The 72,089-nt window shown below is 41.4% G+C and overlaps 2 protein-coding genes and 1 non-coding gene across 4 annotated transcripts; 2 read left to right on the forward strand and 1 right to left on the reverse strand.

The window, feature by feature from the left end:
* Positions 1-24,260: 24,260 nt before the first annotated feature.
* On the forward strand, positions 24,261-28,183 carry LOC133807314 (growth-regulating factor 1-like). Of its 2 annotated transcripts, none has more exons than XM_062245576.1 (4): positions 24,261-25,140; positions 25,621-25,845; positions 26,254-26,623; positions 27,047-28,183. In XM_062245576.1, exons 1-4 carry the CDS (start codon positions 24,639-24,641, stop codon positions 27,864-27,866), a joined length of 1,917 nt encoding a protein of 638 aa, XP_062101560.1. In that variant the 5' UTR covers positions 24,261-24,638; the 3' UTR covers positions 27,867-28,183. The 2 variants fall into 2 exon arrangements, with proteins under 2 accessions (XP_062101560.1, XP_062101552.1); XM_062245568.1 differs by having other exon boundaries at positions 24,262-25,140; positions 26,251-26,623.
* Positions 28,184-30,535: 2,352 nt separating this feature from the next.
* On the reverse strand, positions 30,536-30,659 carry LOC133813357 (small nucleolar RNA snoR126). The gene has a single exon (XR_009884378.1). It is a non-coding gene; the product is annotated as a small nucleolar RNA snoR126 (small nucleolar RNA).
* Positions 30,660-56,932: 26,273 nt separating this feature from the next.
* On the forward strand, positions 56,933-58,023 carry LOC133778075 (uncharacterized). Its single transcript, XM_062217903.1, has 2 exons — positions 56,933-57,593; positions 57,710-58,023. Exons 1-2 carry the CDS (start codon positions 56,933-56,935, stop codon positions 58,021-58,023), a joined length of 975 nt encoding a protein of 324 aa, XP_062073887.1.
* The last annotated feature ends 14,066 nt before the right edge of the window (positions 58,024-72,089 follow it).

A 72,089-nucleotide genomic window follows, 5' to 3' on the forward strand; every position in this document is an offset into this window, starting at 1 on the left:
TAACTCCTCCCAATTGTTAATAGAGTTGGCCTGCAGAGAGTTTAACCAACTCTTGGCTCTTTTCCTCACTGAAAATGGGAACAACCTCAATCTGATATCATCGTCACTCACCCCATTCATTTTGAAAGTTGCACACAACTCCAGGAAATTAGCTATGTGCATGTTTGGATCCTCTGTAGGTAATCCACCAAACTGAAAAGTGGACTGGACCATTTATAGTATCGCCGTCTTGATCTCAAATTTGTTAGCAGCAACTGTCGGGTGTCTGATGCCTGAACGCACTCCCGTAACAGTTGGGAGTACATAATCTCTTAAACTTCTAGCCCCTTGTTCAGCAGGGACCTCAGCAGCCACTGCTCCTTCAACATTGTTGGCAGCATTATTTATTAAATTCCCTTGGGTTGCAACCATCCTTGCCTCCAACCTCTTATTCTTTCAGTTCTGTCTACAAGTTCTCTCAATCTCAGGATTCACCGGTAATATCCTTGTTGTTTTACCTCGTCGCATAAACCAAAACTACATGTGATAAGAGGATTCAAACACAAACCAAGTTCGAATTCTAAAAAGAAAAAATAGCCAAATTAGAACAAAAATGAATTATTTTGATATCAATAAAACAATCACCGGCAACGACACCAAAAATTTGTTTCGATAATTATGATGTGCAAGTATACACAACCGTAGACAAGTAATAATAAAGATAAGTAGAGCATCGTCCCATAGAGATTGTTTATTAACTACCAATAATTGATTTCCTAATTCTATTTGGCGAATAAATTCTAGGTTCAAGAATATCAAGAACAGAAACAAGAATAAACAAAACTAACAATTAGCTAATAACATATACAAACAAAAGCAAAACTAATTCAATGGATGAAAACCTAGGGTATTTAATTTCATCATCTATCCACTTTATTACTTCATCAATACAATTTCACTATTCTTTCTCTTATTGTGATAGCGGATTTACTAATACAATCCATATTTCTTATAGGATATATAAATCTCTCAACCTATATGTGAATCTTCTATATCTCTGTGATAAATTCCAACATAAGGCAAGCATTAAGAATATAGATCCTAAGAGCTACACAAACTATATAGGTACTCTCGTCCTATATCAAAATCTATGTCTATTCAACTATAGCATATTTAACTCTCACCTCTTAGATTTTGAATCAAATTCATAAGTAATGCAAATAACGACATCAAATTACTCATATTCATTAAGCACAAATTGAATAGATCACAATAAAGAATAAGAAATCATAAAAATTGTATTAACTAATAATTAAGTATCAAGAGACTACATTAAAACCCTAGAAAATATAATTAGTTCATAATTAAATCCATAACATCCATTGATTTAGAAAATAACATAGAAAAAGAAATTAAAGAAGATAAGAAGAATAACTCTTGATGAATTCCCCAATCATGATCTCCAAGTTCCTCTTGTTATCTTGCGTCCAGTAGTACTTTGAATCGCTCATAATTTTGCTTTTATAATAACCCTAGTGATTCCCTGCAAAAAGACCATCTTGCCCTAATAAAAATGCAATTTCCATAGGTTGTACGGACTCAAGCACCGCGGTCCAGCATTCAAGCATCGCGGCCCTAACACGATAGCCCAAGTCGAGGACCCTCTGACTTCGTTGGCGCCACGACCCAGCATTCTTGCACCGCGACTCAACATTGAAGCGTCGCAGCCCTTCTGTTTCCATAATTCAGCATTCTCTCTCACTTTGCATGTGTCGCGGCTCTACTTCAAGAGTCGTAGCTCAAAATAGCTCCATCTTAAAAATCAACATTTTAAGCTTTGTTTTGACCCTCGATCTCTTCTAAAGTGCCCCGACAGGAGCAAAAACCATTTAGCGCAAGAAATCCACCATTCATCTTCGAATTAGCCCTTGGTTATACCACATCCACACCAACCCTTGAATAATCACTAAAACCTGAAAACAACATAAAAATTATGCACCAAAACAACATAAAAGATTAAAAACACACCCTTAAAACCTACTCTAAAAAAATACTACAATAGACCTAACAAAAATATATAATAGATTATATAAAAAAATATTCTTATTGATGTTATAAATATTAAAAATAAAGATAAAACATTTTTTACCATTAAAAATATAAAAAGGAGAAACTACACTAATTGGTATTGTTTACCGAGTTTTTCGAAAACTAGAAATATATCAAGAAGCAAGAGCTAAAAAGAAAGAATTAGAGATGAACAATCAGAGTTTTTGCGTGGTTGGGGCGTTAATGAGCCTTAGTCCACGAGTCAGTTGTATTAGGCCTTAGAGAGCTTTTGACAATGGAGTTTTCTACAAGTTTTAGCAAAGTAATTGCTTACAAAAGAAAATATGGATCCCTACTACAATGCACAAGTGGCCCTATTTATAGGCAATCAAGTGCAATGGGCTAGGGCCGGACTAATCCGGGCCCAATAGGGGTGTAATCATGGTTTGTTCGCTAATGGAGCCATAATACAATGAATGCTATATAATAAAATGTAATTAATTTGGGCCCATTGGGCTGACTCAGGCGTGGCCAAGCCTTACACCTACCCATTGTACGTTGGCTAGGACTGGTCCACGTGGGATTCTAAGGGGGTCCTAGGGACAAGATCTCTCAGAGTAGTGGTAGTACTGTTCCCTAGGAACAGTGTACGTTCTGTGCGTACCCTCCTTTGTAGGTTAGTTGAGGAGACCAACTACTAGATTTCATGGAGAAAAGTCAGCATTGGGACTAACTAGGCTTGCCCTATCTGAAAGTCTAGTTTGAGTTCATTTACTAATGTCCCGGTTCACTTACCAGAGTCCTGGTTCGTTCACCAGGACTCGAGTTCATTTGCGAAGATGGACATCATGACATTGAGTATCTCCCCTGGATTCTTGATAAGGTTTATCTCCATTGACTAGTTAGTCTGCCATCTCAGTTGGCATCCCAGAGAATATAGGTAGGTTGGGACCGAGAAGATGAGCCAGGCCTGCATATTAGTCCCGGTTCCTTCGTTATGCTCGCCCACATCGAGCGTCGTTGGGCTCGATGTTGCTTGGGGTATTAGGGTTTCTTCCTTCCTCGTTCATTTGGCTCAGGATGGGCTCGAAGCTCTTTAAGTAGGCCTATGGACTCATTGGGTCATGCCACGTGTTACGGGTGGAAAACAAGGATAACATTTACCCCCTAAGTCTTCATCCGTGTTTGCATGGTGGAGACTTGCCTTAATTTCCCGAATCCATCTCAAATATCCCAGTTCGTTTACCAGAAGTCAGATTCATTTACTTGGGGGCCATTTGGATGATCCCCGTCATTTCAAATTCTCAATATCTCAGACACGTGTCTCGAAGTTGACGGTGCATCTGTGCCACTAGCGCCCCAAAGATCCAGAAATAATATTTTGATTGCCCAAGTGACCGATGGGTGTCAGCGCAATTCTCAAGACATCCCGTCTGTACGAAAAAGGTTTATTGGGTACTCAAGTGGGTTGTTAATGCTTCTGCACCATCTGGAACCATTGGATGGGGATAGCCTTGATATTTTCAACATGGACCATTGGATGAGGTAGGCGCGGATAGTGGATTGAAGAATCCATGATTTAGTGTTTGATTAGGCCAATTAAAGCCTCTGTATCATTTGGGACCGTCGAATGGGGATAATCTTGGGATCCCCACTGTGGACCATTGGATCAAATAGTGGATTTCTGCCCTATAAATACCTTGACAGACTCATTTTCAAACTTTACACATTCAATATATTCAGAGCAGAAAAGAAAGCTTTATATGTCCTATTTTTCCGATGTAACGTCCTCCTAATCCAGGACCGTTACACTATGTACTTTAAATTGTGTCAGACTTGTTAACCAAGTGATTTGGTTTAAAATGTGTACCTAAGGTTAATGTCAAGGGTTAGGGTTAAAAATTTTGGTTAAATGAACAGTTGACTTTTATATAAAAAGTTTCATACAAACATGGGATCCCAAAATATTACAACCAAACTTTTAAAAAGGTGAATATTCATCAAAAACTACATTCAACAGGGCTATAACCCCAGTTCCTCTGAGATATCCCCGACTGTGGTGGTCGAGCAGCCGCATATGTACATGCCGCCATTGAAGCTCTCCAACTCATGGCTGGTCAAGCTTTCCTTTTCCCTTACCTGCACCACAAAGCACGCGTGAGCCAAGGCTTAGCAAGAAAACTTCTAGATACTTATCTAGCATGCCCAGCAGTAATAACCTACACATATCGTCACTCAGTTACAAACAAGTGGTCATTGGACCAATTTGGGCCCGCTGCCCTCAACAATTGACCATAGAGTCAATCTCAGGGCCCTATGCCCCAGTTACGTGACCATAGAGTCACCTGGGCCTTAGCCCTTAGCCTTGAGTAACTAGTCGTAGAGCTAGTCCAGTGTACCTGGCGCTTTAATGTTTCAACAATCATAGGGTCAGCCAATGTAATAATACGTTGCTGGTTCAGGCCTAAGCCTTTCGCCCAGCATGCAGTGCGCTATTGCTGTCCTTGACTAATGAGTCAAGCCCTGATCCAGGAATACATACCATAATACAGAAACAGATATGGATAGGCATATCCCAAAAAATAAGCACACATGCATGTTAATCATATAACACCATCGAATAATCATTTTCACAATACTAATCATACTTATTTAACCGGGCCTCATGCTCTAACCACAGAATTCACACAACAGTCATAAAGCACTTAAGCAGATATCAACCAACATGTGAAGCAAAATCTTAAATATAAATTTCCTCGGGGCCCAAGCCCTAATCAATATAATTAATAACAATCGAGCCAAGCCCTAATCACATATAACACGTATTGGGTGCAATTTTCTTACCTCAGGTCCGAGTAAGGGTAAATAAGAACGACCCTCGAGCACGATCCTCATTCCGAGCCCCTAGCGTAACCTAGTCACAACCATAATATAGGATTCAATCAATAACGAGCAAAATAAAGGCTTTCGGACCGAGTCCTAGCCTCCGGGTCCTCGAGCTCCACTAAATAAGTTAGTGGAATCGATCCCGAGCCCTAAGGAAAAGGTTCCCATTTAAAAAAAAAAAAAAAAAAAAAAAAACTTCCCAAGGTCAAAAAGCCCAGGCGCGCCGTAACCTGGCCCTGAGGGTCACGACGCACCCCTCCTACAGCAAGCCTCATCCCCTCTATCAAGAGGCTTGGACTGCGACTTACCCTATAGGGTTGCGGCGCACCTTCCAGACAGAGGCCTCCTTAGGCCCTGGGTTCAGGCTGAGTCGCGGCCCCTCAAGAAAAAGGTCGCGACTTGGCCCCTCGAACCCAGATTTTCTTCCATTTTCACCAGCCAAATTCAATCCAAACTAACCAAAATTCACCCCTAAACCATAATTCAATTACCATAATAGTTCTAACATCTTCCCAGCAACAAAACCCAACAAAAATCTAGTCTTAAAACTCATCAAAACAACACTTCCAATTCTTGAGCTAAAAGGTTCAAGAACACCTCAAACAACAATGAATTCTTAAGAAATTTAACTATAACAGAATGTTTGAAGGGTTACCTTAGCTATGACTGAAGTTCCTCTAGCCACAAGCTATCCAATTCCCAATCCCAAGCCTTCAATTCTTGTGTTTTTAGCCCAAAATCCTCTTAATTCTTCAAGGGCAAGCTTAGGAAAGACTTAGAGAGGAAGAGAGTGAGGTGAGAGAGTGTAGGTCGGTTTGGAGAAGTGTTTTTGTGTTTTTTTCTTTAGTTTTCTAAGGTTAAATGACTTAAGTTAATCCCGAGGCTCGGGGTACCAAAAACATGCCCGAGGGCAAAATGGTCAAATTCCCCAATATTCCCTCCTAAACTCACTAACTTCAAATATATCACCAATCATTTATTTTCATTACCCAATAATACAATTATATGCTTAATACCCAAAATACCCCTTGACTCGCCCCGAGTCAGGTATTGAGCCCAGTTGTGACTTTTCCACTAACTTGCTCCCTAGGATCGCCTCGTGCCGAGTAACTTAAATAAATCCACATAATAATGTGGTCTCTCACATATATCACAAATATGCACATAGATATATAATTATGCCCACAATGGCCAAATTACTATGATTGCCCTTCTTATAAGAAACGGGCCCACATGCATATTTAATATCTCTAAACATGCATAACTAGTCATATTATCACATAATCCACATAATCACAAGTAAATATAACAAATAAACATATAACTCCATATATTGCCATCCTGGCCCCCCTAATCAAGGCCCTTAGCCTCATTAGGTAATTTTGGGACGTTACAGCCAACGAGATTCTCCGGCGATTAATTCACATTCGTGTTCATCTGTTTCTGACTAGGCCTCTTCCCACTTAGCCATCAGACAACTATGTCCTGGTTCAACCAGCAGATGAACTGCTGTATCATCTTCTTATATTTAAGGCTAAGATTGTGCCAACTTTGTCACCTGAAACTTTACGCATTTCAAATCCAGTACCTTACAGTAAATTTTTTAGTCATTTTTTCATCTTTTACTCCTTTTTTAGTTGTTTTTATTGTAATGTTATTCCTGCGACCATAAAACTGTTAGGGTCGTGACCACCGTGTAGGGTGGTTCTAGGTAGGATAGTGGTACATTTGAACCGTAGATTTTCTAGGTGATAACTCTTATTTCTGGTTGTCCTGGATCAATTCAGATGCCCCAAGATCGTTTTGGGTGATTTAGAAAAACCTTTGACCTTTAGTTCCCGACTAAAGATCTTGGGATCTCTATTGATCCCGGATCTGGGTCCAGAGGGGACCTCTCTAAAAAATTTTAGGAGAACCCCCGTACCTCAACCAATTTTATTCGGTTTTGGTGCTAATAGCTTGGTTCTCATTTTCTTTTTTCGCTTCCAGGTCCCTAATCATGAGTCACGGTGTGACTTTATATGCGGAAGACATTTTCCAGGCGGGCCCTGTAGTCTTGGAAGGGTTTAAACTTCCCACTGGCAACACGTGGGAAATGGATGTTGACGGTGAAATCTCGTCAACGAAATTAGGTCGGAAAACTCAAAGGTAAATGTGGCGATGTTTAGATAAAAACTTAGAATGAACTTATGGAAGGATAAACATTGATGAACAATGGAGTGAAAAATGTATATTGCTCAATGGCCTCTGCATACAATGAATTTTCCAACCCCCCTCTCTGTGGAAGTGGGGTTCATTTTATAGTAGGCTCTAATGGCCTTGGATACATGGTGGTCCAGGGGACCAGGTGGTACACAAGTACTCTGTCAGGAGAGTGGTCTCAGGGGTAGTGGTGCTGATACTAGTACATAGCCAGGTACCATGAGGAGATCTCCACTACTCTATCATACGAATATCAGAGGAGTGGTACAGGTGATAGTGGTGTCGACTCTGACATCTGATTGGGAGTATGTAGGCCATGTCCTTTCTCCTAGTGTTCCCACTACCTGACTAGCATGAGTGCCACGGTCAAACGTACGGGGTCTTACAAGCCGTACCCCGTACGAGATTGTACCATCGTGACCTTTCGAAATCATACTTGGGCTTTCACTTCTAGATGGTGGGGTTTCCATATGTGATGCCATCACAAGGTGAGGGTCGCGAGATGTTATCACGCGAGGCCCTCGCGTAGCCATGGAGGGGCTATGCAAGGTCGCCCCTCATGGAGATGCCATGAGATGCTCCCACGTGAAGCCGTCGGGGCTAGGAGAGGCTCCCACGCGAGGCTGTCAAGGCCATGGGATGCTCCCACGCGAGGCCCGCCCCCACGGGACTAGGAGATGCTTCTACGCGAGGCCGCCGGGGCTAGGAGAGGCTCCCACGCGAGGCCCTCATGGCGCGGCCGAGGCGGGGCTACGCGAGGCTACTGCTGAGTGCCGCGGCGCGTGAGGTGGTGGGCGAGGTGCGCACGCGAGGCGGTCCACGCTGGGGCGCTGGGCACGCCGAGGGGTGGCGCGAGGCTGGGGCCTCGTGAGACGCCTGCTGAGTGTCGCGATGCACAACGTGGTGGGCGAGTTGCGTATGCGAGGCGGTCCACGCTGGGGCGCTGGGCGCGCTGAAGAGTGGCGCGAGGCTGGGGCTTCGCGAGACGCCTGCTGAGTGCCGTGGCGCGCGAGGTGGTGGGCGAGGTGCACACGCGAGGTGGTCCACACGGGGGCATTGGGCACGCCGAGGGGTGGCGCGAGGCTGGGGCCTCGCGAGATGCCATGTGCCATGAGGTGATGCGAGGCCGTTGCAAGAGGACGGTTTCCCAAGCGTCCCGCAGCTCAGACATGTATTTAGGCCTTTATGGGACCTTAGCATGCACCTTGGATCTTTTACAGGCATGGGATATTAAGCATCCACAGTGTCCAAGGTGGAGTGGTCAATTTGAGCAGGGTCATTTTGCACACTAATTTGAGGGTTCAAATGGACTTCAAACACGGTTGCTTTGGACCTTCCAGGGACCTTAGGCATGAGGTGTGGGTTCTTTACCGGTGTTGAATTTTGAGCATCCACAATGGACGAAGAGAAGAATGAGTTCCAGATTTACCGGATGTTACACCAGCTGGAGAAAGCCTTTGGAGTAGAGGCAACTCTAGGACAATTGACTAACTCAGAAGGAGGAGAAGGCCCATACTGGCGTGGGCATGTTCGGGGCCTGGAGCATAGGCCATATCAGCGCGGGAGCTACTCTCCCACTCCACAACTACTTCGTGTGGTTCCTCAAGTTTTTGGGGATCACGCCTTTCCAACTTCTACCCCAGGCGTACAAATTGCTCGCGGGATGGCATATATTCTGCGCATCGAAGGAGATCCTGACGCCCACTCCCACGGAAGTGTTGTATTTCTACAAGCTGGAGCTTTAACTCAACTCCAAAGATAAGACGCGGGACAAATTTTATAGACTGAAAGCCCGTGGAGTTAGTCCGGCTCCATTCAGCACATGGAAGCACCCCCTGGATGTCACTATTGGTCCATGACATCTAGGTTCCTCCTACACAAGAACCCCACCCTTGTGCTGGACTTCCAGCTTATGGATAAGTTATTCTTCTTCACTTTTTTACCTAGGCTTTAGTTTTTTTTACTATACACTCACAATCCTAGAACACAGGTTCATATGCTTAGACCCGGCTCAGCAAATCGATCCTAGAGCAAAAGAAATTCTATGCCACTCTGAGGGTCAAGGAGCTGGACGTGGGGGCTTTATAACTACGGAGAACCTTCGGATGGTCGAGATGAATATCGTGAACTAGTTGATAGATGCCCCTAGCTTCTGGGGACTGCAATGTGAGAGGGATCCTGCCCTGAGGAAGGAGCTGGCCCTCATCCACATCGAGGCAGTGGAAGTCGCGACCAAGGCGGGCGCGGAGAAAGCGAAGAAGGAGCAGGCCCATCAGGTGGAGAGGCCCGAGTCTAAAGAGCTGGATGCCCTTCTCGAGGGGAGGCAGCCTAACACTGGAGCTTCTAGAGCTAGCATTTCAGGGCAAGGTAAATCGCCTCTGATTTTAACTCATGCTCCTCATTTTGAGAACTTAGTTAGGAATAGGCAACAGTTCCAAGATTATTTGACAGGGGCTTTCAAGAAAGTGGGGCTTTCTTGCCTCATTGTTATATACACACTAACCCTCATGCACTCATCCTGGTTCCTACAATACGGTAGCTTTTTGGACCCGGATGACATGGGAGACCAAATTCACTCTTTCGCCCTAGAGGAGTTTAGTCGTTCCCGTACTTTAGATAAGAGTTCATCCCGGAGGACTTTAGACTTGAATATTTCTCTTATTTTTTACTTTTATCCTCATTCATGTATTTTACTGATTAGTTTCCTTTTTCTGTCTATCTAAGGTCATCTGGAGATGTCAAACCCTGTGGCCAAGATGAAGGAGATGACCAAGGCTAGGGCGATTGCAGCCAAGGCTTCGGCGAAGAGGGCAACCAAGGGGCCGACCAAAAAGAAAATAATGAGCTGATCCTCAGGGAATCAGAGCCAATCCAAGAAGCCTCTGAGAAGGCTCCAGCTGCAAGTTCCATCCTAGTGGCGCACACCGAAAAGGTCACATCCCAGCCTGCTCCTCTCCAAGTTATTTATTTGGAGCATGAGCCTTTCGAAGGAGGAGGGGCGGCCAAGAGGAAAGCGGACTCGGTTTTCGCGGGGTCTTCAAAGCGGGCCAAGAGGAATAAGACCAAGGATCTAACTCTGGCTGAGGAGTATTCCTTCGGGGAAAACCTTGTTGTTACGCAGGAGGTCCCGAAGGCTCCAGGGCTTCCTGTCAACCTAGTCCTTCTCGAGGAAGGGGATTTGGTCCTCCAGGAGGAGATGATGAAAATGGTGTCCCAGGCTTAAGACGACGGACGGGACAAACTGGACTAGGTGGCCCAGCCCTGATCATCCGATGGAAGGTGGAGTTTGCCAATCGCCCAGAGGCCTTCAATGCTCCCCAACAGATCGTGGACCGACTTGTAGCCGAGATCGGGTTCCGGCCTAAGTTGGGGCAGGATACGGCTCCACTTGCTGCGGACTTATTGGCCCAGATGGGGGCTACCATGTCCACCCTTCAGCTCAAGCAATATGCCACCTTGGCCAACCAGGATGCCCTTTTTATTTCCCAAGTCATTCATCATCAGGCCACCGCGGTAAGCCACATGCCCGTCTAATATTTTATTTTGCCATCATCATTCCTTGTAAATTTTCTAACTTTGGTTTGTTCCAGGATGCCTTGTTGGCCCATAGGAACGCAGATTTGGTGGCCGAGATGGTTGTGAAGCTGGAGACGGCCTAGATGGAGCTGGAGGGGGTCGTTAATCAACGGGAAGCTACTAGGGAGGCCCTTTCCAAGGAAGCTGCTCGGATTGATGCCGAGCGTGAGGAAGCTGCCCGGGTTTGGGCTCAGCACAAGGAAGCTTTGTCCAGGAAGGAAGCCGAACGTAAGAAGTTGATGGACAACCTAGAGGTGGAGCTACGTCGTGTTCGTGGCTCGAACGCTTCGATCAAAGCCCTTTTAGAGACAGCTTAGGTCCAACATTGCCAGGAGCGGGAGAAGGTGGCAAACCTTGAGTCCCAGAACCAAGCTTTGGAGGGCAAGGTTCAGCTCAAGATGAAGTGGAGGGAGGAGGCTCGCCAGGAGAAGGAGCAGGCTGACGAGATGTTGGCAACCACTTTTGACGAGGCCATTTACATGGCCTGGCTCCAAGACAAGAACATAACTCTCCTCCTCTATCTGAATCTGACTGCAAGGAGGGCTGAATTCGAAGCCAAGAAAAAATTTGATGCGGGGCTCCTAGCTAGGGATGAACAAGGTGAAAATGCTCCGGATGTCCCAGATGTAACGAAACCTAGGCTTGGGGCTTTGTATTTTAGTTAGGGCTTCCTTTATGTGTTTGTAGTTGTATTATATTTATGGATGCAGATGCGTCCAAGACAATTTTTATCATTTGTATTGTTATATATTGATTTCTCTCTACATGATGGTTTCCACTTGATATTCGTTTATTTTTTCTTCTAAATTCAGTAAGTGTTTTATCATTCTGCATGAATTCAAGTTGAATATTGGGTCCTGGTTCAATTGGCTAGGACCACTAGGGAAATATTGTAGAAGGTATTTAACCTGCCCTGAGACCCACGTTCAAGTCTTGACGACCTGGACCGTTTTGGACTTTGTCAATATAACTTAACTGATTTACCCCGACTCTATGGTTTAGGTTCCAACGGTCGGGATCGTTATGGATTTTTTAGATATGACTTAATTAATTAACTCTTTTGGAACCTGAGGTTCAGGTTCCAATGCTTTGGACCATTAAAGAGTCAATAACTGTCGTCTGATTTATTTGTCCTAACTCTAGTGTTTAGGTTCCATGGTCTGGACCATCAGAGATTAGTTGATTATCTTATTTTGAACCTGAGGCTCAGGTTCCAACGGCCTGGGCCATTTATAAGACTAACTTTAACCAATTTAAACCTAAGATTCATGTTTCAATGGTTCTAGGCCATTCTAAGGAAAATATGAATTGAGATTTGGTTATCCGGGACCACGTTAGGTCTGGAACAATTTTTAGGAGTTGAGTTTCGAACCCCCGGACCATATCGGTCCGGGTTAGGATTGGGCTTTGAGCCTTGTATCCTTTTAGGTTTTGAACCCCCCCCCCCCCCCCTCCCTCCAGGACGATGTGGGTTCGAGTTAGGACTGGGATTTAAGCCTTGCATCCTTTTAGGTTTTGAAGCCTCTGGACGATATGGGTCCGGGTAGCACTGGGCTTTTAGCCTTGATCCTTTTAGGTTTTTTGAACCCCCCGGACCATGCAGGTCCAGGATAGGATTAGGCTTTGAGCTTTGCATCCTTTTTGTTGGGAGCCAGGTTTTGCACTCTGAGTCTATATGAGTTCGAATTAGGACTAAGTTCTAAGCTTTGCATCCTTAGGACTAAGCTCTGAACTTTGCATTCTCTTTTATTCCTGGACTTGTAAAGATGGTCTTACCCCCAAGTGAATGAAGAGTGTAGTCTTAGGTCACTTGTTTGTGTACAAATTGAAGACGGACGTGAACTTTTTCTTTCCTTACAACATTTCTTATGGTGTTTTGTATACACCATTTCCATTAAAAAAGAAATCATCCTGGGGCGTACATTGCTAGAAATAAAAAATGTTAAACAAAACAGAATTAGATCCTCCCGACTACTGATAGTACCGGCAAAGGTGTTCTGCATTCCAGGCCCTTGGGACCTCCGTTTTGTCTAGTTGCCTTAATCTATACGTTATCTGACATATTTCATTTTGGATTTCATAGGGTCTTTCCCAGTTTGGTCCCAGAACCCCCACTCCTGGATCTTGAGTTGCAGGGAAGACTCTTCTAAGGACTAGATCGCCAGTTTCAAACCTCCGACTCCTAGATCTTGAGTTGCAGGGAAGACTGTTCTAAGGACTAGATCGCCAATTTCAAACTTTCGACTTTTAACTTTAGAGTTAAAGTGCCTGGCAATTTTTTTTCCCTGATACATCTTCAGCTGCACCTGTGATTCCTCCTGGATCTCTTCGATTAGATCTAGAGATTCTTGAAGGCGTGGTTCCGGATGTGATCATATGTGTCTCGTTTGTGAGATGGGACCGCCGTTTCTACTAGGATGACCGCTTCACATATGTATAACATCAAATAGGGAGTATGTCTGGTCGACGTTCTTTCTATGGTCTAGTAGGCCCATAGTACGCAGGGCAACTCTTTCGGCCACTTGCTATTTCAGGCTTGGAGTTTTTTTCTTTAGAGTTCCCTTCAAAATATTCTTCACGACCTCTGTTTTCCCATTTTCTTGAGGCCTTGCGACTGTGGAGAAGCTTTAGATGATGCCATGTCTTTCATAGAAGTCGGTGAAGTGGACGCTATCAAATTTCTTCCTGTTGTCAGACACGATTTTGTGAGGGAGGCCATATCGCCACACAATCTGGTTGATGACGAAATCCAGGGCCTTTTTGGAGGTGATGGTGCTCATTGGTTCCGCTTTGCCCCACTTGGTGTAATAGTCAATGGCTACAATGGAATATTTTACTCCACCCTTTCCCGTTGAGAGCGATCCTACTAAATCGATTCCCCACACTGCGAAAGGCCAGGGAATGGTCATTAGGGTTATTTCCGTTGGAGGGGCTCGCAGGATCTTCAATTACCTTTGGCATTGTTAAAATTTGCGAACTTAATAAACACAATCCTTGCCTTAGGATTTTCTTGGACAAGCTGAGTCTGGCTGTGTGATCCCCACAAAAACCTTCGTCCATTTCGTGCATGATTGCACTCATTTCTGTCATGGATACGCGTCAAAGATAAGGCATGAACAACCCCCTACGATAGAGTTTTCCATTCATCATGATGTATCTGGGAGCCTGGTACTGAAGTTTCCTGGCGGCAGCCCTATCCGCGAGCAATTCCCCAGTGGTCAGGTGCTGGATGAAAAGGCTCATCCAAGACGTAGAGTAATCGATGACATTGATGATTGCGGGGGCTTGAATACTAGGCGTAGGTAGATGGTCGATTGGGTCCACCCTGGAGAGTTCTACTTCAACATCCATGGCCAATTTTGCCAATGTGTCTGCAAACACATTCTGTTCCCTGGGGAGTATTTCTTGAAAGATTGGAGTAACTCCCAAGTTCATGTCACGTTGGCGGCCATCTTCTCCCCCTTCGTTTTGTAATCCCCCAAAAATTTCTTGACCACCAGTTGGGAGTCATTGTGGACTTCTATATTTGTTACTCCTACCTCTCAGGCCAAGCGTAGTCCGGCCAGCATGACCTCGTGCTCAGCCTTGTTGTTTGGCGCTTCAAACTGGAAGCGTAGGGTGCTTTGCAACTGGTGACCTTGCATGGAAATCAAGATGATCCCAGCCCCGACCCCATTTTCATTTGAGGCTCCATCTACGAAGATTTTCCACATGGGCATTATGGGGTCGACGGGTTCTTCATCTTCAGTTATCCCAGTGCATTCTATGCTCCATGATAGAAATCCTGGGGACATATGCTATGTTAAATTGGTTAAGCTCCATGGCCCACTTCAAGAGTTTCCTCGATGATTCGAGTTTCTGTAGTATTTGTCCCAGGGGATGGTTCGTCAGTACCTCAATGGCGTGGGTCTCAAAGTAAGGTCTCAGTTTCCTGGAGGCAGTCAGTAGGCGAAATGTCAGCTTCTTGATTAATGGCTATCTGGATTCCGCGCCCAACAACCTTTTACTTACTTAATAGACCGGGAGCTGGACCTTTCCCTCTTCTCGCACTAAAGCGGTGCTGATGGCATGTTCCAGCACTGCCAAATACAGGTACAATGGCTCCCCATCCACTGGTTTCGACAAGATTGGTGCTTGGGCCAAATGCTCCTTTAATTTCTGTAAGGCCTCTTTGTACTCAGCCGTCCATTCAAACCTCTGGCTTCCACAAATTATATTGAAGAATGGGATGCACTTGTCCGTGGACTTTGAGATGAAGCAGCTCAAAGCTGCTATTATTCCCGTCAAGCTTTGATTGTCTTTGTGATTCTGTGGCGAAGGCATCTAGATCAGCGCTCTGATCTTGTCCGAGTTGGCTTCTATTCCTCTCGAGTTTACTATGAATCCCAAAAACTTCCCGGATGCCATGCCAAAGGTGCACTTTTTGGGGTCCAACTTCATCCCATATTTCCGGATGATGGCAAATGCTTTTGCCAGGTCATCTGCGTGTTTGGCCGAAGTCTTAGAATTGACCAACATGTCATCTATATGGACTTCCATGTTCTTTCCTAGTTGGTTCCAGAACATCCTATTGACCAGCCTCTAATAGGTGGCCCCAGTGTTCTTAAGCCCGAAGGGCATGACGATGTAGCAGTACACGCCTTTGTTCGTCTGGAAGCTGGTGTGTTGCTAGTCTGCTACATGCATTGAGATCTGGTTATAGCCGGAGTAGGCATCCATGAAACTCAACAACTCATACCCAAATGTAGCATCCACCATCTAGTCAATCTGGGGCAGAGGGAAGCAATCTTTCAGGCATGCCTTGTTAAGATCGGTGTATTCGATGCAAGTCTTCCACGTCCCGTTCGGCTTTGGTACCAACACCGGATTGGCCAGCCAAACGGGATACAAGGCCTCCCGAATGAATTTGATCGAGGACAACTTCTCGACTTATAACTTGAAGGCTTTTTCCCTCTCCGCCCCTAGGGGTATCTGCTTCTGCCGGATGGGAGTTGTACTTATGTCAATGTGCAGGGCGTGACATATGACATTGCGATCGATCTCGGTCATATTCGAATGCGATTAGGCCAAGTCATCCTGGTTTTTTTTCACCCGGGCAATTATGGCAGCCCTGATCTCTGAGTTCAGGTTTCTCCCGACGCGGATTACTTTGGTCGGGTTGTTGTCATTGATGCACAATTCTTCCACCTCCTCCATGGGTTCTAATGCCTCATCCACTTTTATTTGTGGATCCAATTCATCCTCCTCCCGGACCACCCTCCGTGTTGGCTGTGGTGGTGGGATTGGATCAGCGTTTTCCTCTTCAAGAGGCTCTTCGCGAACCATGTAGATTGGTCGGGTGGAGACATGATAGCACTTTCGGGCGCTTTTTGATATCCCCGCATAGTTCCCACTCCTCCATTATCGCATAGGAACTTCATGCAGAGATGGAGGATGAAGGTGATGGCGGCGAAATCGACTAAAGCGAGACGACCAAAAATTACGTTGTACGCAATGGGACAATCTACCACTACAAAAATGCAATATTTGAACGAGCCTTGAACCTCGTTCCCCAACGTCACAGGTAGTTAGATCTTACCCATCGGGAGCAATGAATCCTCATTGAAGTCGTAGATCTGTGTTGGGTATGAGGCTAGATCTGCCTCTGTCAATCCAATTGTTGTGAATGTCAGCTTAAACAGTATGTTGACAGAGCTTCCGTCATCCACCAACACTCGGGATACCCTTTTTTTGGCGATTTGGGCATCAATGACCAAGGGGTCATGATGCGAGAAATGAATGTTCTGGGCATCCTCTTTCGTGAACGTGATGGGCAGGTTCATCAACTTTGGGCGCTAGGCTGGAGTTTGGACCAAGGCGCATACCTCATGGTCGTGCTCAAGATTGTTGAGGTACATTTTCTAATCATTTCGGAATGGACCTCCCAGATACGTGCCTCCTAATATGGTGGCCACGTGGGCATCTACCCGTGGAGGCACAGTTCCGGGAGGATACGACGTCTCAGGCCCAGGTGCTTGCACTATTGGGGCCCCCTGGGGGGGCCTGTGCTCCCGAACCTGTAGCGTACCCTCCCTGAGGAAGTCGGTACGATCCAGGTGCACCTGGGGCCATAGGTTGTCCGGGAGCTGCTGGCAGTCCCGGAACCCTTGTTGGCATCCTGGCCCATTGATGGAGATGCCCCAGTTTGATCAAGTTCTCAATCTTGTCCTTCAACTGAAGACATTCTTTGGTCGTGTGACCCATGTCCTTGTGGTAGGCGCACCTTTTGTTTGTGTCCCTCGAATTATTTCCCCCTTTAAACAAGGGGGATGACTTCCAGTAATGGACTACATTGCCCATTGCCAGGTAGATATTTTCCCGTGTGTCCACCAAGTTGGTATATTTTGTGCATTGGGGCTCGTAACCCTTTTTTTCCCTTCTTTGATGGCTCGGATCAGTTCTGACTCTTGCCCGATCTCTTTGCCCGGGAGGGGTTTATGCTTGCCTCAGCTCCTCTGGCTTGAGGTGGTTGAGCACCACCGGGAGCGGTACTGTACTTGGTGGGTGCCACTCCATACCCAGAAAATGGGGTTGATAGAGCGGGAGCATACCTGTTGAAGTGGGCCCATAGACTGCCAGGGTCATGAATGGCATCCCAAGGGTCCTAGCGCATCCGGACGCTGCTGGGGGTGCCGGATAGATATTTTCCGGATATTTCCCTCTGTATCCGGGGAAGGTTTGGATGGTTGACTGGGTTGCTGGCTGCCACCCAAAGGCTTGGATTCGAGCCTCTTCCCAGTTGATGAAACCTTGAGCCCTCCTGATGAATTCTTCAAGAGTGGCCGCCTTGCTGCGCTGCATGTCGTCCCAGAGAGGGGACCCAGCTCTAATCCCGAACTGGAGAGCCACCAGGCGTTGTGTGTCATCCACCTTAGTTTTTTAGGCTTCCTCCATAAATCGCTGGATGTAAGCCTTAAGGGTTTCTATGGGATGTTTCTTGACATTAGCCAGGGCACTAACTTGCATGTCCAGCTTTATGGCAGTCATGGACTATTTACAAAATGCTGACTACAATCTTGACCAAGACTGGATCGATCCCGCCTTAAGTATTTTTCACAACTCTTCTGTGGGTCCAACCAGAGTGATTGAGAAACATAAGCACTTGTCGTTGTCAGAGGCGTGAGCAATAGTCATCAGGCGATTGTAGCAGGACAAGTGATCTCTGGGGTTCGTGTTCTCAGTATAGGCGGGTAGGTCCGACATCTTGAACCCCTTTGGTAGCACAATTTCCAGTATATGCTTGGCTCATGGCTCCTTTTCCTCTTCTTCGGAATCGGAACCTCCGCCTTCTTGTTTTTGGACCAGCAGTCCATGACTTTTTTAAGAGCGGCCAGCTATTCCATGAACTGTCTGGCCATTCCATCGTCCAAGGGGACTCTCTTGTTCCTCCTGTCATTGATTTTATTACTCAATTCGCCTCCTCGAGGGCGAATCTTTTCCTTGCTGGCCCTCTCCTTTTAGGTGTTGAGGCTGTCACGCAAGTCTACTCGGGAAGTATCATCTCCCGAACTGATTGCTTCTGGCTCTTCTCCGTGTTTTCACCCTTCGTGATCCTTGTTCACGGAGGTGCTGGGATAAAAGCTTCATTCCTGTTCATCCTGTTTAGGGACGTTCCGGGGCTTAATACCCTGTGGGCTCTTCCCTTGTGGATCATTCAGATGATCCCATCCTGGGTCAGGATTCATCCGTTCTTTCCTAGGGAGTCACCCTGGGTTAGCCCCGGTTCTTTGAACGGGGTGAAATTTCTTCTGAGGGTTTGTTTCTCCAACAGGACCGACCATTTTAGCTTTTCCTTTCTCATGAGCAAGAATCGATGGGCCGACTCCAGGGTGCAGGGATGGTCCCAGAGGAGGAATAGAGCTAGCGTCGTTTGGTATGCTAGTCTTGATAGGTGGCTTCTTGATCCAGGACTTGTTGTCTCAGGCAGACCACCTCTGGATCCTCTTGCTCAAGATCCATATCCTTCTCGTCAGGATCAATGGGGTTTTTGGCCTCGTGATCCTCATATTCCCCTTCATCTTCCTCGTAATAGCCTTCTTCATAGTCACCCCCATCTTCGAAGTTATGGGAATTTTCGGGCAAAGGATCCTGATAAGGCGTGTCCTCTGGTTGGTCTTGAGGAAACTGTCGGTTGGCAATGGTTCTCCATTGTCTTGCTGTTGCTGGTGAGCTGGATAAAACATGGTATGCCTAGTGTTCACCATTTTCTCAGATGATCAAGATTGATTCAAGCTTCCTTCAGCTCTCAATGAAAACACCAAAATGTTTACCGAGTTTTTCAGAAACTAGAAATATATTAAGAAGCAAGAGCTGAAAAGAAAGAATTAGAGATGAATAATCAAAGTTTTTACGTGGTTGGGGCGTTAATGAGCCTTAGTCCATGAGTCAGTTGTATTAGACCTTAAAGAGCTTTTGATAATGGAGTTTTCTACAAGTTTTAGCAGAGTAATTGCTTACAAAAGAAAATCTAGATCCCTGCTACAGTGCACAACTAGCCCTATTTATAAGCATTCAAGCACAGTGGGCTTGGGCCGGACTAATCCGGGCCCAATAGGGATGTAATCACAGTTTTCTCGCTAATGGAACCATAATACAATGAATGTTACATAATAAAATGTAGTTAATCTAGGCCCATTGGGCCGGCTTAGGTGTGGCCAAGACTTACAGCTGCCCATTGTACGTTGGCTCGGACTAGTCTGTGTGGGCTTCTAAGGGGATCCTTGTTGGGAATTGTTCCCTGAAAAGCATATGTAGTAGACATTGTTTTAAGAAATAAATAAATAAATTGAATTTATTATGCATATATTTTATGGAATATATTATTCTGTGATAATATTATGTAAATATCAGAAAAATTCCTATATGTGATCTTAAACACGTATTGGTACGAGAGGATTGTGTTTGAGATAAATAAACTTGAATAGTTTGCAGTAAAATAAAGTTATGGAATCTTTAGATTAGTTACTGCAAGTACAATCCACTAGTATTATGAATACATGTGATCTAGATCCGGATCACTAGTGCAGTAAGACACATTAGTGCATGTACTTTATATATTAGAGAATATAAAGAGCTGGACCAAATATGTCTATTAATACTTAGTTAAATATCGTTTCGAAGTATTAATTAAATATATCAACTGATGATCATATACAAATATATCTTAATCCTGAACTTACTATGAACTCATGTTTATGTTATATGAGTTATTTGATTCATTTGTTAGGGTCTGTCAGAATGATCTGGCTAGAAACTTTTATTTTGGGAACTCATTAATGTAAATGGCCGGGGACATAGTATACAGACATGGAATCTATACCTTCTCGTAAGAGATTGAATAATGGTTCTCTTAAGGGTTGACTTTTAGGACTGAAAGGTTATTGAGCTCAAATTCATAATTTAGTGATGAATTAACCTTCACTAGTAAAGTCAATGGTACTTAAGGAAACAATATATAATTAAAAGGGTAAAATAGTAATTTTATTCCCGATTAATTATGAACCATTATTAGAAGGTTAATTTGTATGTAATGATTATATCAATGGACGCTTTATTTTATAAAGTACTCAGTAAATGAAATGTCTATAATTACAAGAGTGCAATTTCATATTTATAGTGGAGTAATCATGAGATTAATAAATTAAGATTACGTAATTAAAGAGTTTAATTAATATTCTCAAATTTATTGAAACTTAGAATTATAGGTCCATAGGTCCCCACATCAGCTCTATCAACACTATTCAAGGCAAGAGTTGATATAAAGGGAACAATGGTTGAAAGACATATTTAAGAAGAAATTTGTTCTTCGGCCAAATATGCAATTATGTGATAATAGTGATTAATCAATTATTTACAAATTAGTTGTAATTAACAAAATTAATTAATATTTAATTATTTTGTCATTTTTGAAATTATATTAAATAATTAAATTAATTTTCAAATTTATATTAAATAATTAATTAACTATAATTTTTAAAATTATAATAAATTAAATATTTAATTTTGAAATTATTATTGGTTTTTAATTAATTAGTAAAATTAATTAAATATATTTATTTGAGTGGGATATAATAATCTGATAAGTTCAAATTATATTTGAATTTAAAAGATTGATATTTATTCAAATAATTAATTATATTTGATAATTAGTTAAAAAATATATTTAATTCAAATTTGAATTAGTTATCAGGTTGTTAGATTTTTATCTCACAAGGTAGTTTGAATAAATAATTAAATAAAAATAGAAAAATCAAATATCCCTAAAATATAGGGTGGTACACGACACACACAGTACTGCATAATTTTCAGCGATAGATTTTTCAATTTTATTTATTTAATTAATTAATTAACGGAAAATTTTAAAAATTAGTTTTTGGATATTTTTATTAATGAGATAATTAATTAATTAAAAGATAAATTGTAAATTGGTTACATATTTATTTTTTAAATTTAGATATTTTCTATTTAAGTTAGACTTATCAAAAAATAGAAAGACACTCAATTATTCGCTCTGTGAAAAATAACAATACTTTTCTATCTCTCCCTGAAAAGATACATAACCAATTCCAGGCATTATTCTCTTGATCTCATGTGTTGAATACATCAAGTAGAATCAAAAATTAACCATCATTTATTCTCTAAGTGCCCACACACTTCTTGAGGTGTAGAGAACGTTGTGGAAGATCTTGGTGTGAGTACCTGGGAGCAGCTTGGATAGAAAGTTCGTTCAAATTACGAAAAGATAGCAATGACACTTGATAGGCATCAAGAGGTATGTTTTCTATTTACTTTCTTGTGATTAATGTATGTATATTAATGGATCTGCATATTTAAAGGTAGTTTAAATATGTTACAAAAATTTTGTTGTACACTGGGCCAATCCACCACCATTCCGCTGCATATTAGGAAACTCATTCCTAACAATCCTAGGGACAGGATCTGTCAGAGTAGTGCAGTATTGTTTCCTAGGAATAGTATACGTTCCGTGCGTACCCTCCTCTGCAGGTTAGTTGAGGAGACCAACTGCCGGATTTCATGGGGATAGGTCAGCATTGGGACTAGCTAGGCTTGCCCTATCCGAAAGTCTAGTTCAGGTTCGTTTACTAATGTCCCGGTTCACTTACCGGAGTCCTGGTTTGTTCACCAGGACTTGGGTTCATTTGCCAAGATGGACATCATGACACTGAGTATCTCCCCTTGATTCTTGATAAGGTCTATCTTCATCGACTAGTTAGTTTGCCACCTCAGTTGACATCCCGAAGGATATAGGTAGGTCGGGACTGGGAAGATGAGTCGGGCCTGCATCTTAGTCTTGATTCCTTCGTTATGCTCGTGCCCATCGAACGTTGTTGGGCTCGATGGTGCTTGGGCTATCAAGGTTTCTTCCTTCCTTGTTCAGTTGACTCAGGATGGGCCTGAACCTCTTTAAGAGGACCCACAGACCCATTGAGTCATGCCACATGTTACAGGTGAAAAACAGGGATAACATGTATTATGTATTTTTTTTACTCTTAAAAAAATATTAATGTTTTTAATTTCTAATACAAACTAACAAGTATGAAATTAAAAATTAAAAATTATTTCAAATCAGTTTTTAAAATATTTATTTACCACTTGCTTTTTCAAATTTTATTTAAAAAAAATAATAAATTAAGTAAAAAAACTATCAAACTTCTATTACAATTTTTTTAATTAGTTGAAATTGAGAAAGATATGCTTTTGATTATATTATTATTTGATAAAATTGTTATTATTATATTTATTATTTTTTTGGTAGCAATTATTATATTTATTATTACTATTGTTATATTACAATTTATTTCAAAATATTAGACGAAAAATAGTAGAGCACATACATTGTATGTGTTTTACAACTAGCTTATATAATAAAGCGGAACAGAAGCTCCGTTATTAAAGTAAGACCAACAATAAACCAAAATGACAAATAATTATCATTAGGGGTGAGCAAGTGACAACAAAAGAAAATAAACTCGCATGTAACAACAAACACATGGATTATGAATACAAGCCATATTATGATAGCAGACAATAAAAACAATAAATTATCATTATATTAATTAATGAGAATAATACAATAATAAATTATTATAGTTTAATAAATTATCTAATATCAAAAGAAATTACCCTGAAAAAAACATCAAAATCAATTTAGAAAAATTAGTGAAAATGATTTTTTTTTTTAAGTAATTTTGTACTATGACCTAAAATTGATAATTATTTGCAAAATAATATCTGTATATGTAGTTTTTTTTAATCTAGTTTAGGAATTATAAGGCGTGCCAGTATGAATAAAAATGTTTTAATTTTTTAAATAAGTTTTTTTGTAAATTGAAAATAAGTTAATTTAGTTGGGAGTATTTATATAATTTTGGAAAAATACCATTTTAGTCCTTATATTTTTTCTGAATACGCGATTGACTATTTTGTTTTGTTAAATAACAATTCAGATTCTCTATTTAATAAAATGGATCAAAATAGTACCCTAAATCTGTTTTTGTCAAAATATTTTTAATTATAAAATCAATTATTGAGTTGTTAGAGATAAGATGAGTTCACATTAGAGGAGAAGGTGGTCGATGAGCTGAGAAAGAATATTATATTTGAAAATATTTTGACTAAAATCGGGTATGAGGTATTATTTTGATCAATTTTGTAAACACATATGGTCCAAATTATCATTTAACAAAACATATGGGCAATTTGCGTATTTGAAAAAAAATACAAGCGCCAAATTGATATTTTCTTTATAATTTTTTGGGTGGGAATATAACTCTTCCTTTCTATAGTAGGGTGTCAGTTTAGCTCCTACTGGTAGAGGCGTTTCTATTTTCAGTATGTAGAGAAGTTATAACCAATTTTTTTCATTTGACGTTATAAATTGTAGTTATAAGAGACATTCCACTAGTTTTCAGCAAATTCCGAATAATTTATGATGCCCAATATAATAGTTTAAAATTATTAGTTGCATGTGTGTGTTTTTTTATACAAGTGCAACTAATTATTTTAAACTATTGTTTTTCGACATTGAAAATTATTTAGAATTTTTAAAAATTTGAGTTATAATTTCTAATTATTTATGAACCAGAAACATTCTTTTCCGTAAAGGCCCTCCTATAAAATTTCCAAATATTTATATAGTTGGAGGACTGCTAAATAAGTTTTATTTCCTACTTTTTTTGTCATTTGACATTGGTTTAATTAATTTTTTTATAATATAAAATATTTGAATAATAATTATTTGTCAAACATTTACTGTAAAAGACAATATCTTATTGTTATTTTGAATGTGAACGGGTGACTACAAATGTAAAGTATAAGTATACATATGTAGTTATGAAAAATATGTTAATATTAATAAATTTGGATTTTTTAGGGGTGGATGAAGGGCATTTTAGTAAATTAAGTTCTAAGATAGTTGAAAGAAAATTATTGTAACAAGAAGAGTTGAGATAAGAGTAAAGAAAAAAAAGGAATATATATATGTATGTGTGTGAGCATAAGCATAGGATGTCTGAGAGGCTCCAAGTGTGTTTGGTACTAGGCTACTACTTCTACTACTAGCCAGCCATCTCTCTCTGCCTCTGTCTGTTCCCCAATTTTCAACTCTTTCCCTTTCTCTCTCCATAGCCTCTTCCCAATTATTTTTCATTTCTCAAAGCTAACTCCTTTATTTTTTTTTTCTTTCTTAAATAATTTTTTTTATATATATATATAAAGAGCAACTGTTTAGAAGATTATACTATACAAAACCCAACCCACTCTCCAGATGCGCCTCTCTCACTCTCTATCTAGCTCAAATAAAATCTGAAAGTTTTTGTCTTTCTCTCTCTTCAAGCTTATGAACTCATGCTTTACAGAGGTTTTGTAGATTGGTGGACAAATCCAAAATGGATTTTGGGTTGGTGAGCTTGGAGAGTTTGGTGGGTCCTCCTTCTCATCATGAGCGTGGTGGTGGTAATGGAGGAGGAGGAGGAGGAGGAGGAGGTGGGGGAGGTGGAGGTGGAGGTGGAGGTGGTGGTGGGGGAGTTTCTTCTCAGTTCAATGATTCAGAGACTAAGTCAATAAATAATGGTGTTCTTGGATCTGGGTTTATTAAGCAAGAAAGATCTGGGCCTTGTGATGATGACTGGAAGAGCTCAAAAGTAGCTAAAACTGTTGATTTGTCATCTTCAAAAACAATGCCATTGCACCAAGGAACTCCTATGTTGAGATCTAATTCTCTTGGCTTCCATGCTGATACTCGCCAACAAGAACATATGCTTAGCTTCTCTTCAAACAAATCACAAGTTTCTTTTCTCAGTAAAGATGCTGCATTAATGGAAAGAACCTCTCAAAACTCTGCTTTTCCTTACTACCAAAGACCCCCCACTTCTTACTCTAGGAGTACAGGTACTTGTGTTTTCATTTATGTGCCTTTTTTTTAATTTTAATTTTTCTTTTAAGTAAAGAAATGTTTGGTGGGTCTTGTCAGAATTAATATCTGGATTTTGCTAAGATGGAGTTTGGGGATTGTGAGGATTAAGCTGAGATTGAAACACATTTTAGGAAGATAAATGGGTTTGCTTTAATTGCCGTTTGGGTGCGTTTCAATGTTGTGCTCAGAGTAGCTGTTATGGACCAGCAGAAGTTTCAGATCTTGAGTTTTGAAAAAAAAAAAAAAGAGCTAACCTCTTTTCTCAGATGAATCTGGTATTTTCCTACTGTAGTATTTGGTAAATTTATCGCTTCAAAATAGATACAAAGTAAAAAAAAATGTGAAAAGGGTGAGAAAATTAATGAGAATGGCAGAGAAGACTAGTTCAGTTTCTGGGTCTTTCTTCACTTTATTCCCCTGCAGAAATGATTGTAGATTTCTTTTTCTGGTTTCAGGTTATGGTTCTGGAAGCTTGAATGCAAGCATGCATGCGACTTTTACTGGGATTAGAGCACCGTTTACTCCATCCCAGTGGATAGAGCTAGAGCACCAAGCCTTGATCTACAAGTATATCACCTCAAATGTGGCTGTACCATCCAATTTACTCATGCCCCTCAAGAAATCCCTCAATCCATATGGCTTGGCGGGTTCCTCTGCCGTTTCCTTGCCTCCTAATTCATGTAAGCATTGTTCCAACCTTAATCTCATTTCTGTACATGTTTCTTAGGAGGTGGTAGGAAAAAAGAGTTAAAAGGGAAACTAAAAAAAAAAAGAAAAAAAAGAAGGGAAAATCTCTGTCTTCGAGATATACTGTACATTTAGTTCGGGCAGTTGGCATATGTAATGTCCTTTCTTTCTTTCAGTTTTTTTCCTAGTATGCCTTCTCTTCTATAGGGTATCCCTTTATTGCTGTTATAAGTCTCATAGCATCTGCAATAATCTTATAGTCCTTTTGTTTGTCTTTCTAATAATAACACTTTTTATTTTCACAACCAGAAAGCAATATTAAATTTGAAATCTGTCTGATATGATCTGTTCCTGGTGTTCTTTTTTTTTTTCCCTTTTCCCTTGAATTTCTTATGCAGTAGGGTGGGGATCTTTCCATCTGGGTTTTGCTGACAATACCGACCCCGAGCCAGGGAGGTGTCGCCGGACAGATGGGAAGAAATGGCGCTGCTCCAGAGACGCTGTTGCCGATCAGAAGTATTGTGAAAGGCACATTAACAGGGGGCGCCATCGTTCAAGAAAGCCTGTGGAAGGCCAGACTGGCCAAGCTGCCTCTGGGACCACTAACTCAAAGGCGGCGCAGATGACGACCTCTGTGTCGACATCTGCGATGCCTGGTGGAGGTGGAGGAGGCAGTGCGTCCAACAACCTTGCCATAACACAGCACCAGTTCAAGGGCTTGCAGTCTGGTGCTGCTGCTACCAATCCTTCTACAGATACTCTTGTGAACAGGTGAAATATTTAAGGTTTATGGATTAGAGCTGATTTATTCTGATTTTTATTTTTTGTTAAGGACTTGTGAACGTTATTTAAGATAACATTGGTGTCTAAAACGGTTTGTGTACCCATTTTTACTTTTACTTTTATGGTATACTGTAGACCCCATCATTTTGTCTTTACTTTGGTGAAAGTGACTAGTCTTAACAGCTGGACTTAGGATTCCTTTCTCTAAGAGGCTGTTATCCATTTTCATGAGAAGTTGGATCTAGTAATGCCTTTTGGTTTGAATTATATGGCAATTACGGAGGCTGGAAATTTAAACTTATTTCTTGTTTTTCCTGTTGATTGTTACAAGTTTCAATGATCTGTTTCTGTTTTCAAGCTTTGCGCTCATTCTTAGGCATTTTCTAAGCAAAAAGGGAATGTCTCTTGCAGAATGCAAGACCTTAGAGGGGCCCAGTCCGTGATGTCTTCTTCAAATGTTAACACCAAATCAAATCAATCCACTTTTAACGTTCTAAAACAAGAAATCCCACCTGGAGCATCCTCTCAGTCAGAGTTTGGGCTTGTTTCTACCGATTCTCTCCTTAATCCCTCACAAGAAAATGCTTACATAAACTCCAAAAACTATGCTTCTTTCCTTGATTTCAGTGGCCAAGAGGCTCAAGATCAGCATCATCCTCTTCGCCATTTCATCGACGACTGGCCCAAGGACCAATCCAATCGATCTGTCATCACATGGCCGGAAGAAATAAAGTCTGACTGGACCCAACTCTCAATGTCGATTCCTGTGACATCCTCCGAGTTCTCATCATCCACAAACTCACCAACTAGACAAGAAAAAATGGCTCTTTCTCCACTGAGGCTATCTCGGGAGATCGAACCAATGCAGATGAATCTTGGGGTGAACAATGACCTTAGTGAAGCAACTCATAAACTAACTAACTGGGTTCCTAAATCTTGGGGAAGCTCAATGGGGGGTCCTCTAGGAGAGGTCTTAACTAACACTGCTGGAAGTGTTCAGGCCTGTAAAAACCCTTCTTCCCTTAATCTCTTGACAGAAGGGTGGGATGGTAGTCCTCAATTGGGTTCTTCCCCAACTGGTGTCCTACAAAAGTCAACCTTCTGTTCACTCTCGAATAGCAGCTCAGGAAGCAGTCCTAGAGCTGACAATAAAAGGAACATTGATGGGGCTAGTGTATTTGATGACGTTCTTGGTTCAACTCTGGCTAGTTCCTCTGTTCCATCTCTGTAAGGTTGTTGTACTAATCCAGGCAAAAGAGTTTGACTTGGTCTAAAGACACTCAACAAGCTTGGAGTAACATTTTGTTGTTCTCATTTTTATCCTCTTTATGTTTTTTTAATCATTTGCTTTCTTCATGGATTTCTTAAATTACAGAACAATGACATGGCTGATCCTTATTTGAACGGGTACTAGCCAGTTTGACTAATGTGATCTATGGAAACATTGTATTTTTCTTTCTTACCTTTTTTCGGTTTCATGAGCTTAATGTAATCTAGGCTGTGGTAATCTGTCTAATTATAAAATATCTCATCTGGGTTTTCTTGGCATCTTTTTTCTGAATTATATAATCACTATATATTCTTTACATATGCTCAATCCAAAAGACTTCAGAGAATGCATTATTATTACCAATAATTTCTTCTACCTCTGAATGATTTCTTGAAAGTATATCCTTGTAAGAGAGACTAGTCAAAAAATAACATTACAAAGTGCTATAAGCTACGAGGAGGATGAGTTATGATGCAGGCTATCCCCCAAAACAGCAAGGACAAAGCAAGTCAATGATGATAGGAAAACTTTAAAGATCATGGGAAATTCTCCTGCACGTTTCTTTTAAGCCCTACCGGTGGGACTCTCAGTGTTCTTGATCCGTGAACAGTTTTTGGCGTAATTTTTTTTATGACCGTGTATATTGTAGCTATTTAGAACATCCTGCAAATTTTCAGAAATTCTGAATAGTTTACAGTATCGAAAACTAAGTTCAAACATGTTACATTCGTGACTATTTTTTTTTATGCGCGTTGAAAACATGTGTAAATTATTCGTAATTTTCTAAAAATTTGCAGGATGCTCTAAATAAATATAATATACACAATCATAAAAAAATTGTGCCGAAAACTATTCACGGGTCAAAAAATACTAAAAGTCCCACCAATAGCATTTAAAGTCGAATATATATATAATACGTGTATAAATATAATACATAAGATATCATTTAGAAAATGCAGATTGGTTATTGAGATATGACCTGTGATGCAGATCCTTATCAAAACACCTTTCAATTGGTCTACTAATCCGAGGACATATCAGCATGGATGATTTCACAATAAGATAAACCTCAAAATTATTGAAGTATAATACTACTACTGTTGGTTGACCAGTCAAATGTCTTCAACCAAAAATAATGAACATTACTCATCTTTTTATCAATTTGTATTTTGTTTTGATTATAGCTTTATATTCAATTATTGGTATGTATGTATGTACATAAGAAGAGTGAGGATTTTGGGAGTTCCCCGGATTGAGACAGGAGGCACCCTTGTGGGCTGCCTACCCGGCAGGCAACCGCATTGTATGTTGCAGAGAGTTAATGGCAATGGGCCAAGGTGTGACTATGAGTCTGGACCAACCATTGGACGTGACTCGAGCGAGCTTTAGTCCTTCCCCCCCCACACACACACACACACACACATACACTTTCTTTCTCTGACTTGTTCTGATAGCCTTTTCTTTAAAAGCTCCGACCCCGCACCCGAAATAATGTTGAGCTGAGTTGGGCCCACCCACAAATCGGATAATGTACAATACTATCAAGCTCACTCTAACTCAATTCATGTGTGTTGGATATTTTGATTTTTATGCAAAAGTTGTACTATTACTACTACTAATGATGCCAACAATATATACTATATTTGAGTGAATTTCAGCTGTAGTTTTAGTTGGGAAAATTTCCAATTATAATCCACCCCTTTTACAATGTTTAAATCAATAAAGACACTTACTTGGAAGGTACATTTCACCTACTGTTATTGTACTGTAATGAATCAATTTAGCTACTTCTCATTGTTTAGTTTTAGTTTTAGGTTAGAGGTTTTAATTTGTGTAAATGCTCTCCTTGTTCACTTTTCCGAAATAACTTTTAAATTAATAGAAAATTGTTACCAAACAATCTAAAATACACATAAAACTATGATTTTTCCCTTTAAATTTTCATGTTAAATCCCATAGAGTGAACTTAATTTCAAAAAATGTAGACACCATGCGTATATATCATAAAATATGACAGTTTCTGAAATGTTTTGGGTTATGAACTTGTGAAGTGATGTTGGGTGATCAGAAGTTTTATGATAGTAGAAGGATTAGAGGTTTAGAGTAGTCTGAAGTGAACTGAACCAAGCAACTTGTTCTTGTCTTTGTTTTGATGTTCTTTATTACTGTGTTAGATTTCTTGTTGAATTTAAGATTCCACATTCACTGGGCTTCTGAATAGTTACTCTATTCTATGTTGTAGCCATTTATTTATTTATTTTATTATGCAGAAACAATAATGAAGGGAATATATTCAAATTTTATTCCTTTACCTTTATTTATTTAATTTTTGGGGTAAAATAATGAACATTACGAATGGTGATAATAGTCTGTTTCTGTCTGTCTGTCCAAGTCCTACACTCCTATATCGTCTGGCAATCAACAAACTTTCTACATTTTGCAGTTTGCTCATTTATTAAGGGAAGCCCACACCTCCCACCAACGTCTAACTCAACCCAACTAACCCCAATCAAATATCTCTTCATTTTATTTTACTTTTCAATTTTGATCCAACAATTAAATTTACAAATGAACCCCCAAAACCCATTTGTCATTACCCTCAAAACCTCTACAAAATTATTACTCATTTAAAGGCTCAGACACGCACAAATACAGTCATCAAAGAGCAAAGTACGTATGCTTTGCTTCTTGTCCATGTATATTGTCAAAATACACATATTCAGGATCGAGAAATGAAATTTGTCATCATCGCCATACCTATGTTTTCATATTATTCCATTTATAAAATAAATAAAACCCATGATCGGAGAAAACAGTGAGTAGACTGAAGATTTCATCAAAAAAAAAACAAAAACAAAATAAAAGACCATGCACTGCCGCCATTGCCTATCAGAGGCGCAATCGTATTTGGATTTATTTTCGACGGAACCCTATTTTTTCAATTGAGGAAGGGATGAATTTATAGGAAAGGGGAGAGGATCATGAAATGACATTATTGTCCCCATGTTATCCTTTTGTTTGTTTTAGTTTTGAGGTAATAACGTCTTTTCGGCGACAATGTAGTTGCTTGCAAGACCACTATCAGGTCCAACGAATCTACTGGGCCTGTGCCGTGAGCCGTTGGACACAAATTTGGGATTTTTAGACCTATATACATTATATCAATTTATTTGTAAATAAGGATAATTACCTAACTTTATGCATGTTTTGTTCATAAATACTTAACTGATTTTTTTAATGGTATAAATACAAATATAAATTTTTTTAAATAAGGATATTAACGGTATAAACACCTAAATTTAAGAAACTATTGGACTTAAATAATAACTTTTAATATTTGTAGCATAAATAATAAAAACAAGTTTAATTTTAAAAAGAAAATATTTAAATCCTAAATTTAATTAATAAAAAATTAACACATAAAATATTAAATTAAAAATTAATATTTATAATTAGATATTTTAAAAAATTCAAATCTAATTAAAAAAATTATTTTTAATGTCTAAGATTTTTCAGAAGATCTAAATATATGAAGAAAAGAAATTAAGATTTGTTGAAAAATCTGAGATATTAGAAGTAATTGTTATTAATTAAATTTGAAAATTTGAAAATATCTAAATATAAAAATTATTTTTAAATAATAATTTTTGAAAAATCATATAAATTAGAAAAAAATTAATTAAATTAAATTTGAATTTTAAATCATTTTTTAATTTAATGTTTTAGGTGTTAATTTTGTATTTATAAAATTTCAGATTTAAATGTTTATTTTTTTAAAATTATATTTTATTATTTATGCTACAAATATTAAAAGTTAGATATTTAAGTGTAACAATTACATAAACTTATGTATTTATGCCGCCAATATTCTTAACTAAAAAGGTTAGTATTTTCCTCCCAACGGAAAAAGGTAATGGTTGCAACAAAAATAAACATTAAGTATTTATGCCGCTAAAAAAATAAGTTAGATATTTAAGTGTAATAGAAGCATAAACTTAGGTATTTATGACGCCAATATCCATTTATAAATATAAAGTTCAAAATAGGAAAATTAAAAAAAATGCATGCAAATTATATAAAAAAATTGAAAGATGCAATTAGAAAAATCAATTACAAAATACGAATTTTTCATACAAAAATTGTAACGTCCTGGGTAGCCAAGACCGTTACACTATGAGATTATAAAGGTGCAAGACTTGCTAATCAAGTCATAAAGTTAGAAACGTGTTACTGAAACAATAATTGAATTAGGTTTAAAAGATTTTGGTCATAAAATATACATTTCATTTAAATAAACATTTCGTACATGGGATCCCAAAAGAAATATAGTTTAAGGATACTTTACAAAATTCCAGGATATATACAACTACTGGCCACTCTAAAGGCAAAATATATATTTTAGGTTCTTCTGTCCCTCTACCATCCCTCAGCCGCGGCGGCCGATCAGCTGACTATGTACATTCAGCCCCAGAGCTCTCCAACTCAGGACTGGTCCACCTTGCCCTTGCCTTTACCTGCACCACGTGCCACCTGTGAGCCAAGGCCCAGCAAGAAAGCCATAATACAGAGCATAAACAATAATCAACAGTCAGATGTTTCACAAATCATCGCTCAGATATACAACAGGTCATATTGCTCACATAATCAAAGATATCAATCTACAAGCCAATGATCTGTCATCCAGACAACAAACTTGTCACAATCATTAGTTAAAAAACAATAAACATATCACACAAAATCCAGGGTCGACGCCCTTAGGCCACACCCTCTGATTATCCCACTGACTCCGGCTCGCTTAGGCCAAGCTCAATGATTATGTACCTAACCTCAGCTACCAATGGCTGAGCCGCGTCCCGTGCGCAAATGTTGATTCTGACACTCTTATGTCGTTTATCATATGTCCCCATGGCATAATACCATCTTATGACATCACATACAAGTATAGGGAACTCTTAGTCCCAACATAATCACATAACATTCCGAGCGCTTTGGTTAATTGAAATGAACCTCGAGCACGATCTCGCCTGACCTAGTCACAACCGTAAAATAGAACCCTCATTAACAATCAATTCCGTAACCTAACTTCGGGACCAATCCCAAGCCCTCGGGAAGCCCAATTCCACCAAACGGGGTGGTGGAATCGACCCCCGAGCCCCCAAGCGAAAACCCTAAGAAAAATACCCAAAACCTTTTTCTAGAGGTGGGTGCTACAACGCTACAAACAGAAACAAAATCCCCCAGAAAACCCAGGCATAGCACTCCACTGCTAGCGCTACAGACAGCACCAGAAATCCCCTGAGTTTTTCTTTCGATTTTCCCCGAGCCAAAACTCCATAAATTCACTCCAAACCTTAACCACACTTCAAATTAAGCCTACCATCCACTACATCTCATCCCACATGGCCCAACAACATCAAACTTGGCCACATGCATCATTAAACACATAAAAACAAGAATTGAGTTTGAAGCTCAAAAACTCATCAGAAAAACCAGAAACAACCCAGAAACTCAAATGATCAAGTCTAGAATTATTACCTTTAATGGAGAATTCGACCCTAGGTTGCCCGCCTTTAGCTCCTCAGTTCCCAAAGCTCAAATCCCTTAATTTCCATCCAAAGTTCAAGTTCAGAAATCAACTCCAACGAAACTCAGAAAACTCATCAAAACTTTTAAACTTTACCTTAATTGGGTAGCTAATTCCCCCTAAATCTTCTAGCTTCACCAAGAACCCAAGCTCCAAACTCTAGCCTAAGCTTCCTTTGAGTTACAGCTTCAAAATCCTCAAGGAGAGTGAGAGAGGAAGTGATCGATAGGGAGAGAAGAAGGAGTCTCTCTGTTTTTCTTCTTTCTTTCTTCCTTTTCTTTCCTTTAACTTCTAACATATTCTACAAATCCCACTAAGTCTAAAAAGGCAGAAAGACCCTTATCCTCTTTTTAACCATCAAATGACCATTTTGCCCTCCTATTAAAACCTAAGCCTTTAAACATTTTAAGGGCATTTTGGTCATTTGTTCCCAATTCCCGCTAATTCCTCAAGTGTCCCTAATAATTACCTCTTAAATCATGTCACCTAACTAATCACCAATTATTTTCCTCAATGTCCAATAGTCTCCCCCCGAGCCGGGTATAAATCCCCACCGTGACTTTTTCGCTAAACTGCTCACTAGGATCGCCTTGAGCCACCAACTGCAAATATATCCACATAATAATGTGGTCCCAAAAATTTATCGCAAATAATTACATTTATGTCCTCAACGGGCCAAAATTACAAATATGCCCCTGTAAGCTAAACAGAGCCTATATGCATTTTAATACTCGTAGTCATGCATTTCACATATCCATATAATCATATAAGCATGCTTATCACACAATCATGCATTTAATCATTTAAATCACACATAAACCCATTATGCCCTCCCAGCACACTAATCAAGGCCCTTAAGCCTTATTAGTAATTTTGGGTCGTTACAACTATCCCCTCCTACTGAGAATTTCATCCTCGAAATTTACTTCAATAACTCGGGATATTGATCCCGCATCACTGACTCAAGTTCCCAGGTCGCCTCCTCGACCCTACTATTCCTCCATAATACTTTAACTAGAGGAATTGTCTTATTCCGTAGAACTTTATTCTTCCGATCCAAAATCTGAACTAGTCGCTCCTCATAAGACAAATCTGTCTACAATTCCAAGTCTTCATATTTCAACACATGTGTCGTATCTGAGACGTACTTCCAGAGCATAGAAATGTGGAATACGTCATGAACTCCCAACAACAACGGTGGCAAAGCTAACCTGTAAGCCACATGTCCGATCCTTTCCAGGATCTCAAAAGGTCCGTGAATCTAGGGCTCAGCTTGCCCTTCTTCCCAAACCTCCTCACCCCTCGCAGCAGTGAAACTCGCAAAAACACGTGGTCCCCAACCTGGAACTCCACGTCTCTACGCTTGGGATCAGCGTAGCTTTTCTATCTGCTCTGTGAGGCGAGCATTCGAGCTCAGATCTTCGCAATAGCCTCACCGGTCTTCTGAACCATGTCCGGCCCCAAACACTTCCTCTCACCCATCTCATCCCAATGAATGGGTGATCTACATATCCTCCTATATAACATCTCATGTGGAGCCACTCCAATCGTTGATTGGTAACTGTTGTTGTATGAAAACTCAATCAACGGGAGATACTTACTCCACGATTCCTCAAAATCAATCATGCATGCCCTAAGCATATCCTCCAACACCTGAATTGTCCTCTCAGACTGTCCATCAGTCTAAGGATGAAAGGTTGTGCTAAACTTCTACTGAGTTCCCATAGCCTTCTGCAAACTACCCCAACACTTGGAGGTAAAGATAGGATCTTGGTCCGACACTATAGACTTAGGAACCCCATGGAGATGTACGATCTCCCTCACATATAACTCTGCATACTGATCCACTGTATATGTTGTCTTCACTGGAAGAAAATGATCTGACTTGGTGTATTTGTCCACTATCACCCACACCGAGTCATGAAGCTCTACAGTCTTGGGTAAACCTCCCACAAAGTCCATCGTAATATCCTCCCATTTCCACTCGGGAATACCCAAAGGTTGAAGCAACCCTGCTGGTCGCTGATGCTCAGCTTTCACCTACTGACAGGCTAAACATCTGGCCACGTATTCCACCACATCCTTCTTCATCCCGGGCCACCAATATAACGTCCGTAGATCTTGATACATCTTCGTGGTACCCGGATGAAGTGAGTACGACGTAGTATGCGATTCATCTAATATTTCACGTCTAATTCCCACATCAATCGGAACACAGATTCGGCCCTGATACCGTAACAGACCAACTTCAGAAATAGAATAGTCCTTAGCTACTCCCGCTAAGACATTCTCTCTAACCTCCTGTAATTGAGCATCTACCAACTAACCTTCCTTAATCTGATCTAGCAGGGCCGACTGTAGAGTAATGCTGGCCAACCGGCCCACCACCAAATCTATCCTCACTTTGGTCATCTCATCAGCTAACTTTCTCGAAATCTGAGTGGAACTATATAACTGACCCGGGCCCCTCCGACTCAATGCATCTGCCACTATGTTGGATTTCCCTGGGTGATAAAGAATATCACAGTCATAGTCTTTCACGAACTCTAGCCAACGTCTTTGCCTCATGTTTAGATCCTTCTGGGTGAAGAAGTAGTTCAAACTCTTGTGGTCGGTGTATATCTCGCACTTCTCTCCATACAGATAATGTCGCCACACCTTCAGTGCAAATACCACCGCTGCTAATTCTAAATCATGGGTAGGATAACGCTGCTCATACTCCTTCAGCTGTCATGACGCATAAGCTATAACCTTCTCATTCTGCATTAACACACAGCCTAAACCCAACCTTGACGCATCGCAATAAACCATAAAATTTCCTTCCTCTGAAGGAAGACTCAACACAATGCAGTAATAAGTCGCTGCTTCAATTCTTGAAAACTATTCTCACACTTGTCTGACCAGACGAACTTCAAATTCTTCCGTGTCAATTCTGTCATCGTCGCAGCGATCTTTGAAAACCCTTCCACAAACCGTCTGTAGTAACCTGCTAACCCAAGGAAGCTCCGAACCTCCAAGGCGTTCCTTGGCCTCGGCCAATCTCTCACTGCCTCCACCTTGGATGGATCCACCTTAATCCCATCTTTCCCAACAATGTGTCCAAGGAATGTCACTTCTGGTAGCCAAAACTCACACTTCTTAAACTTGGCATACAACTGATGCTCTCTCAACCTCTGCAGAACCTGTCAAAGATGTCGCTCGTGCTCTGCCTCTGAACTGGAGTGCACTAAAATGTCATCGATGAAGACAATGACAAACTGATCCAAGAAGTCCTTGAACACCCTGTTCATTAAATCCATGAAGGTTGCTGGGGCATTGGTCAAACCAAACAACATGACCAGAAACTCATAGTGTCCATACCTCATTCGAAAGGCCGTCTTTGGTATATCCTCGTCCTTGATCCTCAGCTGGTGATTACCAGATCGAAGATCAATCTTCAAGAATACCTTCTTTCCCTGCAGCTGATTGAAGAAGTCATCAATCCTTGGTAGGGAATACTTATTCTTGATAGTCAACTTGTTCAATTCCCTGTAGTCTATACACATCCTCAGAGTCCCGTCCTTTTTCTTCACAAACAAAACTTGAGCACCCCATGGCGAGTAGCTCATCCTAATGAACCCCAAATCCAAAAGCTCCTGTAATTGTATCTTCAATTCCTCCAATTCTGTCGGTGCCATTCTGTATGGTGCCCTCGACATTGGCTTTGTCCCTGGCGCTAACTCGATAACAAACTGAATCTCCCTATGCGGCGGCAACCCCGGTAAATCCTCAGGGAATACATCCAAGAACTCACAAACCAATCTGGTCCCCTCCGGCCCTGCTGGCAACACCCTGGTAATAATTACCACGCTAGCGAGGAAGCCTATACATCCTCCCTGTAACAAGTCCCTGGCCCTTAATGATGATATCATGGGTACGCGGGGTCCACATACCGCACCCACGAAAACAAAGGGATCCTCGCCCTCTGGCTCAAAAATCACCATCTTCTTCCTACAATCAATAGTAGCTCCGAATCTAACCAGCCAATCCATGCCCAAAATCATGTCCAAGTCCTCCAGACCTAACTCAATCAAGTCTACTGACAACTCCCTACCATCAACCACCACTGGCAGTGCTCTAATCCACCTCCTAGAAACTACCAGTTCTTCTGTAGGAAATATAGTCCCAAACCCCACAGTATAATTCTCACTAGGTCTACACAGTCTACCAATCACCTTACTAGAAACAAATGAATGTGTGGCACCAGAGTCAATCAATACAGTCAAAGGAGAGCCAGGGCTAGAAAGCTGACCTATCACCACCGAGGGACTAGCCTCGGCCTCTGCCTGTGTCAGGGTGAACACTCGAGCTGGAGTCAAGCTGTCCACCTTCTATGATTTCCCTTTCTTCATTGTTGGGCAGTCCTTCTTGAGGTGTCCTACCACCCCGCACACATAGCAAGCCTTAGCCCAAAATTCGCCCGGATGACATCTTTTGCACCTTGTGCACTACGGATAGCTCCTTCATGTATCACCGCCTCCCTGACGGCCACCCTGAGTACCCCGACCTCTCCTATCAGGACCAGGAGCGGTCGACGTATTAGGGGTCTTCCTCTTCAGATCACTGGGGCCTCCGCCCCTACCAGACCCAGAGTATGGAGGCACCACTCTGCGACCCTCTTGCCTTGCGACACTCTCCCTCCAGATCTTTTTCTCCGCTTCCTCAACGGTAAGAGCCTTCTCAACAACCTAGGCATAAGTTGTCCCCCCAGGAACTGTTGTAATCCTCACATCTCGGTCTATCATAGCATTAAGCCCTCTGATAAATCTGTCCTGCCTAACTGCATCAGTAGGCACAAGTTCTGGTGCGAACTTCGCAAGTCTGTCAAACTTCAAGGCATATTATGTAACTGTCATATTGCCCTGAACCAATCCCACAAATTCATTAACCTTCGCTGCCCTGATGGCAACATTGTAATACTTCTGGCTGAAAAAATCATTAAATCCATCCCAACTCAAGGTAGTAACATCCCTAGTCTGTGCAGCCAATTCCCACCAGATGTGGGCATCCTCTCTCAACATATATGCGGCACAGGCCACTCTATCATGACCCCCTACCCTCATGAAATCCAAAATAGCAGTAATCATACTCATCCACTGTTCAGCCTTCAGTGGATCTGGTCCCCCTTCAAAATTTGGAGGATGTTGTCTCCTAAACCGCTCATACAACGGTTCCCACCTATTCCCAACCTCCACTGGCTGTACTACTGGTACCATTGCAGGTGGCACAATGGATGCAGCACTCCCTGACGGAGTCTGCTATCTCAGAAGTCAGATCTGCTCATCTTGGCTCTGAAGTAGGGCTTGCATATCAGCCATAACCTGCTGCTAGTTCTCAAGGACTGACGGAGGGTCCTGGCCATTGTCATCATCTCTAGTCTCAGATCTATTGCCAACTAGTTGTGTAGATCGTCTTGGACGCATAACTATCCAAGTTAATCTGCAATCAATGACTCGACGATCAGACTATGATGACAGGGTAATAATCCTTCCATAATCCCCCATTGAAACACAACCAATCACAAACAGTCAAGATATAACAGTTTTTTCAAATATTCATCCACATACAACAGCAATGCTAATAAACATGCCAGGATATATACAACTACTGGCCACTCTAAAGGAAAAATATACATTTTAGGTTCTTCTGTCCCTGTACCATCCCTTGGCCGTGACGGCCGATTAGCTGACTATGTACATTCAGCCCCAGAGCTCTCCAACTTAGAACTGGTCCACCTTGCCCTTGCCTTTACCTGCACCACGTGCCACCCGTGAGCCAAGGCCCAACAAGAAAGCCATAATATAGAGCATAAACAATAATCAACAGTCAGATGTTTCACAAATCATCACTCAAATATACAACAGATCATATTGCTCACATAATCAAAGATATCAATCTACAAGCCAATGATCAGTCATCCAGACAACAAACTTGTCACAATCACTAGTTAAAAAACAATAAATATATCACACAAAATCTAAGGTCGACGCCCTTAGGCCGCACCCTCTGATTATCCCACTAACTTCGGCTCGCTTAGGCCGAGCTCAGTGATTATGTACCTAACCTCAGCTGCCAATGGCTGAGCCGCGCCCCGTGCGCAAATGTTGATTCCGGCACTCTTATGTCGTTTATCATATGTCCCCATGGCATAATACCATTTTATGACATCACATACAAGTATGGGGAACTCTTAGTCCCAACATAATCACATAACCGGGTGCAGTTTCTTACCTTTGATTCCGAGCGCATTGGTTAATTGAAATGTTCCTCGAGCACGATCCCGCCAGAGCACTAACGAACACCTAGTCACAACCGTAAAATATAACCCTCATTAACAATCAATTCTGTAAACTAACTTCGGGACCAATCCCAAGCCCTCGGGAAGCCTAATTCCACCAAACGGGGTGGTGGAATCGACCCCCGAGCCCCCAAGCGAAAACCCTAAGAAAAATACCCAAAACCCTCTTCTGGAGGCTAGGTAGCGCTACAACGCCACAAGGTGGGCGCTACAATGCTACAAATATAAACAAAATCCAACAAAAAACCTAGGCATAACGTTGTAGTGCTACAACCAGCACCAGAAATCCCCTAAGTTTTTCCTTCGATTTTCCCCAAGCCAAAACTCCATAAATCCCCTCCAAACCTCAACCACACTTCAAATTAAGCCTACCATCCACTACATCTCATCCCACATGGCCCAACAACATCAAACTTGGCCACATGCATCATTAAACACAGAAAAACAAGAATTGAGTTTGAAGCTCAAAAACTCATCAGAAAAACCAGAAACAACCCAGAATCTCAAATGATCAAGTCTAGAATTGTTACCTTTAATGGAGAATTCGACCCTAGATTGCCCTTTATACCCTTCAGACTTTAGCTCCTTAGTTCCCAAAGCTCAAATCCCTTAATTTCCATCCAAAGTTCAAGTTCATAAATCAACTCCAACAAAACTCAGAAAACTCATCAAAACTTTTAAACTTTACCTTAATTGGGTAGCTAATTCATGCTAAATCTTCTAGCTCCACCAAGAACCCAATCTCCAAACTCTAGCCTAAGCTTCCTTTGAGTTACAGCTTCTGTTTACTGAGTTTTTCAGAAACTAGAATAATAAAAGATTAGAGAGATTAGATGAAAGGATTTATGGAATAAAGACAAGGTTTTTACGTGGTTGGGGCGTTAATGAGCCTTAGTCCACGAGAAAATTGTATTAGAGCTTAGAGAATCTATGACAATGGAGTTTTCTACAAGTTTCAGCAGAGTAACTACTTACAAGCCAGGGATCCCCTTCCTCAATGCCTCACTACCTGTATTTATAGGTTTACGGGTGCACTGGGCTGGGGTCGGGCTGACCCGGGCTCAATAAGGGTATAAATATTGTTGGCTTCTCTAATGGAAGCCCAATACAAAGGATTAAAACATAAAAAATACACTAATCTGAGCCCACTGGGATAGCCTAAACCACATCTGTCATCTGAAAAATTGGGGCTTTGGTTTGGGCATCTCAGGTCACGAGGAAGATTCAGGGGACAAGATCAGTTAGAGTAGTGGCGGCGCAGGTCTGAACCAAAGGCGTACAATCCCAAGGTAGCCTTTTCTGCAGGTGAAGCGTGGGGGTCCCCACGCTTCATGGGACGAAGTCAGGGTCACGGTTGCTTTACCTTGCCAACCTCAGACAACCGACCCGGGTTCGTTTACCCACGTCCCACTCCGTTCGTCAAGGTCCCATATCGTTTACCAGGGGCCCGGACCGTTTACCAGGAGCCCGGACCGTTTACCAGGAGCACGGAACGTTTACTAGGTGCTTGGATTATTCCACCAGGATCTCGGACCGTTTACCAGGCTCCGAGATCATCCATTACAATCCCGATTGTCATAACCGGAAGCCACGCTCATACCATCTCCAGTATGACCATCCTGGAACGACACTCCCCAGATGCCCTTTGAGCCTCATCTAGACTTGGGCTGCCAATGTCTATTTTACTCTTTGCTAAACGGGCCCGGTCTGGGCCCAAACTCATTCGGGCGGCCTGCGGGCTTGAAGCGTGGACCCGGGCACCCAGAAGGAAACGAGGATAACATTTACCCCCCAAACCTTCATATGGGCTTGCGCGGTGGAGGCTTGCCTCAATCCCGGATCTTCCCGGCATTTCCAGGTTCGTTTCCAAAGTGACGGGTCCGCAGCGAAGGGCACTGCGTGCTGGAAGAGTGTGGAGCTACTGCTTGTTACGTTGACCTGGACCGTGTCCAACGAGCCCTGACCATTTACTAGGGTCTGGGTTTGTTTACCAAGGCCCAGATTCATGATGAGGGGTACACTTGTCCCCTAGCAACTGTCGCATTGATGGCACTTGATCCTGAATGGTCAGAAAATACCTCAAGGGTCACTATGCTAGGGCTATTAGGTCGGCTAGGTTCACGAAGCGTCCCATCCGCACGAGCGTTTTCCCATTATTGCTTCTGCGACAAAGAGGATCGTAGGATGGGGCGACCTTTGGGCTGCTCCTCTTTCTGGGACGTTGGATTGGAGCGGCGCGGATCGCGTCTCGGGGGTACCGTGATCCAGTACTCGAGTGGATCCTTTAATGTCCCGGCATGATCTTGGACCGTCCGATGGGGGGGGGGGGATCGATCCCAACCGTTAGATCAAAACCAGCACTTTGGCTCTTATAAATACCCCGTAGGCTTTCATTTGAAACCTTTACATTCTCGAGCCAGAAAAAGAAACTCAAAGGATTTGTTTATGATCGAGCTTGCCGACGACATCTTCCACCGTCTGCTCCATCTTCGCCGTCGCCTATTCCCAATGATTCTGATATCCACACCCTCTCCTGAGCAGACAACACCAGCCTGCCCTCTCGACGAGCTACTGAATCGCCTCCAACAGTTCAAGACTGAGATTCTACCGTCACTGTCACTGGACAACCACCATTTTTCACGACCGGAAATTTACAGTAAACTTTCCTGACTTTCACCTTTACACCTCCATATATACATATAGATCTTATGTTATTTTACTTATCTGCTTAGGCTGCTAGACCTTGCCTATTCTTAGAATTAGAGTGTTAGGGAAAGGCCACCTGGTCCGGGCTCCTCTGGACCCCTTCGGGTTCGGGTGGTTCCCGGACAAGCGGCGATGGGCGGCTTAGGAGCGTAGTCTTTCTTTTTTGTTCCCGATTAGGATCTTGCGGATCCTTGGTGATCTTGGACCTGATCTGGAGGGGACTCTTCCAAGCAGTTCATAGGAGAGCCCCCGTACTTTAGCCAACCTTCTTGGGTTCTGGTACTGACTGCTTGGTTTGTTTGCTTTATTATGTTTTGCTCCCAGATCATTAGCCATGACCTCGGGCATCATCCTTCACTCGGAGGTGCAAGTCAACACGGCCCCTATCACTCTGCCTGGTTCCAAGACTCCCAAAGGCAACAGGTGGGAGATGGACGTGGTGTCGAACCTGTTCCGGAACTACCGGATGCTATACGCCCTGGAGAAGCGTTTGGGCATGGATTCAACTCCTGAACTGTTCCATAATCGCCTGGCCAGGAGAGAGGAGAAGGCCCACACCTCCGTGGGTGGATTCGGGCTTGGAGCATAGGCCACATTGGTGCGGGAGCCACGCTCCCACTCCACGACTATTTCATGCAATTCCTGACGTTCGTGGGGATTGCACCTTTCCAGCTTCTGCCCCAAGCATACCGAATGCTTGTGGGATGACGCGTCTTCTGTGTCACGAAGGAGATCCCGGAGTCGACTCAGACAAAAGTCTTGTACTTCTACAAGCTGGAGCCACAAGTCAACATCAAGGACAAGACCCTGGACGGCTTCTAAATGCTTAAACCGCGGGGCAACTACCCTGCTCCCACCAGCACCTAGAAGCATCCCCCGGACGTCAGACATTACTGGTGCACGACGTCCGGGTTTCTTATAGAAAAGAACCCCACACTGATGCTGGACTTCTAGCGAGTGGGTAAGTGGTTTCTCGATCCCTGGCTTCCATTTTTTTTCTTTTTTGTCTTGGTTTTTTATTCCTCATTCTCAACTCATTGTCTTGGGTGGCAGGACCCTATGCCTGAACTCCCCTCACCCAGTTCATCCTGGACAGGAAGAAATTTTACTCCGAGCTAAGCGCGGAGGATTTGGACATGGGGGGCTACATCACCCCTAACAACCTCCGAGTGATCGGGATGCCCGCGGCCCATCAAACGATCAAGGCCCCAAGCCTCCATGGGATACAATGCGAGAAAGACCCCGCCCTGAGGGAGGACCTGGCCCTGGAACACATCAGGGTTGTGGAGGCCGCGACACTGGTGGACGCGGCCAAACGAAAGAGGGACCAAGCTCAGCAGAGGGAGGTGGCCGCTTCCGAGGAGATGGAAGCCCTGTTCGACGAGGCACAGCCGAATGCGGGGAACCCTGGAGCTAGCGTATCAGGGCGAGGTAACTCACCTTTGGTTTTGACTTATGCTCCCCAAGTTGGGGACTTAGTTAGGGATAGGCTAGCACACTGAGGCCCCGTGTTCGGGGCTGAAGGGGAAATGAGACCTTCGTCTCCCATTCCCGTAGGCTCAGAAATCCTTATGTATTCGTCCGGGTTCCTTCAATAAGGGAACTTTCTACACCCGGATGACATGGGGGACTGAGTCTACTTTTTTCCCTTAGGAGAATTAAGTCGGGTCCGGGGCCCAGATAAGGGTGTGTCCCGGATCACTTTTAGTCTTGATTTCCTTATTCGCTCATTCATTTTACTAACTCTTTTTTTGTTTGTGTATATTTAAGAAGACTCTGACATGTCTAACCCAGTGGACAAGATAAAGCAGGCCCTCGAGATCCGGGCCGCCAAGGAAAGGGCCGCGGCCAGGAAAGCCGCTTGGAACGCGCCTAAGCAGACGCCAGTGTCGGAGCTTCAATCCACCGAGGTGGCCCTGGCAGCAGTTCCGATCACGATAGTTGACCCAGCAACTGTCCCCGATCTTCCCACTCACCCTCCGGTGATTGACCTAGAGCGGGAACCAACAGCGAGCCGGAGCTCCGGGAAACGAGCTGCGGATTTGGGCGCGGCGGAGGCGGAACCAAGAACCAAGAGGGCCAGGACTAGATGCGTCGGTTCGGCTGGGGAGTCATCCGGGGAGAGTCGCCTTACCGCCAAGGAACTGTTGGTAACACCACCTCTCCCTGTCCATCTGGCCTTACCTGAGGAGGGGGAGGCAGTTCTGCGGGATGAGCAGGCCAAATTAGTTACCCGGCCTTGGAAGAGTGGTCGGCAAAAAAGGAAGGACATTTACAAGGCCCTGACAATTTGTCGTTAGGTCAAATTTGCTGAGCATCCGGCAGCATTCAGTGCCCCCAGCCAATCGTGGATTGGTTGGTCGCCGAGACGGGTTTTCGCCACAAATTGGGGCAGGACACGACCCCGTTCGCGGCGGACTTACTGGACCATGTGGGTAATACCATGTCCAACCTCTATTTGAAACGGTACGCCACCATCGCCAGCCAGGACATGCTGTTCATCTCCCAGGCCCTCCGCCATCAGGGCACCGCTGTAAGTTTTCTTTACATCTTCTTTTTCTTTTTCTTCTTGTTTAGTTAGGACTATTTCTAACTTTCCTTTGTTCTAAGATGCCCTACTGGCTCATCGGAATGCCGACTTGGCAGCCGAGATTGCCATGAAGATGGAGATGGTCTAGTTGGAGCTGGAGGCAGCTGTGAACCAGCGGGAAGCTGTTAAGGAATCCCTGGCCAAGGAGGTTGAAGAGGTCGCCCGGACTAAGTTTAAAGTTGAAGAGACTATGTCCCGAAGAGAAGCCGAGACCGACAAGCTGGTGGCCAGTCTAGAGGCAGAGCTCCTCCGAGTAAAGGCTCTATAGGAGGCGGCCGTAGCCCAGTCTACCCTGGATCGGGAGAGGATCACCGACCTGGAGTCCCGGGTTAGAGAATTGGACGAGTTACTCCATCAGTAGATGAAGGCGCATGATGAGACTCGCCGCAAGAAAGAAAAGGTGGATGCCATGCTGGAGGTCACCTTCGATGAGGCCATCTACATGGCCTGGGTCCAAGACAAGAATATGAACCTCCTGCTCTACCTTGACCCAGCCGCGAAGAGGGCTGAATTCGAGGCCAAGGTGAAAGTAGAAGCGGAGCCCTTGGACGAGGACGAGGCGGATGAAGCTGTCTCAGATACGTCAGGGCAGGGCGAAGCCTAGGCCTGGGACCTCTTTTCATTTTTCTTTTTCTTTAATTTCGTAACACTTTTACGGATGTGGGTGCATCTAAGACAATTTTTGTGTTCTTACCCACGTTATTTTTTTTTTTATATTCCTTTCCCGTTCTCATTCGTTTAAGCTTTCTCTATGTGTTTTACCACTATGCCTGAATGAGCCGAGTGTTTGGTCCGGGTTCCAACAGCCGGGAACTCTCCTAGTGATCCGCCTTCGGACCTCCACGGCCTGGGCTAGATTGCTCCTGCTTTTAACCTATCAGCTTGCTTTAATCCTGCTGTTCAAGTTCCAACGGCCTGGGCCATTAGGGAGTTGATAATTATTCTTGAATTTCTTTGCCCAGTTCCCTGTGTTGAAATTTTGACGGTCTGGACCATCGGAGATTAGTTAATTAGCTTGTTTTGAACCCTAGGTTAGGTTCCCATGGCTCGGGCCATTTCTAAGACTAATTTTAGACAACTTATACCTGGGGTCCGCGTTCTTATAATCCTATGTTGTTGTAGGAATGACGCGGATGGGTATTTAGTTATTTGGGACCGCGTGCGGTCAACCAAGTTTTAGGTATTTTATGTTCTCGGGACACGCATGTCCGAGCCGGGACCAAGCCTGAGCCTTAGGTCTTATATATTGTATCCCCGGACTGCGTACGTCCGGGCTGGGACCAGCCTGAGCCTTAGGTCCTACTGGGTTTGTACCCCCCAGACCTTGTCGGTCTGGGTCGGGACTAGGCCTGAGCCTTGTGTCCAACCGGGTTTGTACCCCTAAGACCTTGTCGGTCTGGGTCGGGACTAGGCCTGAGCCTTTAATTTCCTGCTTTGTTTTTGTTCTCATATTTGTTCATACCAGAGATACCAGATACCCCCCCCCCCCCCCCCCAAGTGAGCGAAGACTGGTCTTAAGTCACTTGATTAAGGAAGCAGATTGGAATTTTCATTTTTTGATAATATTTCTTTATGACGTTTTGTACACGCCATTTTTATTATTCAAGGAATCGTCCTGAGGCGTACATTGTTTAGAAAGAAAATATAAAACTGAAACACGCTCTCCTGACTACTGATAGTACTTACGGAGATGTTCGCGTTCCAAGCCCTTGGGACTTCCGTGCCATCGAGCCATTTTAAACGGTATGTTCCCGGACATACTTCATGTTGAATTTCGTACGGCCCTTCCCAATTCGGGCTCAGAACCCCCACTCCCGGATCTTGGGTTGCAGGGAAGACTCTTCGTAGGACCAGATCGCCAGTTTCGAACCTTCAGCTTTTTACCTTTGAGTTAAAATGTCGCGCGATCTTGCCTTGGTACATCTTCAACTGAACTTGTGACTCTTCCCAGATCTCCTCGATGAGATCAAGGGATTCCTAGAGTAAGCCGTGGTTCTAGGTGGGATTGTACGTGTCTCTTCTGTGGGATGGGATGGCCGTTTCTACTGGGATGACGGCTTCGCACCCGTACACCTTCGGGCCACTTGTTCTTGTAGGCTTGGAGATTTTTCTTCAATGTTCCTTTCAAGATTTTGTTGACGGCCTCTGCTTGCCCATTCGCTTGAGGCCTGGCGACTGCGGAGAAGCTTTTGACGATACCGTGTCTTTCAGAGAAATCCGTGAAGTGGATGCTGTCGAACTTCTTTCCGTTGTCGGACACAATCTTGTAGGGGATCCCGTACCGGCATACGATGTTGTTGATGATGAAATCCAGGGCCTTATTCGAGGTGATTGTATTCATGGGCTCCGGTTCAACCCACTTGGTATAGTAGTCGACGACCACGATGGCATACTTCACCCCTCCCTTCCCGGTCGAGAGCGATCCTACTAGGTCGATCCCCCATACCGTGAAAGGCCAGGGACTCGTCATCAAGGTTATTTCTTTTGGAGGGGCTCGCGGGATCTTTGTATACCTTTGGCACTGCTCGCATTTGCGGATGTAATCGACACGGTATTTCTTCATGGTTGGCCAGAAATATCCTTAGCACAGGATCTTTTTGGACAAATTGAGTCCGGCTGTGTGATCTCCGCAGAAGCCTTCGTGCACTTTATGCATGATTGTGCTCAGTTCGGTCCCGGATATGCATCTGAGGTATGGCATGGATAACCCTCTGCGATAGAGCTTTCTGTCCATCATGACATATCTGTGGACCTGGCACTAAAGTTTCCTGCCTGCGGCCCTGTCTGCTGGCAACCCTCCGGTTGTCAAGTAGTGGATAATGGGTCCCATCCAGGATGTGGAGTGGTCGATGGCGTTGATCGGGGAGGTTCGAATTCTAGGGATAGGAAAATGGTTGATCGGGACCATTCCAGGCAGCTCCGTCTCGGCATCGGTGGCAAATTTCGCCAACGTGTCTACGAACACGTTTTGCGCCCTGGGGGCTGCGACACTAGGATGATTCCGGCCCCTGCTCCATTTTCATTTGAGGCTCCGTCCACGAACACCTTCCATACGGGCGCCGCGGGGGCTGCGAGATCGTCCCCTTCGGTGATCCTGGCGCACTCCACAATGAAGTCGGCTAGGGCCTGTCCCTTGATCGAGACTCTAGGTATGTAAGCTATATCAAATTGACTTAATTCCATAGCCCACTTCAAGAGTCTTCCTGATGATTCGGGTTTCTGCAACACTTGCCGCAAAGGATGGTTGGTCAGAACTTTTATGGTGTGGGCCTGAAAGTAAGGCCGGAGCTTCCGGTACGCCATTAGTAGACAAAATGTCAAATTTTCAATTACCGGATACCGTGACTTTGCCCCCAATAACCTCTTGCTCACGTAGTACACCGAGAGTTGGGTTTTCCTGTCCTCCTGCACTACTGCAGCGCTGATCGCGTGTTCGGTCACAGCCAAATAGAGGTATAGCTGCTCCCCGTCCACCGGTTTTTCCAATATTGGTACTTGGGCTAGATGCTCCTTTAGCTTTTGAAAAGCTTCTTCGCACTCGACTGACCATTCGAAACGCTGGCTTCCCCGAAGAACGTTGAAGAATGGGATGCATTTGTCCGTAGTCTTTGAGATGAAACAGCTTAAAGTGGATATCCGCCCGATCAGACTTTGAACGTCTCTGTGCTTCTGGGGAGAGGGCCTTTCAACCAGTGCCTTAATCTTGTCCAGATTGGCTTCCATCCCCAGGGAACTCACTATGAACCCCAGAAACTTCCCGGATGCCACGCCGAAAGTGCATTTTTTGGGATTCAGCTTCATCCCATATCTTCGAATGATCGCGAAGGCCTCGACCAAGTCGTTAGAATGTTTGCTAGAGGTTTTGGATTTCATTAGCATGTTGTCAATGTAGACCTCCATGTTCCGCCCTAGCTGGGCCTGGAACATTCAATTGACTAGCCTCTGATAGGTGGCTCCGGCGTTTTTGAGCCCGAAAAGCATGACGATGTAGCAGTATACCCCTTTGTCAGTCTGGAAAATGGTATGATCTTGGTCTGCTACATGCCTAGAGATCTTATTGTAGCCTGAGTAGGCATCCATGAAACTCAAAATCTCATACTTGGACGTCGCATCTACCATCTGATCGATCCGAGGAAGCGAGAAGCAATCTTTAGGGCAAGCCTTATTGAGATCCGTGAAATCGACGCATGTCCTCCAGGTCTTGTTCGGCTTTGGTACAAGAACCGGGTTGGCCAGCCATACGCGATATATAGCTTCACGGATGAAGTTAATCGAAGACAGCTTTTCAACTTCTAGCTTGAGGGCCTCTGCCCTTTCCGTTCTCAGGGGCCTTCGTTTTTGCCGAACCGGGGTCGCATCTTTGTTGATGTTCAAGGCATGGAAAATGATGTTGCAGTCGATCCCCATCATATCCGAATGAGACCAGGCTAGGATGTCCTGATTCTCCTTTACCTGGGTGATGATTGCGGTCTGGACCTCTGCCATAAGATTCTTCCCAACTTGGATTACCCTGGTCGGGTCGGTGGCACTGATGCACACCTCTTCAATCTAGTCCATGGGTTCCAGTGCGCGGTCATCTCCTATCTGCGGGTCTAGCTCGTCCTCTTCCCGAACAATCCTCCCAGCTAGAGGAGGTGGAACCGGGCCGACGACTCCCATGTGGGGTTTTTCCCATACCATGTAGATAGGCCGGGTGGACACTTGGTAGCATTTTTGGGCGCTCTTCTGATCTCCCCGGATTGTTCCCACTCCTCTGTTATCGCAAGGGAACTTCATGCATAGGTGACAGATGGAGGTGATAGCCCTGAACTCGACCAATGCAGGGCAACTAAAAATGATATTATAAGCAGTGGGACAGTCCACTACTACGAACGTACAGAACTTGAACGAGCATTGCATCTTGTTCCCCAAAGTTACTAGCAACTGGATTTTTCCCATAGGGAGTATTGCGTCCCCGCTGAAGCCGTAGATCTGGGTTGGGCATGAGGCCAGATCTATTTTGGTTAAGCCAATCGCGACGAAGGCAAGCTTGAACAGAACGTTGATGGAGCTTCCGTCATCCACCAGAACCTGAGACACCAATTTATTGGCGATCTGGGCGTCTATGTGATGGACCTGAAACGGGTATGTTTTAAATATTCATAAATCACAAGCGCACGAATCGTTCATATAGAATAGTGATCGTGTAAGCAAGGATGTCGAACCCAAAGGAGTTGTCTAAAATCGAAAAGAAAACTATTTTAAACCAAAATTAATAAATTCTAACCTAGCTCCAAAGATTGATGAAAATTTGTAACAATAAAAATAAAGTAAAAGATAATAATAAAGATATTAAAGACAATATATAAAAATAAATTAATAGTAGAAATCAAGATGGTAAAAGAAATATTATTAAGATAATAGAATCCACAAAATATAAGTTCAATATCATTTAAAAGTGCATTGATTCCAAAGTTTTAGTAATAGTAGAAATTAATCAAACCATCACTTATTCAAATTAGATATTCTATTTAAGCACAAGTTGTTATAAAAATATAGGATCTATCTTCACTTTTAAAAATTATAATTTCAAAGCATTTAGTGTAAATCAATCTAATGAAATAACAAATAAATCAATGAACATTATTTATAAGGCAAAACATGATATTTTTGTTCTAAGCATTGAATGTGTACAATTTAATGACACATCTTACACAAAGAATATTATGTTTTGCACTAATGAAGAACAAAGTGTAAATATGTGCTAACAATCCAAAATACATGATATTTAAGATGAAAGAAGATATTTTTTGAAGAAGAACGTCCATCAACTTTATTGCACAAAATGAGAAATCAACACACAACATAAATATTATCTAGTTACATATTGTTTCATCATCACCTTAATAATCTTAAAAAAATTAGAAACTCATAACTAAAATAGCAAATACAAACTAAAAATTATAAACATAAATAGGAAAATTTGGAGGAGAAACCCCCAAATTTTTCCTCTAAAAACTAATAGGAAAAATGACCAAAAAGATGAAGAGAATTGAGAGGTTTTGAAAGTATAGAACTTGTGGTATGGTCACCTCCCCTCCCCAAAATTAGCACTAAACTCCCTTATTTATAGCAAAAAAATGAGTATTAAAATAATCAATTTAAATTGATTAAATTAATAAAATATGGCAAATAGGGGTAAATTTTAGGTATAATAATGATTTTGGGGTAAAATGTGTAAGAAAGTGAGGTAAAAAGTTGGCATTTTTGGGTATAGGGACAAAGGGACAATGTTGCTTTTGTTGGGCTCAACAAAAAAAATAAAAAGAAAATGGTTTGTGGGATGTGGCAGGCGACTTGCTTGTGGTGCGTTGGTGCATTGGCTGAAGGAATGGGCATTGTGTTGAGCTGCTGGAGGCAGGGGCACCAGGCGGCAGCTGCTGAAATGGGCCTATGGCATTGGGGAGCAGCTGGGATTGAGGATTGAGCCGTGGAGATTTAAGGTGGGCCGGATTGGCAGCTAGCGGGCCCAGGAGGCTGGGCTGGAGTGATGGGCCAAAAGCAGCAAGTGGCCCATGGCTGGAGCACGGGCTGGAGGAAGTGGTGGGCTTCAGCTAGGCCTGTGTTGATTACAATAAATACCACTTTTCTTTCTTCTTTAAAATGCCAATTCTTTCTTTTGATTTCCTTACTTCTCAAAGCCCAGAAAAAAAAAAACAATATACTCCCTACAAAATAAATCATAATAAAATATTTCCAACTATAAAATAAATCAAGTTAATTCTTTGAAAATATTAATTGTAACTTAATTTATATTTAACATTTAAGCTCAATAATACAGTATTTTTTTACCTCAAATTAAACAACAATAATTCAAATAATTAACTACAACAAAATAACTATAAAAACACACAAAAATATATAAAATCAAAATAAACCCAACAAATTCAAAATTACTTTAAAATTTAATAAATCAATTAAAAAATCAAGAATTAAGCAACAATTAGCACATAAAAAGTGGTAAAATAACTATATTTTGTAGAGTTATCACTATGACCAGAGGGTCATGGTGCGGGAAATGGACGTTACAGGCGTCGTCTTCTGTGAAGGTGATAGGGAGGTTCATCAGCTTCGGGCGCTGAGCCGGGGCCTGGACCAGAGCGCATACCTCTTGATCGTGGTCAAGCTCACTAAGGTAGTGTTTTTTATCGTTCCGGGACATCCCTCCTAGATGAGGCCCGCCTGAGATGGTGGCCACATGGCCATCTACTCGGGGGGGCGCGGTCCCAGATGGATAGGGGATTCCAGGCCCGGGTGCTTGCACAGCGGGGGCCCCCTGAGGGGCCTGTGCTGCCAGACCCTTTGCGTACCCTCCCTGAGGCGGGTACGTTCCAGGTGCACCCGGGATCTTGGACTGTCCGGGTACTGTTGACAGGCCCGGAACTCCCACGGGCATCCTAATCCACTGGTGGAGATGCCCCAACTTGATCAAATTTTTGATCTCATCCTTGAGCTGTCGACATTCTTTGGTAGTGTGGCCCACCTCCTTATGGTAGGCGCACCGCTTGCTAGTATCTCTCGGATTCCTTCCTCCTTTGAAGATGGGGGTTGGCTTCCGGTAATGAACCGTCCTTTCCGTGGCTAGGAAGATGTTCTCCCTGGTGTCCACTAGGTTGGTGTACTTCGAGTATTGGGGCTCGTAGCCCCTCTTGCCCTTCTTAGCCAGCTCGGACCGATTTTGGCCCTTGCCGAATCTTTTCCCCCAGGAGGGGTGTACACTCGCCTCAGTTCCTCCCGCCTAGGACGGCTGGCCTCCGACAGGGGCAGCGCTGTACCCGATCGGTGGGACTCCGTATCCGGAAAAAGGGGAGGACTGGTCTGGAGCATACCTCGAAGAGGCAAGGCCATATATTGTGGGCGCGACGAAGGTCATCCTAGGCGCGACTGGCGATCTTGGTGCAAGCGGGGGAGTGACGTATTGCTATGCCGGAAACTGCACCCCGTATCCCAGAAATGCTTGGGTATTGGGCTGAGGTACCGGCTGCCATCCGAACACCTGGATTTGGGCCTCTTCCCAGTTAATAAATCCTTGGGCCCTCCTTATGAACTCCTCTAGGGTAGCTGCCTTGCTACGCTGCATATTGTCCCAGAGGGGGGATTCGGCCCGGATCCTGGATTGCAGCGCCACCAGGCGTTTCCCATCGTCCACCTTGGTCTTGGAGGCCTCTTCGGTGAAATGCTGGAAGTAGGCTTTTTAATGTCTCCGTGGGGAGCTGTTTAATATTGGCGAGGGCACTGATTTGCATGTCCATTCTCATGGAGGCCACAAATTGTTTGCGAAACGCCAACTGCTAACCATGATTGGGTGGATCCTGGCTTGATTCTCTTCCACCATTCTTCTGCAGGCTCGCCTAGAGTGATTGAAAAACAGAGGCATTTGCCGTCGTCGCTGACATGGGCCACTGTCATTAATCGGTTATACCGGGACATATGATCCCTGGGGTCGGTGTTCCCGGTGTAGGCGGTTAGACTCGACATCTTGAATCCCTTGGGGAGCACGACGTCCAGAATGTGCCTCGCGCAGGGTTCCTTATCCTCCTCGTCGGAATCGGTGTCCGCCCCTTCCTGTTTTCGGACCAGGCGGTCCGTGACCTTTTTCAAGGTGGCCAACTGCTCCATGAGCTACCTGGCCACACCATCTTCTAAGGGAACCCTCTCGTTCCTTTTGTCGTTGAGGTCATTTCTAAGGTCTCCATCTCGGGGGCGAATCTTTTCTTTGCGGGCCCGCTTCTTTCGAGCATTCAGCCCGTCGCGTAGGTCTACCCGGGACGTATCGTCCTCAGAGTTGAGGGCGTGAAGCTCGTCACTACATGGGCGCTCCCGGCGGCTTTTGTTCACTGAAACACTGGGATGTAAAGATCGTTCCCGTTCGGCCTGTCCCAGGGAATACCGGGGCCTGGTACCCTGTGGCCGCGTCCCTTGTGGATTGGTTGGGTGGCCCTGTCCTTGGACGGGGCGCACCTTCTCTTTCCTAGGGAGTGGTCGGGGATGGGTCCCGACTTTCTGGACAAGAGGGTTTTTCCTCTGGGGGATTGCCCCAGTCTTCCTCTTCTCCTGGCCCGGGTTTCCCGGGCCTTGCTTGGAAGCTTGTCCCTGGAGGGGTCGGGCTCGCGTCCTCAGGGGCGCCATTTTTGGCCTGCGGAGCTGGCAATTGCATTCCCGGAGGCGGGACAACTGGGGGATTAGCCGCCGAACCTTGGGTAACTATGAAAGCTTGTAAGGCTTGGAGGGACTCTTGCATCTGCCGAGTGGCCTCCTTCTGCTCAGCAATCCTGGCTTCTTGGTCCAGAACTTGCTGCCTCAGTTTAGTCACCTCCAGATCCTCCTGGTTGGGGTCCCCTCCTTCTGGGATCTCAGGATCCTCAAGCTCTAGGTCGTGGTATTCCCTCTTATTTCCCTCTTCCTCATAGTAGTCCTCTTCGTATTCCGCTCCACCTTCATAGTTCTGCGACTCGTCGAGCTGGGACATCTGATGGGGAGTGTCCTCAAGTGGACTCCGAGGAAGAGGCTGGCTAGGCAGTGGTTCTCCATTACCCGACTCTTGGTTAGTAGGATCGAAAGTGGTGTGTCTTGTGTTCACCATTGTTGCAGATGTTCGAGAACAACTCTAGCTTTCTCAGGCTCTCAATGAAAGCACCAAAATGTTTACCGAATATTTTAGAAACTAGAATAATAAAATATTAGAGAGATTAGACGAAATGATTTATGGAATAAAGACAAGGTTTTTACGTGGTTGAGGCGTTAATGAGCCTTAGTCCACGAGACAATTGTATTAGAGCTTAGAGAATCTATGACAATGGAGTTTTCTACAAGTTTCAGCAGAGTAACTGCTTACAAGCCAGGTATCCCCTTCCTCAATGCCCCACTACCTATATTTATAGGTTTACGGGTGCACTGGGCTGGGGCCGGGCTGACCCGGGCCCAATAAGGGTATAAATACTGTTGGCTTCTCTAATGGAAGCCCAATACAAATGATTAAAACATAGAAAATATACTAATCTGAGCCCACTGGGCCAGCCCAAACCACATCTGTCATCCGAAAAATTGGGGCTTTGGTCATACGAGGCAGATTCAAGGGACAAGATCGGTCAGAGTAGTGGCGGCGCAGGTTTGAACCAACGGCGTACAATCCCAAGGTAGCCTTTTCTGCAGGTGAAGCGTGGGGACAACCCCCACGCTTCATGGGATGAAGTCAGGGTCACAGACAATTTACCTTGCCAACCTCGGACAACCGACCCGGGTTCATTTACCCACGTCCCCCTCCGTTCGTCAAGGTCCCAGATCGTTTACCAGGGGCCCGGACTGTTTACCAGGAGCCCGGACCATTTACCAAGAGCACAAAACGTTTACTAGGTGCTCGGATTATTCAACCAGGATCCCAAACCGTTTACCAGGCTCCGGGATCATCCATTGCGATCCCAACTGTCATAACCGGAAGCCACGCTCATACCATCTCCCGTATGACCGTCCCAGATGACACTCCCCGGATGCCCTTTGGGCCTCATCTAGACTTGGGCTGCCAACGTCTATTTTAATCTTTGCCAAACGAGCCCGATCTGGGCCCAAACTCATTCGGGTGGCCCGTGGGCTTGAAGCGTGGACCCGGGCGCCCGGAAGGAAACAGGGATAACAACTTCAAAAATCCTCAAGGAGAGTGAGAGAGGAAGTGATCGATAGGGAGAGAAGAAATAGTCTCTCTGTTTTTCTTCTTTCTTCCTTCCTTTTCTTTCCTTCAGCTTCTAACATATTCTACAAATCCCACTAAGTCTAAAAAGGCAGAAAGACCCTTATCCTCTTTTTAACCATCAAATGACCATTTTGCCCTCCCATTGAAACCTAAGCCTTTAAACATTTTAAGGGAATTTTGGTCATTTGTTCCCAATTCCCGCTAATTCCTCAAGTGTCCCTAATAATTACCACTTAAATCCCATCACCTAACTAATCACCAATGATTTTCCTCAATGTCCAATAGTCTCCAATATATTTCCCAAGTTCCCAGAAATACCCTCAGGCTCCCCCCGAGCCGGGTATAAATCCCCACCATGACTTTTTCGCTAAACTGCTCACTAGGATCGCCTCGAGCCACCAACTCCAAATATATCCACATAATAATGTAGTCTCAACAATTTATCGCAAATAATTACATGTATGTCCTCAACAGGCCAAAATTACAAATATGCCCATGTAATCTAAACAGGGCCTATATGCATACTAATACTCGTAGTCATACATTTCACATATCCACATAATCATATAAGCATGCTTATCACACAATCATGCATTTAATCATTTAAATCACACATAAACCAATTATGCCCTCCCGACACACTAATCAAGGCCCTTAAGCCTTATTAGTAATTTTGGGTCGTTACAAAAATATGAAGTGGAAAAATTGTAAATACTGACTGATAATTTTGTGACAAATATTCATAAAAAGCCATTTTTGTAAAGAATATTTATAGACTTTGTAACTAAAAATACACTATTTGTAACTAAAGTCTACAAAAATATTACATTGCATACTATTAGAATTAGGATTATGGTTGGTTAGTTAGGCCTTGTATGGGTTAGCTTTCATTTAACCAATTCTGTTCCAATTGGTTCAATTTGTTGCTTTTTCGGTTATGACCTTTCTCAGCCTTTATATACTCTGACCTGGTCTTCTTGTCACACAATATAACATTTTGACTATTTTTTATTGAATGAAATAAGTCTTATTTTCCTAATATGGTTTCAGTGACTATCTAACCTTTTTTTTCTCCTTTGACTTCATGGCACGAACTAGAGCTACAGGACTTCGATCTATCAGCATCGTTCCTCCACTTCAGGAGCCTTCAACGGCAGCTACTGATTCTTCCATACCAAATCCTGAAGCTCCTTCTCAAGAACCCCCAATTTCTAGGGTTCTGAGTTCCCCCATCCATGTCTCCAATCGATTCTCTTCTTTCCCTGTTCTTGATCGACCTGCCCATGAAAATGGTAGTAGTCCTTACTTCTTGGGCACAAGAGATCACCTAGGCCTTGTTCTTGCATCACCTCCCCTCACAAACAAGAATTTTCAACAATGGATAAGGGATTTCAAGTTCTCCATTCGGGCAAAGAACAAACTCCCCTTCATCAACGGATCTCTCCCTCAACCAGCTAAAGATGATCCTCTTTTCAATCAATGGCTTCACTGCAATCACATGGTAATGTCTTGGATTCTTCACTCTGTTTCCCCTGACATCAAAAGTAGTATTATGTTCTTGGACACTGCTGCTACTATGTGGACTAAACTCAACAGTAGGTTTGATCAAGGCAACGGACCTAAGATTTTTTATCTTAGAACATCTCTCATCAGCCTTCATCAAGGTGATGACTCTGTAAGTTCCTACTTCACTAAACTCAAAGCTATATGGGATGAGATTAATGATTTGCGCCCTAGAATTCCTTGTACTTGTGCTGCTTCTGTTGGCTCTCTTGATTTTCTTAATCAAGAACATGTTCTTCAATTCTCATGGGTTTGAATGAGTCATTTCATGCTGTTAGAGCTCAAATATTGTTGATAGATCCATTCCCATCTCTTTCAAAAGTTTTTTCCATGATCATTCAAGAAGAGAATCAAAGGAAACTTCGGCCATCTCAACACACAACTTTCATTGCTGTTGTCCCTCCATTTGTTCCTCCTTCTACATCTCGCGCCAAGAAGATGCAACCTACTTGTACCCATTATCTCAAACCAGGGCACCTCAAGGAGAAATGTTTTTTCCTTCATGGATTTCCACCGGGTTATGGTGATAGACGCAAATCTGAATCTGTCAAGACTAATCAAGTCTCGGTTTCTACTTCTTCACCAAGTGCACCTATCCTTCAGCCATCTTAATTGGAACTCAGCCAACAACTTATTGCTTTGTTGAGTCGACAGATGCATCATACCCCATCCTCAAGTGATATTCATCCTCAAGTTTCCAATATCACTGGTAAACTTGTATCTTCTCCTTCTTCTTTTTTTTGGATAGTAGATAATGGTGCCACACATCATGTATGCCACTCTACCAAGTTCTTTATCTCTTTTAACAATCATATTCTTAATAAATATGTTATTTTACCTAATGGCAATAAAATTTTCATTCATAAAGCTGCTACTGTGCGTGTGAACAAATATATTTTATTGACTAATGTTATATATATCCCAGAATTTCGGTTCAATCTTTTTTCCATACCTGCCTATCTTCACAACAGTCCTAACGCTATTTCCTTTACACATTCTCACTGTTTTCTTCAAGGTCCTCAGCTGACTTCAAAGATTGGGATTGCAAAGAAAGTGGGCAACCTATTCTTCATTCAGCAAGACTCTTCTTTCTTATATTCGGGTTCTACGAATTTCTTATGTTTGCAATCTAACTACTTCTACTGCGCATCCCTTACATGAGTTTTTGTCTTATGACAGACTTAATGATTCATTTCGGGCTGTCGTACTTGCTGCCAATACTATTATGGAGCCCATTAGCTACAAAATTGCATCTGTCATACCAGAATGGCAGCAAGCGATGGATGTTGAAATCAAGGCTTTTGAAGATAACAACATGTGGAAAATAGTATCTCTCCCTCCTGGACATCACACCATAGACAACAAGTGGATATACAAAGTAAAATATCAAGCCAATGGCTCCATTGACATGTATAAAGCAAGATTGGTGGCCAAAGGCTACACCCAAAAACAAAGTATTGATTACCTAGACACCTTTGCTCCTGTTGCAAAGTTTAATACTCTCAAATTATTACTTGCTCTTGCTGCAATAAAAAATTGGTCATTATCTCAATTAGACATTAACAATGCCTTCCTTCATGGAGAATTAAATGAAAATGTCTATATGAAACTACCAAAGGGTTATCAACCCAAAGTAGCTTTACCCCAAAATGTTGTTTGTAAATCAACCAAGAGTCTATATGGCTTAAAACAAGCCTCAAGACAATGGTACACAAAACTCAGCACATATCTTACTTCAAATGGTTTTAAACAATCATATTCTGATAACTCTTTGTTCATCAAGAGTACCTATAGCACCTTTATTGCTATCTTAATTTATGTTGATGATATAGTTATTGCATCTAACAATGACTTTGTTGTTTCCTTGTTTAAACAACAACTAAACTCAATTTTTCAGTTAAAGGACCTTGGTCCTTTACGATTCTTTGTAGGGCTGGAAATTGGGCGTTCACACAGTGGGATTTCTGTATCTCAACTCCCTTTTACTTTACAACTTTTAAATGACACAGGTTGCTTGGGCACTAAAGTTTCCTCCACTCCTATGGAGCCAAATACAAAACTCAGTAAGGATGAAGGTCCTCTCTTATTTGATTCTACAGCTTATAGACGTCTTATTGGTAAATTAATTTACTTAACTATAACTCGTCTTGACATCTCCTTTGCTGTAAATCATTTAAGTCAGTTTTTAACTTCTCCTAGAATGCATCATATGCAAGCTGCCCAACGTATCCTTCAATACTTAAAGGATACCTGGGGCCAAGGCCTGCTCTTTCACTCTTCTTCTACACCTACTTAAGTGCTCATGCTGAATCTAATTATTCTTCATATTTCAATCTTAAATTTTTTTTAAGATGTTGATTGGGGATCTTGTCTTGATACAAGGCGCTCAGTCTCGGGCTACTGCATATTTCTTGGCCAATCTCTCATTTCATGTAAGTCCAAGAAGCAAAGCACAATGTCCCGCTCTTCTGCTGAAGCTGAATACCGTGCCATGGCTAATGCTACTTGTGAAGTAACATGGTTGATTGCCTTACTCACAGACTTCCATATCATTCACAACAATCTATCTTTCTTATATTGTGACAGTACAGCTGCAATACATATATCACAAAGTCATGTTTTTCATGAGAGAACAAAACACATTGACATAGATTGTCACAAAGTCCGTGACAAAATACAAGAGGGCTGCATCAAACTCATTCATGTCCCTACAAAGCACAATATCGCTGACTTGCTCACCAAACCTTTATTTATAGCTCAATTTAAGGACTTAATCTCCAAGATGAAAGTTAAAAACTTGTACATTTCATCTTGAGGGGGTCTATTAGAATTATGATTATGGTTGGTTAGTTAGGCCTTATATGGGTTAGCTTTCATTTAACCAATTCTGTTTCAATTGGTTCAGTTTGTTGCTTTTTCGGTTATGACCTTTCTCAGCCTTTATATTCTCTGAGCTGGTCCTCTTGTAACACAATATAACATTTTGACTATTTTTGACTGAATGAAATAAGTCTTCTTTTCCTAATACATACAACCATTATATTTGTAACTAAAGTTTACAGAAACAATATATTGCACAAAACAAATAAATCTGTAATGAAAGTTTACCAACAACAATAATAATAATAAACTTTTTTCATCCTTCTTCACTCACGGTTGGCGGCAGTGAGTGGGGCGACGAGGCTTGGGGTTGGGGATTTCGACTACTGACATGCATGTTTGGGCAGCGCGTGTCAACATCAACAGTGGGCGGCAATGGTCGACCATGGAAGAAGAGAAATAAGAAGAGAGTGGAGAGGGTCACCGTACAATACTTTATTGTAAGGTATATATCAATATTTATTTTTTCCTATTTGGAGTGAGATTTGTAATTTTTTTCCTTGAAAAAAATAATAAATAACAAATATGTATAAAATAATAATATAACAAATTTCGAACCATATATAAAATTAAAAAAAATAGTCCTATGTTATAATCATTCTTCCTTCATAATAATTTTTTTTAAATACTCCTTGATTAAATTAACATTTACCAAATATAATAACTAATTTGAATAAATACCAATATGAAAAAAATAAGAGGCGGACTAAGAAATACAAGTAAAATATATATATATAATAGTAGAAGAGAAGGAGATTACAAATTCAAGGCAATAACAATACATATAAAATAAGAATAAGAAGAACAAAAGAATGAAATAAGAACATTAGAAAATATGAAGAACACTCTAACACTTACACCACCTCAAGTGAAGAGTAAAGGGGATCACTAGACTTGAACAATGTTCAATACCTTTTTCTAAAAACTTATTTCCCCCTATTCTCCTAGAACCAAGAGACTCTCAAAGTTTAGGAAATAACTCTATGGACTTATCAAGCCTTTTTTGTTTTCCACCCAAGTGCTAAAATGGATGAAAAACTCTTATTCACAAGTGACTAAATGGTCTCTATGTATATAGTTTTGAGACACTCTTTGAATTTCAATTTCACCAACCCCATTGGTAGTTACCAATGTTAAATTGAGTGTTTATGGAATTAAATGGAAGATTTAGGAGTTATTTGAAGTGTTCAAAACGTTCAAAATTCAAAAATGAGATTTGGCTGTCAGCGCCCTAGGCCACGACCTGAGCTATTCTAGGCTGCGACCTAGAGCTTCTAACCTCCCAATTTTTGTACTTTGCCACAAAAAGATCCAAACTCTTCCCCTTTTGATTTTGTAACTTCCATACACTGAATGAGAGTCAAAATCACATCTTTAACAGCCATATAACATTATAGCTCGTGAAATTCAATTTAGAAATGTGCAACTCTCATTTTACACATTATTAGGTGATACTTTTGATGGTTACAAATGGTTATTGATTTTGTTAGATGTGTAACTTCCAAAAGTATGTTACAAATTTGGACACAAACCTTTGTCCCACTTATTTGTAACTCTCAAATTTTGTTACAAAATGTGACAAACTCATTTTGTCACGCTTATTTAATATAACATTATATTATTAATAAATAATATAACATTTCCCCACTAGATTAAATAATACTTCTTTTGTAGCACTTTTTTAATCATTCAATTACTATATTCAGAATCATTTTCTTTTATAATGCATGCATCTCTCATTATTTCATTCAAACTTTGTGCTAACTATAGTTTGAATAAAATGGTTACACCTTTATCAAAATAGTGAGTTTGACCATAATCAACACCCCCACTATTTTCATACTTTAACATTCAAGATAGACACATTTTATTGAATATTAATTCTAGAAGCCTATTTGTTTCTATAACTCCCTTTATATTCTAAATTGATTCCTTCTTGAACCAAATATCTCACAAACAAGAACTTTAGACATCCAACATGTCTAGATTTTTTATACATATATAGCTAAGGTAATTTAGAATATGAAATTCTAAATTACATAACTTGTTTGTATATATTTTAAAAAGATAGCCAAATTGATCAATCATTTTTAACAAAATAAATTGAATAACTTTGGAGCTTCACCCCCACATTTTTCACATAAAGTAATAATAAAATATCACTTTAAAATATAAATAACTTTATTTCTATTAAATCATTTACATTATCCTCCAAGATAAAACTAGACTTATAATTCCCAAAATTCATCATGAGTCCTTAGACTACACGATAATTTCACAATAGATCAAAATAAACAAAACATCAATGTTAGTTTATTTGATTTATATACTTGCAAAACCAAGACCCACCCCTTTGAAAGTAGCCTTCACTTGATTTGCTTTTTCTTTTCATATTCCATAAAATGAAATAAGTAAACACAAATACAATGTGAAAATTTCTCAAACAAATAATCACTAATTTTTACTTTTAGTTGTCTAAATTATCTCAAAATCACTTATACAACTTTTGTGCATTTTCTAAGAGTCTCTTTGAGATTCATTTGAAAACAATAATTAGACATCCATTGCTTTTCTCATCAAAATCAATTTGAAGATGTTAATTTTAAACACTTAAATCAAAGAAAAATAAACCATCATTGATTTATTTAAATGCTTTGATTTCTCACGCATTAGTTTAAAATTATATCCTCATTGAGATTAATTTAAACATATCACCATCTTTAACCAAAATGAATAAACTTCTCTTCAATCTATCACTATTGGTGTAAAGATTTAAAATTGATTCTCCAATTTTGTAATCTCTCTTCACGGAGACACATATTATTGAATATTTAAGAATTAAGCAATTCTCAAATATTTTCCTTTGACCACACTTTAGACATCATGTATATTGGACAATGTGTTATCTCAAAATTTTGGATCCACCTTGATTCATTTTTCTTGCATAACATGACATATCCATTGAAAGATGTAATCCCCTTAGGTTCATCTTTTCTTATCTCATAAATTTAGATGATCATCTCTTAGATTGGAGAATTCTCTTCATTATATTATGGCTACTAATCACTCATAAACAATAATGTAATAGGATAAAATGTTAGGGAAAATATATATTATTCAATGGAAATAAGGGAACCAAAATACAACTCTAAGCAAGAAATACAAATGGAAAATAAGATTGATTAAATAAAAATACAACTCAATTGCATGAAAAATAAGTAAATAGATGTGAGAAGAAGTAGAAGAGAAGGAGATTACAAACTCAAAGCAAAATAGTACAAGCAAATATAAAGAACAAAGAAGAATGAAATAAGAACAATAGTAAATAGAAAACAAAGCAAAAACAAAAAGAACACTCTAACACTCACACAATCTTAAGTGCAGAGTAGTGGGGATCACTAACTTGAACAAGGTTCAAGACCTTTGTCCAAAAGCTTATTTAGAATTATTCTCTAAGCACTAGGGGACTCTTAAGTATGGAAGTAGCTCTATGGAATTATTAAGTCTTTTGATGTATTTTTTAGCCAAGTGCTTTGTGGATGAAAAATTGTGTGTCTTAGAAGTGAGCATCAGACTCCTATTTATAGAGTTTTGAGACACCCTTTGAATTTCAAATTCCACCAACCCTCTTGGTCGTTACCAATATTTAATTGGATATTTATGGAATTAAAATGAAGATTTGGGGGTTACTTGGGAGGTTAAAACCGATCAAATTGGAACAAAGACAAAATGAAATTTGGCTGCCAGCACCCCAAGCCGCAGCCATGAGCTTCTGCTTCCCAGGCCGCGACCTGGGTTGCTTGTGGCCGTGGCCTGAAGGCTGTTATTATTAGGGTATGTTTTCCTAAATAGTTGCATGATGATGTGTCATGTTAAAAAGGCACACGAACAACACATGAATGAATAATAACGAAGGATTGGTCGACCAATGACCAGAGTGTTAAGAGGAAATTAAGTTGATCGATAGGTGCAAGGAATATGCTAAGTATCAGGAAAAGAAGGGGTGTAGAGGCATACGACCAAAGTTGCTCGTGGGACCGAGACAAACGCTCAGAAACAGTTATAAGTTAGATATTTTAGAGATATTTAACTATTTTAAATGTAAATGTCATTATTTATGTTATAATTTTGTTATGATTGTAACGTTAATTGAACATGGACCATAGGCTCATATGTACATCCATGAGCCTATAAATAGGACTCATAGGATTCATTTATGAAAAAAGGCGCAATATTTTGTATTTAGAGAGAAATAGTGAGTTTATACACATAAATTGTATCTATCTTTGAGACTTGTGAAACTCAGTGAACCCTTGTTCTCTGATCGTAGGTTTTGGAGTTTTACATCAATAAAAACACTAAGTGGACGTAGGTTATTACCAATATCTGTGGCCGAACTACTATAAAATCCTGGTGTGGTTTACATTCTTGGATTTAGCTCTATAATTCTTATCATTTTTTGCGACTCCATGTTGTTGACTAAATCGAGGGTCAACATTTTGGTGCTTTCATTGAGAGTTGAACTCAAGGATATATATGAAACAATGGCTAAGAGCACAAGGAGGACCGGCCAAGCTGGATAGGCATCGGAGAATGTGCCAAATCCACCTCCTCCACCTGGCGTAATGGAGGATGAGCCAAAAGTGGAAATGGAAGAGGAGGAGATGGACGCTGGAGCGCTGAGGACAACATTGGAAGTGTTACAAGACGAGTTGGCCACCCTAAAGGCTAACCAAGAGAACGTGGTTGAAACGACAGCGTTGAGAATTGAACGAAAGACAAGCGACCATGGATCATCGACAAAGAGATGAGATAACGACTTTAGAGGCGACCATCCAGTTGGCTTATGGACAACCATCTGCACCAAACTCTTAGCCCGACCTGTCGTTGAATCCTCTTCCTCCTCAAAACTCATGATCAGAGTGCCACCAAGGTCCTCCAAATCCACAAAACCCAAGAAGTCCACAGCAACCAGAACAACATCCAGGTGCTTAACAGGAAAGGCAGCCCCAGAATTCTGCCAGAAATAACGAGCAATGTCAACCCTCTCATGTTGTTCGCGGACATACATAGAAGTACAAACTGAATAGGGACAAGCAGCGTCCTAGAAGCCCTAGACGTCAAGCAATAGAGAATCAAAACCTTCCTAGCAGGGGACAATGTCCTTCAAGAAGCAAGAGGCAGAAAAACATAGGCTCTGTGGTCTGAGATCCCCCACGACAGAGCAATGTCCAGGGACCCAACAACCAGCACATGCCTCCTCTTGTTTGCCAAGACGGACTAGGGAGAAGATAGGGGGACAGTGCATATAACAGGTCATGAACGCACAGATCGCAATACAGAGAAGACCTTAATTACAACGAGGGGGACTCCAGTTATAATAGGAGAAATGCTTGTTAACAGTAGGAGGAAAGGAATAGGCAGGAAATCCTTCCTCCAATGGACAACCGACCAGCAAGCCAGAATGCTGGGGGGAAGCTCAGACAACCCAACTTCTTTGTCTGACTAGGTGCAAGCGAGCACAGACGGACGTATGAGTATTAGAGAATATATGTTATTGCTCAATGGAAAAGTGGAAAAACCAAAATACAACTCTATGCAAAAAATACAAATAAATAGAAATAAGAGAAGGAAGAGAATTATAAGAACTAAAACCCTAAAACAAAAGATACCAATGAATATGTAAATAGAAATAGAAGTACAAGATTAGAAACTCAATACACCAATAATACAAGAAGAACAACAGAATGAAAAGATCAATGACAAAACAAACTCTCACACAACCAAAATGTAGAGTAGTGGGGATCACCAACTTGAACAAGGTTCAAAACCTTTGTCCAAAAGCTTATTTCCCCCTATTCTCTAAGCACTAAGGGATCTCTCTAGGAAATAGCTCTCTGGAATTATCAAGCCTCTATGGTGTATTTTCCAGCCAAGTGCTTTGTGGATGGAAAATGATGTGTCTTACAAGTGAGCATTAGGCTCCTATTTATAGAGTTTGAGATACCCCTTTGAATTTCAAATTCCACCAACCCCCATGGCTGTTACCATTGTTTAATTGGATGTTTATGGAATTGAAATGGAGATTTGGGAGTTATTTGGGATGTTAGAACCGTTCAATTTGGAAAAAACTGAAAACCAAATAGGCTGTCAGCCTCACTGGCCGCGGCTAGGACTTTTCAGTGGCCGCGGCCACTGGCTTCTGTCCCCCAGGCCGCGGTTATTGAAAGTCAGTGGTCGCGGCAACAGACCATTTTCAGCACAAAAAAGTCATTTTTCCAAAACGTCCCAAATCCTTTGCCACATGATTTTGTAACCTCCAAACACATATTGGGAGTTAAAAACATATCTCCAACAGCCATATTTCATCATGGCTTTGTGAAATCCAATCTCAAATGTGTAACATATAATATACACATTATTGGGTAATATTTGGGAGTTACAAATTTGTAACTGATTTTGTAACTCCAAAATATGTCACATTTGGGCACACACATGTGTCTAATTTTTGTGACTCTCAATAATATGTTACTAGGTGTGACAAATCAAATTTTGTCACATTATTTAATCTAACATTATATTATATGAAATAATATAACATTCCCCCACTAGATTAAATAATCACTTTTTGTAACACTTATTTAATCAATCAAACATTATATTAAATTATAATATTCCCCCACTTGATTAAATAATCACTCTCTATAGAAACCTTTGCATTAGTGCATAAAGTAAAATGTCTTTCGACTTGAATTTTACCTTAGTGTAATTATCATAAAGTTTGTTGAAATTTTGTTTGTCGAAGCATTGAACCACTATCCCTTGATTACAAACCGGTGATAACACACACACATTTGCTATGTTCACTTGAGACCTCAATGTCTTGCTTTTGCACCGTTAATGGCCATGTGCACATTCCATTCATAGACTTTTCTTGAGAATGACTCCCAATTCTCATGAGGGGTGGCACCACCCCTAGGTCTATATAGGTAGAACTCTTACAATATTTTGTTACCGTAAAATACTTGTCTTTTCAAGACTGGGTTCTATTAAAAAAACCTTTCGGTTTTAACCATCATTTGGGTAACACACTAGTACTCATATCTCAGATGGGACAAAATTTGAGTACTACTTTCTATTCACTTGATTGACTTGTTATTACCTATTGAACCTAATACTAGTTCGGTTACCAGTATTAAGATAAGTTACCATCAACCGTGAATCTCTTTAGGGAGTCTAAGTCCCACCCCTTGAGATGTAGAAATGATTCCATTTGAATCATTTCTTTTCTCATGTATGCATACTTAGACACTCTCATTATTTTATTCAAACTTTGTTGCTAGCCATAGTTTGATTAAAATAGTTGTCTCTTTAAAATAGTGATATTGACCATAGTCAACACCCCCACTATTTTATAGTTTAATATCCAAGAAAAACATTTTCCTTGAATATTAATTCTAGAAACCTATTTGTTTCTAAAATTCTCCTTTATGTTTTAAATTGATTCCTTCTTGAATCAAAATATTACAAACAATGACTTTAGACACCAAACATGTCTAGATTTGTTTGTTCTATACACATATAGCCAATGTGATTTAGAATGTGAAATTCCAAATCACCTATTTGATAGGATGACCAAATTAATCAATTATTATCAACAAAATAAATTGATTAACTTTGGAGCATCACCCCCACATTTCTCACATAGTGATAATAAAATATCACTTTAAAATAGAAATCTCTTCATTTCTATTAGGTCATTTATCCTCCAAGATAAATCTAGACCTATGATTCTCAAAGTTCATCATGAGTCCTCTATGCCACATGATAAACTCTCAATAGATCAAGATAAAAACCTCAATGTTTATCTTGATTTATTTACTTGCTAAAGCAAGACACATTTCTTTCAAAGCAACTTTTACTTAGTTTCTTTCTTTTATGTATTTCACAAAATAAAATGTGAACACAAATGTAATGTGAGAATTTCTCAAACAAATAATCACAAATTTTCTTGTCTAAATAATCTCAAAATCACTTAAACAACTTTTGTATATTTCTTAAGAGTCTCTTTGAGATTCTTTTGAAAACATCAATTTGACATCCATTGATTTTCTCATCAAAATCAAAATGAAAATGTCAAATTTTTTTAAACACTTTAAATCAAAGAAAATAAACCCTCATTGATTTATTTAAACACTTTGATTTCTTATGTTTTGTTTAAAATTATCTCCTCATTGAGATTAATTTAATCATATCACCATCTTTAACCAAAATGAATAAAGTTCTCTTTTATTCACCATTGGTGTAAAGATTCAAAATTGCTTCTCCAATTTTGTAATGTCTCCTCATTGAGATATTCAATATTTAAGAATTATTGTCACTAAATAATTCTCAAATATTTTCTCTTTTGACCATTCTTTAGATTATAAGTCTATTGAGTCAATATGTCATCCCACAATTTTTTAATCCACTTTGATCTATTTTTCTTGCAATGGCAAGACACAACCATTAAAAGATGTAACCCCCTTAGTTTCATATTTTCTTATCTCATAAAGTGAGATGGTAAACACTTAAATGAGAAATTTCATTTCTCAAATAATTCCTTTTATTTACCAAATAAATGGTAACTCATGACATTGCAATAATATAGGATAAACATATTAATATCTCACAAATATTTGCATGATTATATTTCAATATAATTTCACATTGTTGTCAACATATATGACTTATATCATACTAATATGACTCTTTATTAATATGAAAACATGAATTAATAATATCATACACATATGATTTCACATTTCTATTGATTCACAAAATCAATATATTTATACATGTCATACAAAACTCATATAGCTGTCATTCTAATAATTTCTCATTAACACAATTATATGACATGCTAGCATATTACCCAATAATCTACTAGATTATTTACATATTAATCACATATAACAAAAACTCAAGATATTATATTATCTTCTAATCTTACCACTAAAAACAAAGGAGATTAGAAAACAATGAACCTCATTTATAAACTTTTCTTCTTCTCATTTCTATCACTATATGAAAACCATTAGATCTTCTAAGAAAACCAAAGTAGAACATTACCTTATCTTACCATCTTTTCAAAGTTGGATCCTCATATGATCTCCATGGTTTCTCCTTCCATTGAAAAAGGAACATAAGCTTTTGATTGTTAGAGAATATATGTTATTGCTCAATGGAAAAGTGGAAAAACCAAAATACAACTCTATGCAAAAAATACAAATAAATAGAAATAAGAGAAGGAAGAGAATTATAAGAACTAAAACCCTAAAACAAAAGATACCAATGAATATGTAAATAGAAATAGAAGTAGAGGATTACAAACTCAATACACCAATAATACAAGAAGAACAACAGAATGAAAAGATCAATGAAAAAATTAACTCCCACACAACCAAAGTGTAGAGTAGTGGGGATCACCAACTTGAACAAGGTTCAAAACCTTTGTTCAAAAGCTTATTTCCCCTATTCTCTAAGTACTAAGGGATCTCTCTAGGAAATAGCTCTCTAGAATTATCAAGCCTCTATGGTGTATTTTCCCGCCAAGTGCTTTGTGGATGGAAAATGATGTGTCTTACAAGTGAGCATTAGACTCCTATTTATAGAGTTTGAGATACCCCTTTGAATTTCAAATTCCACCAACCCCCATGGATGTTACCAATGTTTAATTGGATGTTTATGGAATTAAAATAGAGATTTGTGAGTTATTTGGGATGTTAGAACCGTTCAATTTGGAAAAAACTGAAAAAACAAATAGGCTGTCAGCCTCACTGGCCGTGGCCAGGACTTTTCAGTGGCTGCGACCACTAGCTTCTGTCCCCCAGGCCGCGGTCACAGGCCATTTTCAGCACAAAAAAGTCATTTTTCCAAAACATTCCAAAACGTCCCAAATCCTTTCCCACATGATTTTGTAACCTCCAAACACCTATTGGGAGTTAAAAACATGTCTCCAACAACCATATTTCATCATGGCTTTGTGAAATGCAATCTAAAATGTGTAACATATAGTATACACATTATTGGGTAATATTTGGGAGTTACACATTTGTGACTGATTTTGTAACTCCAAAATATGTCACATTTGGGCATACACATGTGTCTAATTTTTGTGACTCTCAATAATATGATACAAGGTGTGACAAATCATATTTTTTCACATTATTTAATCAACATTATATTATATGAAATAATATAAAAATGAGGACCTAAGGGACAAACTTAATGGCCAAAGGGAAATGCACGATGAACAAGTCCCACCTACAACGGCCGCTCATGTCCCTGCTTTACCAGATGTTGCTTATGCTAAAATAGATGTCTTAAATCAGGCTGTACAACAGCTAATCGGGAATAAAATGTCCCATATTAAGTATGATCGGAGAAAAAGGACCCTGCTCATCAAAAAAATTATTGTGGCTGAAATCCCAAGCAAATTCAAAATGTTAGTACTGCCCAACTTCAATATAAGAGAAAACCTGATATCTCACATGAATAAGTTTGAGATACAAATTGACATCCAGAAGGTATCCGAAGATGCTCGATGCAGGATCTTTTCTACTACTTTATCTGATGTTGTCTAGGAATGGTACTTCAAATTTCCACCAGCCAGCATAATTTCATGGGAGATGTTCGTAAAAGAATTCTACGGACAATTTTATGCTGGTCGGATATATCCGACAGAGGCCAATCAGCTGGTCGATATCATAAAAAAGGAAGGAGAGCCTCTTAAGGAATACATACATAGGTTTATGCGAGCAGGTGCTCGAGCCAAGACAGTTGGAGACGAGGGAAAGATGATGACCATCATAGCTGGAGTACAAATGCCAATCTCCCCTTTGGAGCAACCTAAGGAAAAATGGAGTCAAAACTACTCAAGAATTTTTAGATCGAGCAGACAAATATATCAAGCTGGAGGAGGCTATTGCCAATGAAGGAAATTTTCCAAAGGTTGACCAGGGAAAAGAGGAAGAGTCGACCAAGGCTACTAGTGGGCCTGGCAAACCCAACGAGAATAACGACAAAGGTAATAATAAAAATGGCCCTAAACACAATAGGTAGGAGTCGAGGTTCCCTAATTACACGACCATGGTCGACAGCAGAGTAGAAGTGTATTAGGCCAGCCAGACCATAGTCATTTTTAGGCAACTGACCTCGATTAGAAAATACATCTCCAAGCGGGACACAACCAAGTTTTGTCATTTCCACAATGACTATGGCCATGATACCAACAAGTGTAACCAGCTGAAAGATGAGATCGAGTTTCTTATACGACAAGGACATCTGAGAAAATATGTATGAGCACGGGGAAACTCTCAGCAAGGGCTAACAGAGGCAAAGAGCAGACACTTGTATGCCAATGCTCGCCTCCGCTACAGCCAGCCCCAGTCTCTGGTACTTTGCTGACTATTTGTGGGGGACCGCATATATCTGGTGACATTGGTAAGGCAAGGGAGAGATATGCCAGAACCCTACATCACGAAAATGACCTAGAAATGCTAAATGTCGAGGAGCGAACTCCCAAAAAACCTCGAACAGAGGAAGATAGAATAACTTGCTCTGAGCTGGACACATAACATGTCTAATTTCCCCACTCAGATCCCTTGGTCGTGGACGTTCAAATCGCCAACATGATGGTGAAACGAGTGTTAGTAGATACTGGAAGCTCGATAAACATTTTATATAATTCTTCATTGGAAAGAATGAAACTTTCAGTGCAAGATTTAGAACCATGCAACCAAACCATATATGGTTTT

This window comes from Humulus lupulus, chromosome 1 (genome assembly GCF_963169125.1).
Source record: "Humulus lupulus chromosome 1, drHumLupu1.1, whole genome shotgun sequence".
Lineage (NCBI taxonomy): Eukaryota > Viridiplantae > Streptophyta > Magnoliopsida > Rosales > Cannabaceae > Humulus > Humulus lupulus.

What these genes read in the sequence shown, in the direction of transcription:
- LOC133778075 (XM_062217903.1), top strand. Translation starts at nt 56,933, where the DNA reads ATGGCACGAACTAGAGCTACAGGACTTCGATCTATCAGCATCGTTCCT. An exon ending in TTTGCGCCCTAGAATTCCTT is followed by an intron (nt 57,594 to 57,709) that starts GTACTTGTGCTG and finishes TATTGTTGATAG; the next exon opens with ATCCATTCCCATCTCTTTCA.
- LOC133807314 (XM_062245568.1), top strand. Translation starts at nt 24,639, where the DNA reads ATGGATTTTGGGTTGGTGAGCTTGGAGAGTTTGGTGGGTCCTCCTTCT. An exon ending in TTCTTACTCTAGGAGTACAG is followed by an intron (nt 25,141 to 25,620) that starts GTACTTGTGTTT and finishes TTCTGGTTTCAG; the next exon opens with GTTATGGTTCTGGAAGCTTG. An exon ending in ACAGATACTCTTGTGAACAG is followed by an intron (nt 26,624 to 27,046) that starts GTGAAATATTTA and finishes TGTCTCTTGCAG; the next exon opens with AATGCAAGACCTTAGAGGGG.